The 62,198-nt window shown below is 38.7% G+C and overlaps 1 protein-coding gene and 5 gene segments (V, D, J or C); all 6 read right to left on the bottom strand.

The window, feature by feature from the left end:
- Positions 1-13,416: 13,416 nt before the first annotated feature.
- Positions 13,417-14,135, bottom strand: LOC122125463. The segment is given in 2 exon segments: positions 13,417-13,895; positions 14,084-14,135. Coding segments are annotated over 2 exon segments (531 nt in total).
- A 6,254-nt stretch (positions 14,136-20,389) lies between these two features.
- On the bottom strand, positions 20,390-21,002 carry LOC122125462. The segment is given in 2 exon segments: positions 20,390-20,775; positions 20,923-21,002. Coding segments are annotated over 2 exon segments (432 nt in total).
- Positions 21,003-27,056: 6,054 nt separating this feature from the next.
- LOC122125461 lies at positions 27,057-38,492 on the bottom strand. The segment is given in 3 exon segments: positions 27,057-27,282; positions 37,952-38,261; positions 38,365-38,492. Coding segments are annotated over 3 exon segments (582 nt in total).
- A 5,194-nt stretch (positions 38,493-43,686) lies between these two features.
- On the bottom strand, positions 43,687-44,322 carry LOC122125460. The segment is given in 2 exon segments: positions 43,687-44,033; positions 44,212-44,322. Coding segments are annotated over 2 exon segments (399 nt in total).
- Positions 44,323-47,230: 2,908 nt separating this feature from the next.
- LOC122125389 (vacuolar protein sorting-associated protein 29-like) lies at positions 47,231-47,742 on the bottom strand. The gene has a single exon (XM_042700022.1). The coding sequence runs from the start codon at positions 47,705-47,707 to the stop codon at positions 47,297-47,299; it is 411 nt and encodes a 136-aa protein (XP_042555956.1). The 5' UTR covers positions 47,708-47,742; the 3' UTR covers positions 47,231-47,296.
- A 1,157-nt stretch (positions 47,743-48,899) lies between these two features.
- Positions 48,900-49,444, bottom strand: LOC122125459. The segment is given in 2 exon segments: positions 48,900-49,213; positions 49,317-49,444. Coding segments are annotated over 2 exon segments (360 nt in total).
- Between the last annotated feature and the right edge of the window lie 12,754 nt (positions 49,445-62,198).

Raw genomic sequence — 62,198 nt, 5'->3', positions numbered from 1 at the left:
CACACACATTCCTATATGAAATATATAGAAAAGTACATGCATGAGATGATTATTGTGAGTGTATAACATTTCCCTTTCAAAGGCTTTTGTTCTCCTTCTCATGTCCTATAATGGAATTCTCAAATCAATCACTGGGCAATGTTTTCTCTGCTTTGAGACAGATATTTTAGGACAGTATCATACTGTTGAATCATGGCATCCAGGTAAGGATATTTTTAACACTTTGATGGACTAAGTTTCAGGAAGCCAATACATACTGTCATCTCAGTTTCCTTCACCATTTGACTGACAATATTTGAGGTTTATTATGTCGCTTTCCTGCCTTCAAAGCACAGTCATTGGGATAATGAATATCATTATTACTTTTAGAAAAGTCGTTATAAATTATACAGTGGAGAGGACAACACTGTCCCCTTTGGCTCACTATCCAGCAGCCAGTAGAATATCCTTAGCTCACTCAAGTCTCCTTTCTTGACCACTGTGTCACACATTTACACAAACTGGAACTCCATTGTCGAAGCTCAATGGACTAAGACTATTCCACATTCAAGCAGCAGAGCTCAGTTTTGGGCGTTTCATTATAACAGTTTCTCCTCACTCAGCAAATGGCTCAGAAAGAATGAGGCAAGGAGAAAATTCTCAGGAGGAAGTGAGGAGTTGGAATTTCTTTCTATGGACCCCTAATTACTAGTTATTTCATACCAGTATCTTGTACTTTCTTTCTACCTTTGTAAACTGAACACTGAGCAAGATCTGACCATTTATAACCATCTTTTATACTGTTTAACAGAGAATAATGCTGTTTGAGCGCTGTGTGAAATGTGGAGTAGTATAAGGGCTGGGTGAAATTGTACTACATCATGGACATCCAACACCATTTCATGTTCATCAATGAGCCAGTATGTGTGAATTCTCTCTAATCATTTTTTAATGCTTCTTCAGAAGCAGAAATAAATAATCAGGGTGTGATTTTTCCTGGTTTCATCTTTCTCTAATGTAAATAATGGGTGGTGTAGATCTCTAAACAGTAAAAAAACAAAATAAAATAGAATTCTGCACAGAAGTAGTGGGACAAAGTATGAACTGAATCAGCAGTGATACTCACTAGACCCTTTGTTGGACTATATGTACTATATGTACTATATGGACACTATGGACTATACAACTTGGGAAGGGAGAGGAGTTGGGACGTAAAAAACTGGAAGAAAATGAAGATAATGTACTCATTATTTAACTTGTGTAACTGTAACCCCTCTGTACATCACCTTTACAATAAAAATTAAAAAAAAATAAAATGTAACTAAGTAATAAAGGTCATCACAACTAGTAATATATGGGTGGACTCCACAGTCTGAGCATGGGTCAGTAGAATGCTCTATTGTGATGATGTATTTATTTTATTGGTGTATCCACATTACAGCAGACCCTTGACATCTGCAGGTCTGTGGTTTCAAGCAGACTGCCATTGTGGAAAAGCATAAAATTTCAGGATGCACAGTATTCAGCATTGTATTATAGATGCTTGGTTCATCATTCTCATAATGCTGCCATGACCTTTGCCTTGTTTTATGGTACTATTTGAATACAGGGAGCAGATTTACACAAAATTAAGGGTAGGAAACACTCAGCAGATCTCACAATGATTTAAATATATGTAATGTTATGTCCTTTGGGGCTAAGAACTTTTTGAAACTCTTTAATGAAATGTAAAGGGAAAGATCACTACCAGACTTATTCTATGAAGTCAGCATAGTGCTCAAAACCACATAGGGACCCATCAAAGAAAGAAAACTATAGACCCACCTCTTTGATAAATGTTGATGAAAAACTCCTCAACAAAATTCTGGCCAACCAAATTCAACAGCTAACAAAAAACCATATATTACAATCCAACAGGATTCATTCCAGGTTTGCAAGGTTGGTTCAATATACACAAGTCAAGTAATGTAATTCAACACATTAACAGAAGCTAGGACAAGAACTGCATAATTTTGTATGCCAACAATGAGAAGAGCAATGCTGAAATCAAGAAGTCAATTCCATTTGTAATAGCCTCAAAAAATTAAATACTTGGGAATTAACTTAATCAAAGATATGAAGGACCTCTATTGTGAAAACTTTAAAACTCTGAAAAAAGAAATTGAAGCAGACTTAAGGAAATGGAAAAAAAAAATTCCATGCTCCTGGTTGGGAAGAATTAACATATTAAAATGGTAATGCTGCCCAGAGCAATATACAAATTCAATGCAATACCCATAAAAATCCCAACAACATTCTTCAAAGAAATAGAGAAATCAATGTAAAAATTCATGTGGAATAATCAAAGACCCAGAATAGCAAAAACAATCCTTAGCAGGAAGAACAACACTGTAGGAATAACGATATTGAACTTCAAGCTTTATTGCAAAGCCATAATAATAAAGACAGCTTGATACTGGCACAAGAATAGGTCTGAGGACCAATGAAACAGAAGATCCATAAATGAGCCCACAAACAAAACAAAAGGTTGGAAGAAAGACAGACTCTTCAATAAAGGGGTTTGGAAAAATTGTCTGTCTAAGTATACAAAACTGAAGCTAGTTACCCATATATCACCTTGCACCAGAATCAACTCTAAATAGATTGAAGACCTCAATGTCAGGCCAGATACTGTGAAAATATTACAGGAAGGGGAATCTGTAATTTAGCCAAGGGCCTCATATCTAAAATATACTTAAGAAAGAGCTCAAAAAATTAAAGCTCCCCAAAACAAATCATCAAAGAAACAAAAAAATCAGTTATTAAATGGGTACAGACTTAGAAGAAATAAGAAGGGCCAATCAACACATGTAGAGATGTTCAACATCTCTGGCCATAAAAGAAGTGCAAATCAAAACAATATTGAGATTCCATCTCATTCCAGTTAGAATGGCCATTATTAGGAAAACTAACAGTAACAAATGATGTCAGGGATGTAGGCAAAATGGAACCCTATTACATTATTGGTGGGAATATAAACTTGTTAGACTACTCTGGAAAGCAGTATGAAATTTCTTTAAAAGACTAAACATAGAGCTTTCCTATGACCCAGCAACTCAACTCCTGTGCATTTATCCAATGGCCAACAAACCAGGCCAAATTAAAGCCACCATCACAGTCATGTTCATTGCAGCATTGTTTACCATAGCCAAAATATGGAATCAACCTACCTCAGTAGATGAATGGATCAAGACAATGTGATACACACACACACAAACACAGACACACAGACACACAGACACACACACACACACACACACACACACACACAATGGAATTCTATTCATCCATCAAAAAAATTATATTGTACCATTGGTAAGGAAAAGGAAAGGCTTGGAAAAAAATCATACCAAGCAAATAAAGCCATAGCAAAATAAGCGTAGGCTGAATGTTTGCTCTCATTTGTGGCATCTAGAATGTGCCTATAAATCTACAAGTACGTACACAGAATGACTAAAATAAATAAATAAGTAAATAAATAAATATGCACACATTCTGTGACACGATAAATTGTATAGGACCATAGTCATTAACATGCAAAGGCCAAAGGAGGATATGCATAAGAGTGGTGGAGAAAGGCTCAGTACCAAGGAACAGATGATCAGATGAAATAATATTGTATGAAATCAAATTATAAAAAGGGAACAGGAGACATTTTAATTGCCATTGTTGCTGTTTTTGCTTTATTTTACTTTTATCTTGTTAGTTTGTATTTGGGAGGGTAAAAGAAGGCACATAAAAGTGGAACAACATACAGCCAGCATTATACTCAATGGTGAAAAACTAAAGCCATTTCCTCTTAACTCAGGAACAAGACAAGGATGCCCACTCTCTCCACTTCTCTTCAATCTAGTATTAGAATGCCTAGCTACAGCAATAAGACAAGATGCAGACATAAAGGGGATCCAAATAGGGAAAGAAGAAATAAAACTCTCCCTCTTTGCAGACGACGGGATCTTGTATTTAAAGAATCCCATATACTCCACTCCAAAATTACTCAAGCTGATTCAAAACTTTGGCAAAGTAGCAGGTTATAAAATTAACCCCCCAAAATCAATGGCTTTTCTGTATGCCAACAATGAGAAAAATGTGGCTGAAATTAGGAAAGCAACTCCATTTGTAATAGCCGCACAAAAAATAAAATATCTAGGAATTAACAACCAAAGAAGTGAAGGACCTCTATGATGAAAACTTTAAAATCTTGAAAAAGGAAATCAACACAGAACTAAAAAAAATGGCAAAGCCTCCCATGCTCCTGGATTGGAAAGATTAACATTGTGAAAATGGCAATACTTCCCAAGGCTATCTACAAATTCAACGCAATACCTATCAAAATTCCAACCTCATTCTTCAAGGAAATAGAAGAGGCAATCCAAAAATTCATATGGAACAATAAAAGACCCCGAATAGCAAAAATGCTCCTCAATGGAAAGAACACTGCTGGAGGAATATCAATACCAAATTTCAAACTCTACTATAAAGACATAGTAATCAAAACAGCTTGGTCTTGGCATAAGAACAGATCTCAGGACCAATGGAATAGAATTGAAAACCCAGAAATGAACCTACAGACCTATAGCCATCTAATCTTCGATAAGGGAGCTAAAACAATAGAATGGAAGAAAGACAGCCTCTTCAGTAAATGGTGCTGGCAAAATTGGTTAACTACATGTAGAAAACTAAAGCTAGATCCTTATATATTACCCTGCACCAGAATCAACTGCCCAATAAATAAGTGGGCGAAAGACTTAAAGAGAAACTTCTCTGAAGAAGAAAGAAGGATGGCCAATAAACACATGAAGAAATGTTCAACATCCCTAGCCATAAAAGAAATGCAAATCAAAACAACATTGAGATATCACCTCACCCCAGTTAGAACAGCAAAAATCAAGAACTCTAATAACAACAGATGCTGGAGGGGATGTGGACAGAAAGGAACCTTACTTCAGTGTTGGTGGGAATGTAAACTTGTTCAACCACTTTGGAAAGCAGTATGGAGGTTCCTCAAAACACTTCACATAGAACTCCCCTATGACCCAGCAATCCCACTTTTGGGCATTTACCCTAATGTTTACAAACAAGACCACACTAAAGCTACCAGCACAACTATGTTTATTGCAGCATTATTTACCATAGCTAAGATATGGAACCAACCCAGATGCCCCTCAGTAGATGAATGGATCAAGAAAATGTGGTATATATACACAATGGAATTCTATGCCTCTATCAGAAAGAATGACATTGCCCCATTTGTTAGGAAATGGAAAAACTTGGAAAAAATTATATTACGTGAAGTAAGCCAGGCCCAAAGAAACGTAGGTCGCATGGTTTCCCTTATTTGCAATATCTAGTATAGGTATGAGTCAAGCGGAAAAGGTCAGATAATGTGATGTCAGGAAAATGAACCCTTAGATATGTATTTTAATGTTTTTTTCTTTCATGCATGTGTTTCTAAGGCATTTGTAAGATTATCTCTTTGTTGCTTTGTATGTCCCTCCCCCACAGTATAACCCCTGCTTTCATTATATTTGATGTCAGTATAACTTGTGGAGGAGATGGGGAAAATCCAGTTGTTTAAGGATACAGGTGGACCTGTTGCAACAATGAGAAGTACAAGTTGTCATGTCCAAAACGAGCTTTACAACGTCGGTGCGGGGGGGGGGGGGTGGAAGGGGGGGAAAGGAGAAGGATTGGGATTGGGGGGGAGGGGGGAGGCTGGGAAGGGATGTGAAGGGTAAACCAAAGGAGGAGGCTGCAATGCTTGGTAAGAAATGTACGCATTATCCTGCCCATGTAATTGTAACCCCTCTGTACAGTATGTTCACAAATAAAATAAAATAAAATAAATTAAAAAAAAAGTGGAACAACATTGATACTCACTAGACACTATGTGGAAAATGAACTGGATATCTTGTCGGTGGAGATGGGAGGGAAAGACTGGGAGAGAGAAATGGAAGGAGAGAAAGGGTTAGAAAATAATTGTACTCAGAGCTGGGAAGATGGCTCAGTGGTAGAGTGCTTGCCTTGCATGCATGAAGCCCTGGGTTCAATTCCTCAGCACCACATAAGCAGAAAAAAAAGGCCGGAAGTGGCCCTGTGGCTCAAGTGGTAGAGCACTCGCCTTGAGCTGAAGAGCTGAGGGAGAGTGCCCAGGCCCAGAGTTCAGGCCCCACAACCAGACCAAAAAAAAAAAAAAAAGCAAACAAAAAAAAGAAAATAATTGTACTCATACTCATTGTCTGATTCATGTAACTGTAACTGTTCTGTATATTAACTCTACAATAATAATTTTTAAAAGCCAGAGGTGGAGCTGTTCAAATGGTATGGCATCAACCTAGAGCAAAAACATTTTTAAGGGATAACAGTCAAGCAAATAAATATATAAATAAACAAGAAAAATAATTAATTAAAAAATAAAAGTAGTTTACAGCATTATTTTAATTCCTATAACATTTTCATTTACTTCTCAAGATTTGATCAACTGACAATGGTGACATCATTTGCATATAATTCAGAATTCTAATGCAAGTATCTTCTCACTATGCCTTCAGTTGCAAGGAAAATTAAAATTAAATTCTCCTCTGTGTTAATAATTTGTTCATTTAAACTTCATATAAAAATAGTGGTCTTGGGCTGAGAAGGTGGTTCAGTGGTAGAGCACTTGCCTTGCATGCTGAAGGCCCTGGGTTTGATTCCTCAACACCACATAAGGAAAATGAAAAAAGCTGGAACTGGTGTTGTGGCTCAAGTGGTAGAGCGCTAGCCTTGAGCTGAAGAGCTGAGGGACAGCGCCCAGGCCCAGAGTTCAGGCCCCACAACCAGAACCCCCTCCAAAAAATAGTGGTCTTTCCTATCAAATTGCTATTTTTATTATCAATTACTAATTTATGCCTGCTACTAGGCACTCTGCTGTGCTATATCATATCTATTTTCAGGATTAAAACTTGAAGATTTTCTTCTATGGATTCTATTAATTATTCCAAATTATTTAGTGTAATGTCCACATATGTGTTTTATGTCCCTCCTCCTATGCACTTGGACTGGTCCATACAACTGCTCAATTCATTGAGTTCACCTCGTGCTCTTGAACCTGAGCTTGCCCTTCCTTGTTCCTGTCTTCAAGTCTGTGAATCTTCTCTGCTCATTTGCTTGTTCCATCTTCCAACACTGAATTGGAACAATAAAAAATGTTGGTGAAATGTGGGGGAAAAAGGAACCCTATTGCACTGATGGTGGGAATGAAATCTACTACAACCACTCTGCACAGCAGTCTGGAGGTTCCTCAAAAAACTAAACTTAGATCTTCCCTACCATCCACCATACCACTCCTGGGCATCTACCCAGAACATCACAAAGCAGGATATTGTAAAGACACTTGTACACTCATGTTCATTGCAACATTATTCACAATTGCCATGTAATGGAAACTGTTCACGTGCCTCAAATAGACAAATGGATAAAAAGTGTGGTACCTAAGCAAACGGACCCCATAAACAGGTGGGAGTTGCAATCCTAATATCAGATAAAATAGACTTCAAATTAAAATTCGTGAGAAGAGATAAAGAAGGTCGCTACATACTAATTAAAGGATCTCTCCTTCAGGAGGATATTACAATTCTAAATATCTATTCGCCAAACAATGGAGTACCCAAATTTATCAAAGAAACACTACTTTCCCTCAAATCCCATATAGATCCAAAGACATTAATTGTTGGGGATTTTAACACACCACTCTCCCCACTAGATAGATCAACTCGGCAAAAACTCAACAGAGAAACTGCAGATCTAAACAGCTGCATAGATCAACTAGATTTAACGGACATCTACTGAACATTTCACCCAGCAGCATCAGAATACATGTTTTTCTCAGCAGCACATGGAACGTTTTCTAAAATAGACCACATTTTAGTCCACAAAGCAAACTTGTCTAAATTCAGAAACATTGAAGTTATACCTTGCATTCTCTCTGACCACAAGGGAATAAAATTAGAACTCAACAACAAAAGCCACCAAAGAAAGTCCGGTATCACATAGAGGCTGAACAACACACTGTGGAATCATGAGTGGGTCATGGAAGAGATTAGAAAGGAAATTCAAATGTTCATACTATTCAACAAAAATGAACACACAAAATACCAGCTCCTCTTGGACACAGCAAAGGCAGTACTCAGAGGCAAGTTTATAGCTCTGAGCTCCTACATCAACAAATTGGAGAGATCTGAAACTAACAATTTAATGACATATCTAAACCTCCTTGAAAAAGAGCAGCAAGATAAACCCCAATCCAGTAGACGGAAAGAAATAATCAAAATTAAATCAGAATTAAATGAATTAGAATCCAAAAAAACTATAGAAAGAATCAACAAAACAAAGAGTTGGTTCTTCGAAAAACTTAACAAAATTGACAGACCCTTAGCAAATCTTATCAGAAAAAGAAGAGAACACACGCAAATTAATAAACTCAGAGATGAGAAAGGAAACATCACCATGGAAACAACCAAGATTCAGAACATTATAAGGGAATACTTCTCAAAACTTTATGCTAATAAGTTTGAGAACTTGACAGAAATGGACCTTTTCCTAGCAAATATTGACATGCCAAAACTAAACCAAGATGAGTTAAACCAGCTTAACAGACCCATATCAAGCATTGAAATAGAAACAGCAATAAGAGACCTCCCAGCTAAGAAAAGTCCAGGACCAGATGGTTTTACAGTGGAATTTTACAAGGCCTTCAAAGCAGAGCTCACACCAATTCTCCTCCAACTCTTCAATGAAATTGAAAGAGAAAGCTCACTACCGAACACATTCTATGAAGCCATCATAACCCTCATCCCAAAACCAGGCAGGGACTCATCCAAGAAAGAGAACTATAGACCCATTTCTTTGAAGAACATTGATGCAAAACTTCTCAACAAAATTTTGGCCAACCGACTTCAACAATTCATCCAAAAAATCATGCACCACGATCAAACAGGATTCATTTCAGGGATGCAAAGCTGGTTCAATATACGCAAATCAAATAATATTATTCATCACATCAACAGCAGCAAGAATAAGAACCACATGGTCATCTCAATAGACGCAGAAAAAGCATTCGACATGATCCAACACCCCTTTATGATGAAGGTTTTGGAAAAATTAGGAATCCATGGAACATTCCTCAATACAATAAAGGCTGTATATGACAAACCTAGAGCCAGCATTATACTCAATGGTGAAAAACTAAAGCCATTTCCTCTTAACTCAGGAACAAGACAAGGATGCCCACTCTCTCCACTTCTCTTCAATCTAGTATTAGAATGCCTAGCTACAGCAATAAGACAAGATGCAGACATAAAGGGGATCCAAATAGGGAAAGAACAAATAAAACTCTCCCTCTTTGCAGATGACATGATCTTGTATTTAAAGAATCCCATAGACTCCACTCCCAAATTACTCAAGCTGATTCAAAACTTTGGCAAAGTAGCAGGTTATAAAATTAACCCCACAAAATCAATGGCTTTTCTGTGTGCCAACAATGAGAAAAGTGTGGCTGAAATTAGGAAAGCAACTCCATTTGTAATAGCCCCACAAAAAATAAAATACCTAGGAATTAACTTAACTAAAGAAGTGAAGGACCTCTATGATGAAAACTTTAAAATCTTGAAAAAGGAAATCAACACAGAACTTAAAAAATGGCAAAACCTCCCATGCTCCTGGATTGGAAAGATTAACATCGTGAAAATGGCAATACTTCCCAAGGCTATCTACAAATTCAACGCAATACCTATCAAAATTCCACCCTCATTCTTCAAGGAAATAGAAGAGGCAATCCAAAAATTCATATGGAACAATAAAAGACCCCGAATAGCAAAAACGCTCTTCAACGGAAAGAACACTGCTGGAGGAATATCAATACCAAATTTCAAACTCTACTATAAAGCCATAGTAATCAAAACAGCTTGGTCTTGGCATAAGAACAGACCTCAGGACCAATGGAATAGAATTGAAAACCCAGAAATGAACCTACAGACCTATAGCCATCTAATCTTCGATAAGGGAGCTAAAACAATAGAATGGAAGACAGCCTCTTCAGTAAATGGTGCTAGTAAAACTGGTTAACTACATGTAGAAAACTAAAGCTATATCCTTGTATATCACCCTGCACCAGTATCAACTCCAAATGGATCAAAGACCTTGAACTCAAAGCAGACACTCTGAAAACATTACAGGATGGAATAGGAGAAACCCTGGGTCTCCTTGGCTCAGGCCGAAATTTTCTGAATAGAGACCCGGAAACACAACAAATCAAAGAATGGTTGGACAAATGGGATTGCATAAGGTTGCAGAGCTTCTGCAGGGCAAATGACATAGCTAGCAAGATCAATAGAAAGCCCACGGATTGGGAGATCTTTACTAGCCATACAACGGACAAGGGTCTCATATCTAAAATATACTTGGAACTCAAAAAATTAAACCCCCCAACAACAAATCCTCAAAGAAACAACTGCCCAATAAGAAGAAGAAAGAAGGATGGCCAATAGACACATGAAGAAATGTTCAACATCCCTAGCCATAAAAGAAATGCAAATCAAAACAATATTGAGATATCACCTCACTCCAGTTAGAACAGCAAAAATCAAGAACTCTAACAACAACAGATGCTGGAGGGGATGTGGACAGAAAGGAACCTTACTTCATTGTTGGTGGGAATGTAAACTTGTTCAACCACTTTGGAAAGCAGTATGGAGGTTCCTCAAAACACTTCACATAGAACTCCCCTATGACCCAGCAATCCCACTTTTGGGCATTTACCCTAATGTTTACAAACAAGACCACACTAAAGCTACCAGCACAACTATGTTTATTGCAGCATTATTTACCATAGCTAAGATATGGAACCAACCCAGATGCCCCTCAGTAGATGAATGGATCAAGAAAATGTGGTATATATACACAATGGAATTCTATGCCTCCATCAGAAAGAATGACATTTCCCCATTTGTTAGGAAATGGAAAGGCTTGGAAAAAATTATATTAAGTGAAGTAAGCCAGGCCCAAAGAAACATAGGTCTCATGGTTTCCCTTATTTGCAATATCTAGTATAGGTATGAGTCAAGCGGAAAAAGTCAGATAATGTGATGTTAGGCAAACGAACCCTCAAATATGTATTTTAAAGTTTTTGTTTCTTTCATGCATGTGTTTCTATCGCATTTATAAGATTATTTCTTTGTTGCTTTGTATGTCCCTCCCCCACAGTGTAACCCCCGCTTTCACTATATTTGATGTCAGTATAACATGTGGAGGAGACGGGGACAAACAAGTCGTTTAAGGATTCAGGTGGACCTGTTGCAACAATGAGAAGTACAAGTTGTCATGTCAAAACCAGCTTTACAATGTCGGTGTGGGGGGGTGAGGGGGGGTATGATTGGGTGGGGGGAGGCGGGAGGCTGGGAAGGGAGGTGAAGGTTAAACAAAGGAGGAGGCTGCAATGCTTGGTAAGAAATGTATGCATTATCCTGCCCATGTAATTGTAACCCCTCTGTACAGTATGTTCTCAAATAAAATAAAATTAAATTAAAAAAAAAGTGTGGTATCTGTACACAATTGAATTTTACACAGCAATTAGAAAGAATAATGTTATGTCATTTTCAGGGAAATGGATAGACCTACAATAAATCATGTTAAATATGGTAAGCCCACCTCAGAGACAGAAAGATTGCATGCTTTCTCTCATATGTGGAAGCTAGAACTATTATATGCTGGGAATGATGAATTATACAAAACTGTAGACATTCACACACAGTGGGAGAAAAGAAGGGTACTCAGTTGGGGATCACAAAGATGCAATGCTTATGTACATCAAATATTTATAGAAATTAACTCCAGGACATAGAAATGAGGTTTTTTCCGGTTATTACTATTTTTTGTTTTATTTTCTGTTTGTCTTGTTTGTTCGTTTATCTGTTTTGGGAGGATAAGTAAGAGCAAAGAAGTGGAGGGACAAAGAGTGAACAAATGCAGCAGTGGTACTCACTAGATACTATGTGGAAAATGAACTATATAACTTATGGGTAGGGATGGGAAGGAAAAACTGGGAAACAATGAGGGACAGAGTGACATTGTCTCAAAAGAAATGTACTCATTAACTGACTTACATAACTGTAATCCCTCTATATATCACATTTATAATAACAATAAAAAATCTGAAAAAATCATAATAGGGTGTTGATGGTGCTTGAAAAAAACAAAAGGACAAAATGGATATTATATATGTGTGTGTGCATATATATAAATATATATATATATATATAATCACATTATAGAAAGTTACCAAAAAGTATCATTTATATTCTGGCATGTTCTACAAGCCTGACTCAGTGTTCAGCTCTGGTTTCACAAATCCAGCCCTCCTAGATAGAACAATAACTTCTTAGGGAAGATATTTTCACTTTGCCTTCCTCAGTATCTTCTTGTGCAAAGTGGTGAAATATTGTCAGTGCATAAGTCATGTATGTAATCACCTGAAGTCTTAATACTTAATGATAGCATATCTGTATGTATGTATATATATATATATATATATATATGTATATAAACACACAAGTGTGTGTATCAGTGTATATACATTGTATATATCAATACATCTGTTATGGGTCAATGTCTGAAAAAATCTGAATAAAAAGTGTGGATGATGTGGTATAATGTTTTCATTTCTGGGTAATATTAAAAATATACCGATAATGAGCTGAAATACTAGATCAAAGATACTATATGTGATGTATATGTATTGTATATTACATATATATTGATGGATGCAGTAGCTCATACCTATAATCCTAGCTACTCAGGAGACTGAGATCTGAGGATAGTGATTCAAAGCCAGGCTGGGGAAGGGGAATCTATGAGATAATTATCTCCAAATAATCACTAGAAAACTGGAAGTGGTGCTGTGGCTCAAAGTGGTAGAGTGCTACCCTAGAGTGGAAAAGCTGAGAGACAACACCCAGGCTCCAAGTTCAAGTCACATGACTGGCTAAAAGAACCCTTCTCCCCCACCCTCATATTCAGTGCTGGTACTAGGGCTTGAAGTCAGGGCCTTCATGCAGTCCCTTGAGTTTTTTTTTTTTAATTAAGGTTAGCCCTCTAACACTTGAACTAGAGCTTCATTTCTGGCTCTTTGGTGGTTAGTTGGAGACGAGTCTCATGAACTTTCTAATCTCCGCAGGCTAAATTGGTGGTGCTCAGATTTCAGCCTCTTGAGTAGAAAGATTATAGGTATGTGCCACTGGGTCCTGGATAATCATCTGTTTTTAAAAAGTGTTCCATGACAGTAATTCCTGTGTAATTGATGAAGTCTGTCAGGAGACCTGTTTTCCCATTACTTTCAGTCACTGGTTCCACGAGGGATTTTTCTTATAAAATATTTCCCGGATGGTAAATGGAACAAATCAAACGAATGACAGTCCTGAGATCAGAAGAGCTGACAGCGACTCGAGGTGAATCAGGAACCCACAGCTGGGGAATGTTGCTGTGCACCCTCCCTGAGGCAGAGACTGGGGCTGCAGCCCAGCTGCACTTTGGGGCCAGGCTGCAGGGTGTCTGGGAGCACTGTGCCTCTGCTGCACACAGGTAGGTGCCCGAGTCTTCCAGCTGGGAGGCAGAGATGTGCAGGCTGCTGTAGAGTTCCTTGGAATCCAGTGTTGACTGCAGCCTTCCCTTCTGCTTTGTCCCTGGAGTCATGAAGAACAGCCTGAGGAGGCCGCTGCCAGGATTCTGTCGGAACCACTGCACACTGTACACCGTGGTAGAGAAATTGCACCTCAGGGTCGAGCTGGCTCCATCCTGGAGCCTCTGGACTGAAGGGCTCTGTTCCACCTGCAGCCCTCTCAACCCTGGTGGAAAGAGAACAGCAGGAACAGATGTGTCACAGGGAAATCACCGAGGCCGCTTCCCCGTTTGAGAACACCCCAGGAAATACCCAGGATGAGGAGGACGCACAGGAGCTTTGTGGCAGCTGTACCCCATTCCTCCCTGTCAGCTCTGGAGCTCCCTGACCCTGCTTGTGATGGCCCCAACTCACAGCAAATCTGCACCCACAGAAGTCCCAGAGCAGCCCCCAGCCTCCTCCCCATGGCTCCTGGAATGTTTGCTGGGGTGATTTCCACAGCTTTGGAGGCAGCCAAGTCGTCAGCCCACACATACTCTTCCCACAGGCAACCGGTCCCACCTGACTCACCAGAGCCAGTCAACTCTGAGCTCTGCCCTTCATCTAACAGGAAACCAGCCTCATTGCCTGAAGATGCACAGCAGCCCCTGCTGTGAGGGCAGTGTAAGGGTCCCAGTCAGAGCTTCCAAAGTGTGAGGAGGAAAGGATTGGTTTTATCTTGAAAGAGTCCACCTAGAGAGAAGCTTGTGGGGAAGGCTCTGTGCTGGAGGTTGATGCCTCAGAGAAGGACCTCTGGAAAACTGTGTTGAGTAGGGCCTTGAGGAGTTACAGAAATAGCAATCCCATTTCTTTAATACAAGCTAGCCAGAGAAGTTGAGAAATAATTCGCATGAAAATCCTGAAAAAGGACAGTTTTGATAACATGCAATGTGCCTTAATATAAACACAGTTGTGTAAAATTACCAGGACACTGACTGCACATAAATTGTTTGGTTGATTAAGAGAAAATAGGACAGACATAAGCTGTTCTGATTTCCTTCTTTCCTCTCCTCTTTTCTGTCCAGCCTTTTCTCCTACTGTCTGCAGGCCACACAGTCACTCTGCCCAGGCCTCACATTGCTGTACATGTTCAGTACAGCCCTCTACGTGTTACTTTTCTATTTTTATACCTCATTTTCTTCTTTTATTTATTTTGTTCCTTCCAGTCTTAGAGAAGATATGTGTAAGCTTGGGTACTGATGCTATTGGAGAATATCCAGGTCAGTGAACTTTGCATAATATAGTTCTAGAACATAAAAAATTAAAAAAATGTAATTAAGACACGTTCTTTTGAACTTCCCTGCTTACAATCCCAGCACAATCCCACTTTCATTATTTCCATTCAGAATCATTTTTGGAATTCATTTAAAACTTATGGGGTCCAGTGAATAGAGATTCAACAACATTCTGAGGTTTCATAATGAATGACAGAACGGATGAACTAACATGAAAATTACTGATTTACACATGTGTATGTGTGTGTGTGTGTGTGTGTGAGCTTCACCATATTGTCTCACCTCTCAACTATTGAATCCTCTTGGATCCTCAAAAAGTCACTCTTAGTTTCCTCTTCACAGATATACACTGAATATTATGAGTGCATTTGCTTACCTTCTTCAGTCATCTTCCCTCATCTTACATATCCTATTTTCCAGCCTCTTATTATTCATTTTTGTCAAAGTGTATGTTGGTCACAGTTTGAATCTTTCTCTGCATATACTACACTACAGTCAAGAAGTTTGTCGAATATATTTAAAGCTGAGCCTGCTTCTTCAACCCCTCCCTCAACATCAAGCGCATTGCAGCCTTCAAAGACAAGTCCTAGCTTTAGTAAGAGCCAGGAGTGTAGAAAGGAGGTAGGCAAAAGGAGAATAGCATGCTAGTTGAATTAGCTCATGCACAGGAGAACTCAGAGATGAGTAGAAGGGGTACCAAGGCAAATAAATAACCTTCAGATAGAAAAGAAAATTGGGAAAGGAAAAAGGTGCAGAGATGAAATGTCAAAAATGAATGAAGATTTGTCTTTACAAAAGGATAAAACTAAACATGAGACCATTTCATACTCTGGTATAGCTAAGGAGAAAGAATACAAGTATTAAAACAAATTAAAATTTTTTTTTATTCTTTGCTCTACAGTTTGGAATATTTAGGAATTACTTGTGATAACATGGCTCTCATCCCCCTTAAAAGCCTTGTGAGGGAAAATGTGAAAAATCCATCATTAGAATTACAAAAAAAGAGCCTTGTATACCCTGGAAACCTACAGCATGTGGGCTGATGAAGACTTCCAGGGTCTTTATGAAAATAGCATTTATTTACTTGGAGGGCTGATGGAGACTGCATACACCCACCCAAAATTTATATGCTGTAGCACTGACACTGAGAATCTGAGAATATGACTGTATTTGAATATAGGGCATAAAAAGGCAATTAATGGGCTCTTACTAAATACATCTAGTCTTATATGGACATAATCATGTATATCCTCAGAAAGAATGAGTGGAACTGATCGAAAATGCAGCCATCTGCAAGCCAAAGTGAGGCTTCAGGAGAATCCTGTTGACTCCTTGACCATGGTTTCCAGGCTCCTTAGTAATGAGAAAGTATAATTCTGCTAAGTTTAAGTCATCCAGTCATAGTTTACTATGGCACCATTAGAAAACTAACACAAGATCTATTTTTAGTATTCCATTATATGAAATCAATCACAAAAGCAATTTGGAGTCATAACTATACATGAAAAAAATCTTCAACTTCTAACATTTTACTTTTTAAATTCATGTTCTAGTCTGTTTCCCAAATAAAAGCATTCTCTTACCTTTGATATTCTACCAAAGTGATGTCTAATTATCTTCCCAACATTCAGATGACTAGAAATATACATATATATGGATGTATGTATAATGACTTACAAATATATGGACTGTGTGATATATAATGATATTAAATAACAAATTTGTTATTAAATAACAAATTAGTGAATGTTTTAGTGTTGCCTACCAAGGCTTCTCATATTTTAATAATCATTGTTTATAACAATTTGAAACCTTGCAAGAACAATAACCTATAAGTTGTGGAGTATCTTCACCCAGCAAGAATCAGTGTAGCAGAGCATTATGACTACACAATTTACATTGAGTGTTTTTCATCGTAGACTATGGTGTATGGAATGTGTGCAAGTTAAATTGTCTAAGAAGCTCACCAGACATGGGATATTGCAGCAAGAATTGCAGAATCCTGTAAAAGGGAGTGGTTTCTGCTCATGCCTCCTTTCCTCATTGCCCTTTACAAAGCAAGTGTTCAAAACACCACAGAGAGACCTTGGGCTTGTGGAATGTCCTCTCTGTGGCTGGTTTTTGTTCAGCTGCTACTGTAGCCCCAGGCACTGTGACACTCAAGGCACAGAAGTATGCAGCCGAGTCACTCACATGCACAGAGTGTTTCCTCAAGTGGAAAGAAGAGTCACTCTTCTTAAATTCAGCCTCAAAGCCTTTGAGGCCTTGAACCAGGGGGTCTCCTGAACTATACTTGAGAAGAAGCTGGAGGCCCTGGCTGGGATACTGGACGTACCAGAAGAGAAAAACTGAAGCACCATAGGAATAGTTGCACCTCAGCTCCAGAGAATTTCCTTCTGAGACAGTGATGTGGACATCAGGCTGGGTCACCAACTGGGCTGTAGCATGTCCTGGAAAATCAAACAGGTCTTTAAATCAGCACAAACTTGACTATGGAACTTAAGCATACCTACTTAGACCCTGAGGGTGGAATACAACAGGAAAAGTACTCACTCAGGAATAAATGCATCCCTAGTGCTGAAAGGAGCACAAGAAGCATGGCTGAGCCGTCGAGATGTTGCAAGTGGCTATAGAAAGCAAGAACTTGGAAAAGGGAGGTGTGTAGAAAGTTCAGCAGGACTGCTGCAATCACCCTGGAGGCTGTTTACCCCCTCTTATTCTTATCTGTAAGCTGCATGAAGGAAAAACTAAACAGATACAAGTCTTCTGTGGTAGGCAGCACTGCCTACCACAGAGGCCAGATAAGGAACCACAGGTTATGCATGCCAGTAGTTGCCCCTTACTGTGTGTAGGTTACAGGATGTATGCTCAAGTTCACACAACACTCTTTATTCCCAAATCTGTGATGGTATTTTAGTCCTAGAGTTCAAGGTGAAATCTAGTGAATATTGAGATATATTGAAATATATGTTACTTCAGGGAGAAGCCAGTTTATGAAAAGTACATCAAATATCTGGTCTTAGTTCATAAATATCTTGATTCAGATTTGCTGCTTCAGGCTGAGTTTGGATGGCCCAGTACAGCCATGGTGGTGATAGATGATGGTGGATGTATTTCCCATGGCTGAGGAAGGGACTCTGAAAAGAGTAGTGCCTCTGTGCTTTAAGTACAAGATGTAACTGTGGACAAGAAGACTTTGTTCCTAAAGGAGGATGAAATAAATGTGCCATGACATCTGAATCTAAGAAATTGACATCCCAAAGAAAGGAATTTGAAAAGAAGAGATCAGAGAAATTCACAGCTTCCTCTGCAGCTAGTGAAATGATTGGCAAAGTTAGAAAACTTCTTTCCTTTGATTCCAGGAGATGAAATCACCTTCTTTCATTGTTCTTCCTGGAAAGATTGTCTTGCTGGTGGAAGATTTATGACTACTATTAAATTGTGACTGTGTATTTTGTAGATGTGTATTTCTGATTCCTGACACCATCACCCAAATCAAGATGTAAACATTCTCATCATCACAGAAAGAAACTCTGTATCCATAAAAAATCACCAATATTTCCCTCCAACCTAGGCAAATAAAAATCCAGATTAGAGGGTCTGGAAGCATGGCATAGGTGGTAGAATGTCAGACAATGAGTGAAAGATCAGATTAAGAGTTTGAATTTCACCGGGTGCTGGTGGCTCAAGCCTGTAATCCTAGCTACTCAGGAGGCTGAGATCTGAGGATCTCAATTCAAAGCCAGCCTGGGCAAGAGAGACCATGATACTCCTATCTCCAATAAACCACCAGAAAACTGGAAGTGGTGCTGTAGCTCAAGTGGTAGAGCACTCGCCTTGAGCTGAAGAGCTGAAGGACAGCGCCCAGGCCAGAGTTCAAGCCCCACGACCGATTAAAAAAAAAAAAAGAGTTTGAATTTCCTATTTACTGTTTTCATGTATATTATAAATACATTGTGTATATATACATATGCAGCATTTTATATTTTTCATGGATATGTTTTATTATTACAAAGAATGTCACATTTCTTGGACTATTTTTTTAGTGGCTCTTCAATCATGCATTTTGTACACCTCTAACAACATGATACATGATGTATTTAGTAATGAAAGTCTTCTGATGTGTCAATAAAAAAAGAAATCCAGGTAGACAGAAACTGGTGTCTTTGTAAGTCACTTACCTGACCAGTGCATATAAAGTCCTGCATCATCCGATACTTTTTAGGTATATCTTTCACTTATTTCTGTTAATTCAGAGTTCATCCATGTTTAAGTGTACATTGGTTTGTCAATTTGTCATTCTTTTTTTTTTAATTTAATTTTATTTTTTTTTTGTGAACATACTGTATAGATGGGTTACAATTACATGGGCAGGATAATGCGTACATTTCTTATCAAGCATTGCAGCCTCCTCCTTTGTTTACCCTTCACATCCACTAGCCCCCACCACCCATTCCTCCCCCTTCCCCCCCCCACCAACGTTGTAAAGCTCGTTTTGGACATGACCTTGTACTTCTCATTGTTGCAACAGGTCCACCTGTATCCTTAAACGACTTGTTTTTCCCCATCTCCTCCACAAGTTATACTGACATCAAATATAGTGAAAGCAGGGGTTATACTGTGGGGGAGGGACATACAAAGCAACAAAGAGATAATCTTATAAATGTGTTAGAAACAAATGCATGAAATAAAAAAGCATTAAAATACATATTAGATATGTATTTTCCTAACATCACATTATCTGACCTTTTCTGCTTGACTCATACATATACTAGATATTGGAAATAAGGGAAACCATGGAACCTATGTTTCTTTGGGCCTGGCTTACTTCACTTAATATAATTTTTTCCAAGTTTTTCCATTTCCTAACAAATGGGGCAGTGTCATTCTTTCTGATGGAGGCATAGAATTTCATTGTGTATATATACCACATTTTCTTAATCCATTCACCTACTGAGGGGCATCTGGGTTGGTTCAATATCTTAGCTATGGTAAATAATGCTGTAATAAACATAGTTGTGCAGGTAGCTTTAGTGTGGTCTTGTTTGTAAACCTTTGCATTCTTTTCTATTTCAAAATAAAATTTGTTGCAGGAATATGTGACATTTTTCATCATCAACTTATCAGGGACTGTACAGTAAGCATTTCATCCACAATATGTTACAACTTCTCTCAAAACAAATTTCTTTGCATGAACTGTTTCATGGTTAAGAGGATCAAACTCTAGATAAGGTGAATATAAGGACCACTTCATTAATCTTGAAGTTTTGTACTTTTAATGTCACAAACGTTAGGCCGTGTTGGGGAACTAGAGCTCATGCTGTTACACTCCCATTGTAAAAGCACTTGAGTGAAGTACATTTACTTCAAGTCTTCCTATTGTGTTCCTAGCGTTACTTTGGGTGGTTGTTATACCACAAAAGTGCTGGGTTTTCTGGTTCTTCCCTCAAGAGAGCCAGCTGAGAAGCAGAAGCTCAGCAGCCAAGCCCCTGTTGTCCCTCAGTTTGTGCTCAGCTCCCTCTGTGGTTTCTGCCACTGTGTCTCTCAGAGCAGAGTAGTACACAGCCGAGTCTGACTCTAGGACTGCAGCTTTCTTCAAGTGGAAGGAGGTGCTTTCTCTGTCATATATGGCTTCAAATCCTTTGTGGTTTCCCTTGTCATTGGCCTTGGCGACTTTAAAGAGGACCTGGGGACCTTCTCCAGGATACTGGATGTACCAGAAGAGAGTTGGGTAATATGTTGCTTCATAGGAACAGTTCACAGTCAGGGAAGCCCCTTCAGAGAGGGTCACATGGCCTTGTGTCTGGGTCACCGAGTCTCCATGGCTTCCCCCTGAAACACAAAAATATGAGAATCCAGTGTGAGTTATCTGGGTCTCCTTGGTATGATCTGGGGTCTGCCTCTTAGAACAAACTGGTTAAAGATTTTTGTCAAAAATTAATGGTGGAAGAATCAAAGCTGATATGCAATTTTCCTCACCAAGCATTAAGAGCAGTACAATCACTGCTCCTTGAGAACAGCTCATTTCTAGAGCTTCTGCAGTCTGTGAATCTTAACTTCTTACTGTAAGGAAAGGTGAAGTTCACAGGGAAAAGATAAAGGTGAGATGAAGATGACAACAGGAAGTGGGTGTGTTAGGAAGATGTGCCTCCCCCTCAAGGACAGGAAATAAAGTTAGATGATGGTTATGTTTTCTCTCAAAAGTCTGTGTTGAGGGGCACAGAAGGTGGCTCAGTGGTAGAGCACTTGTCTTGCATACATGAGGGCCTGGATTTGATTCCTCAGCACCACATAGACAGAAAAATCTGGAAGTGGCACTGTGGCTCAAGTGGTAGAGTGCTAGCCTTGAACTGAAATGCTGAGGGACAGTGCCCAGGCCCAGAGTTCAGGCTCCAGGGCCAGCAAAAAAAGTGAATTGAGCATCCACTTCTCCCTTTTTACTAAGATGTCTGACAGCCTACTGATTGTACTTTGAAATTCTAAAGGAAACTTGCTCTTTTTCTTGTGTTTATTTTTTCCGTGAATATGGCCCGTTTGGGAAACTCCATGCCATAACTTGTCTAAGAAGCATTTAATTTACTTTTTCCTGATTAGTCATTTTGACCATTCTGACCCATGGAAACGTCATAAGAATCTACTCTGGCATACAGTCATAGGAATGCTAATGCATGTTTAATCATTATTAGAAGACTTTGTGTTACACAGTCTTCCAGGTTTTTTCCCCTTTTTCACTATTTTCCCACCTAAATCCTAGGAAATGGTTAGCAAATGTTTCCTTCCTTTTTTAAAAAAATAATAATCTTTATTGAAAAGGTGATGAGCAGGAGAGTTACAGTTACATTAGATAGGTAATGAATATATTTGTTTTTAAACACTCTTAAGAATAAACAATTAGTCTTTGGTTGAGAAAATACCATTGCTTTTAATATCATACAGATTCACATTTAAGACCTCATTTATGAGAGACATAATTTAATAAAGCTTCTTAAAGAAAAAGGAAACATTTATATTGTGGGTAGGTATAATTATTAAAACTTTTCATATAACTGGGAGATGGGTCATGGATAGAGTGACTGCCTAGTATGCAAGAGACCCTGAGTTTAGCACCACAGATAATGTAACTCTTAGTTTGAAGAACACATTAATTAATGTTATTAAACCTTTACAAAATTGCCAGGAATCAGTATCTTTTGATCTAGGACTTTAAATGATTTCTGGATACTGAAACTAATATATTGCACTCAGAGTAATTTAAAAAATAATCTATAAGTAGTTGTACAAGGAAGTTACCATTGAATAAAGCAATTTATGAATATAATGCATATTGATCAATGTCACACCTTTCAACATTCTCACTCATCCCTCCCAAATAACCCTTCCCCCACTTTTCTTAACTTTGTAGAATGCACATTGAATTGTTGACTGCATTCTACTGCTCACTTCTTTTTTTTCTGCTCCTCTCCCCATGATCTTACCTCACCACTTTCAAGTACCTGTTTCCTGGTGTTGATTTTGTGGAACTTTTACTTTGTCTTTCTAAGGTGTTATATTATTTGAATATATTGCATACCACCTAATGTATTTTCTGATTAGTTTATAAGCTAATTCTAGCTTCTATATATGAGGAGAATTTGCAAAATTTGTCTTTCTAGGTCTGATTTACTTCATTTAGTGTAAGTTTTTTTCCCCCAAGTCTTCCCATTTCTTTACAAATGGTACAATATCATTCTAATGCATGAGTAAAATTCCATTTTGTATATGTACAACATTCATCCATTGAGGGGCATCTGGGCTGGTTGCATATCTCGGTTATTGTAAATACTGCTACAATGAACATGGTTGTGCTGGTGACTTTATTGTAACCAGGTGAGTGGTCTTTTGGATAGATGCTCAATAGTGGAATTTCTGGGTAATACGGTAATCCTGTTTATCTTATGAGGAACCACAATAGTGCTTTCCAGAGTGGTGGAGAAATGCAGCCACAGTGTGTTAAAGATCCTATCTGGCCGCATCTTTGCCAGCATCTGTTATTACTTGTATTCTTGATGATGGCCATCTAACTGGACTGAGGTAGAATCTGTGTTGCTTTAATTTGCATTTGCTTTATGGCCAGAGAATGATGGATGAGTGTAATGCTGGTTTTATAAAGTGTTTGGGAGTAATGTCCCTTTTCTACTTCAATTGGAGATTTTGAGGAATACTGGTGTTAGTTTTCCCTTAAAGAGCTTATAGACTTCTTCTATAAAGCCATCATCGAGTCCTTGGGATTTTCTTGAATAGAAAATCTTTTAATATATTTAAATTTCATTGTTTGTTATGAGTGTATTGGTTTATATCTTCTTGTCTCAATTTAGATATATTTATGTTATTTAGGAATATAAACATTTCTACTAGATTCTCCAATAGGCAAAGGTTTTTCAAGTATTCCCTGATAATAATCTGAATATTGCTTTAATCTGTTATGATGCTTCCTCTTTCATTTCTGATATTATTTATTTGATTTCTCTTATTCTTTTAGACAATTTTCCATGGATCTATAAATTTTCTTTTTTTTTAAAGAATCAGCTTAATTGTTTTGTTGATTTTTTGTGTGTTTTAATTAATAGTCTCTAATTCATTTATTTCTGATCAAAGTTTTATATTTCTTTCCATCTATTAGTTTTTAGGTTTAGCTTGTTCTTATTCTTCTAGGAGCTTGATGAGCTTGATGTGCATTATTAGAGTATTGATTTGAGATTTCTGTCATTGGTTGATGTGGCACTCATAGTTATACACTCTCCTCTGAGTACTGTCTTTGCTGTGTCTCAGAGGAAATAATATTTCATATGTTATTTTATGTTGAATTCTAGAAATATTTGAATTTTGTTCTTATCTCTTCAATGACCCTCTAATTGCTGAATAGCAATATATTACTGCATTTCTCTGAGTTTAGGTATTTTCTGTGATCGCTTGTGTTGTTGAGCTCTAATTGTATTCTGCTGTTGTCTAACAGGATGCAGGGAGTAATCTCAATTTGTTTTTGAATTTATACAGATTTGTTTTGTGACCAAGGAGAATGTGATACTGCTGGGTGAAAGATTCTGTAGATATCTGTTTGGTCTACCTGTTCACTATGGTTACATAGTGAATTTATGCTGAATTTATGCATGGATGATCTATCCAAAGGTGATAATCAAGTGTTGAAGTCACCAATAATTAATTAGTTTGGATTTATGTGTGTTTTTAGGTCATTTAGTATTTGTTTGATGAAGTTGGGGTTGCCAGCATTCAGTATATCGATAATTAGAATTGCTATATCCTTCTGTTAGAAAGTTCCCTTTATAAATATGTAATATCCTGTGTCATTTCCAATGAAATTTATCTATTTTATTTATTTTATCTGATATTATTATTGTAGTGTTTATTATTTAGTACTGCAGTGTGACCTGTTTATGAAGATCATTTGCTTGAAAACCTTTGTTTCAGCCTTTCACCTTAAATAGACATTTGTGGGATTTTTTGTCAGTTATATGTTTCTCCTGTAGGCAGAAGATGTGAATGGGTGTTTCTTTATCCAACCAGCCACTCTATGTCCTTTGATAAGAGAATTAATCCTGTTGATATTGAGTATTAGAAATGAGAGGTAAGTGATAGCTCCTGTAATTTTAACCCCCATTTTTAAAAGTTGTGCCTATGCTATTCTTACCATATCTATCTGCTTATCTGGCAGGGTCTGAAACATGAAATTGACATGAACTAGGCAGGGAAACCAGATGCCTTTGAATATCTCTGTTGGTTCAGTGGAGATAAATTGTTTTAGTTTTAATTTTTATAAAATGATTTTTTTTGCCCTTCAGTAATGGAGGAAAGCTTGGCTGGATACAGTATTCTCAGGTGTGAATTGTTTGATTTCAATACTTGACATATATCATGTCAAGCCTTCCTTGTTTTTAGTGAGAAATACGCAGTTATTCTGACAGGTTTTCTTTTATAAATAATCAAATCTTTTTATTCTGACAACTTTAAATATCCTCTCCTTGTTCTCTATTGATCCAGTTTGGGTCATGATGTGGCAGTAGTATGAGGTGCTTTTCTAGTCTGGTCTGCTGGGGTTCTTAAGATCTCTTGTATCTGAATATCACCTCTTGTATCTTGTATATCACTCTTTTTGGAAGTTTTGGAAAGTTCTCTTTTTGAAGTTCTCATTTTGGAAATTCTCTGCTAAATTCTATCAAACATATTTTATAGTCACTAAGCTGCTGCCTTTTCTATTTCCTCAATAGCTATTGGCTGCAAATTAAATCTTCTAATTGAGTCTTGAAGTTCTTGCAAGCTCCCTTCCTATATCTTGGATTTCTTCTGCATGATTATCTCCTCTCCTTTATTCTATCTACTTTATCTTCACCCCCTAAGACTCTGTTCTACAACATCTCTTCTGCCACAGAGATTTTCAACTTTAGTTTTTACTTCTTTGCTTTTGGTTTGGTCATTTTAAAGGTTTCTATATGTTTATGGAAGTCTTTGTTTACCTCTTATATTGACTTCTTTACTTCACTGATTTATCTGTGCCTTCTTTCATCTATTTTAACTAAGTGGTCATTTTTAAGCACTGGACTCCTTGCCATCTCTTTGAATTCCTTTATCTTTCTATTGTGTTCCTCATAAATTCTTTCATTATTTTGGGTTAGTCTTGTTGCATTCACAAAATGTCATATAGGTTTGCTGACATTTTGTGTACCATTTTTACCAGTAGATCTTTTAGCTCTATGTGTAGAGATATTTCTAGATTATTATATTTGTATCCTATTGTTAAATAGTTGTTGTTTTCTGGGGGTGTGGTGCTTCCTTGATTTCTCATATTTCTCATATTTTTGTGATGGGCTTTGCACATTTGGACATATCTAATATCTTCCAAACACATTGGTCTTTGTATTCTTGATTAGCAAGGCAGTCAATGTTTTTATGGGGTGTGTCTCTTTACTGGTGTAGCATATATGTCAGCTTTGGTACCTCATCCCAGCCTAAATGGTTGAAATCTTACATATACTAAAGTGTCTTGGTTCACCTTTTCTATATCACCAGTCTTGTATGTTTATAGGAATGGAGGAGTTCTCCTACTTCTTTATGAGTGGGGAAGAGTCAGTCACTTGATGGATGAAAATCAGACCATTAGCCTCTGCACCTGCTTTCATGGATTACAGCTGGGAAAGGTTTCTAATTCTCTTCTGTGTCCCAGACAGGTCTCTGATTTTGGCACTGCCTTTGGTTCCTGTCCCTGTAATGTGCACCACAAGGCTGGAGGCTGGAAGCTTATGCTTCAAATAGCTCTGTCTGGGACCTGAGATCAGGGTTGGGACACTGAAGTTTGAGTCCTTCAATCCCTGTGTGCATAAAACTACATTGGAGGCTGGCCTTCACTCAGCACTGAGTGCTAAGGTGGTAGCTGGAGTATGGTTTAGAGAACCATTCAGTCCCTGTCCCTGTTGTCCTGGGTCTTGGCTACAGGTTGGCTTTCACTCAGTGCTGGGGACTACAGTGGGTGCTGGACTCTGATTTGAGGCACTGTTTAGTCCTTGTCCCTGTTAGTATGAGACTTGGTTACAGGTCAGCACTAATTCAGTACTGAGGGCTAAGCTGTTGAGGTGGAACTCTGATTTGGAGCCCCTCCCTTTGGTTCCTGACTCAATCAGTTCTTGTCTGTCTCTGTGTGAGGCTTGCTGGAAACCATATCCTACTTCTATGTCCAGGACTGATGGAAAGTGGGGCCCTCTTGTTACCACTGTGGTCTGAGATCAGCAATCTTTGGGTCTTGAGCACAAATCTTTGTCCCTTGTCCCAGGTTTTCTTAAGTGCCGATCTGTGATGTGGTCAGCAGGAGGCAAGGTTCCCTCTTTCCTGTGAAGGCTGAGATTTGTGTCCTTTCTAAGTTCTGAGCACAGAATTTTGTTCCTTGCTTCTGCACCCTCACACACCTTCCTATGTCCTGTGCCTGCTTCTGAGCTTGAGACTTGGTTCTATCCCCACCCTTCTTCCAGGTCACCTGGTAGTTGTGTGTGTGACTCATGGTATGTGGTGCTGGGGTGGCCTTCTTTCTAGGATTTTCCTGCAAAGGAGCTTTCTGTGCTTCACTGAAGCTACAGTGGTGTGGGGTGCATTGCTTCTGCCTGTTTGTCCTGTGTGATGATCAGCTGTGACCAGTTCACTGTGCCTAAAGGAGGCTTGTCTCTTGTGGCATGCTGTGCCAAGTGGAGCACTGCACCTCGCTGCTGCAGACCTTGCAGCAGTATATTTAGTTGCTTTTTTCCTCCTTCTGAGGTATGTTTTAATGAAGCCAGGATTTTCCTCATGTGCATTTTTGAGCTATAAAAAAATAAAAAATGTTTCCCAATAAAAATTGTTGTATTTTTGGTTGAGCAGACAGATCTCTGATATTGCCCTGTCTCTAACCTTCCATCTTCTTTCTCAGAGTAATTCTTCTTTTGTTGCTTTTCTGGTACAAGACTTTCTAAAATTTTGCTTTACCACATGTTATCTCTATGTATTTCCTTCTGGCAGTATTATTGATAAACATAATTCAATATAATTTTATTGTCACAGAATGTAATAATTACAAAATAAAGATTTTCCTTGAAAGACCAAGCAGTGAGCACAATGACACATTGCAGGGTTGAGGTGTTTGTAGAAACCTTCTCATAGAAAAGGTAATGTTATTGCAAGGCAATGTAACCAATGGACATAGTGTGTACAAAGGATGGGTTTTTCTGAACAAGCCTTACTGATGTTTCTCCTTGAACATAAACACCTTTTTCAATGCTTTCTGGAAATGTCATCCTTCATGAAGGCTGAGAGGGCAGATGAATGGCCCCACATCTATGCGTAAGCTTTAACAGGAAATAGCTCTAGGGCCTTGCATAAAGGTATAACACTAACATAAGATACCTGAGTGATATAGTAAGATTCATAGGTTTGGAGCTATGATTTTGTAACTATTTAGACATATACTGGATCTTATTTGGGACTTGTCGCTTCTTAGTCTGGGTGTCCTATTTGTCTTGATTTCTCATATCTGAACACTTGATATGGGAGAAGGGGAGGAAAAAGTTATGTAAAGAACAGACCATAAATTATGGGGAAAGTTCATCCTCTGTTGTCAATCTAACATTTATCATGATTCCAATGGCAATACAATTGAGGTCTGAGGTTGTTAATTTTGATTTTATAAGAGAATCTCAGGTTAGAGCTAGAGACAATCTCAGACTGGCCTAGTACTCACTATGTAACCCAATCTGGTTTTAAACTTCTGATCCTTCTGCCTTATAATTTCAAGTTCTGGGATTAAAAGTGTGTAGACCACAGCAGGCTTGCGTTTGAGGTTTTATAAAACACAACAACACATGGTAACTCTTAAATTTATATTGAAAAATGAGAAACTGTGTATAGAAAAATTTCCTATGAAAACAAAACAGAAATTAAAATAGACTGAAATGCTACTAATAGAAATAGGTTTGGGGGGTTTGCCATTATTCCATTTTTATTCTAAGCAGAAGTTTCATTGGAAAATATAAACAAAAACCTTTGTGTGAGGAGCATACTACAAAGCCTATGGCCTGCAAAGCTTTGAGACGTGTTTATACCGCCTAGACCATGAAATGACAGAAGTTCTGATGTCACCTCTTCCATTTGCAAGTCCTTGGCCCTAGGCAAGGACTTTTCATGGACATACTTCTCATTAAGTCAAGTAAGTTAATAATATTTGCCTCATTGAACAAGGATTGATTTGTTGACCTAAAGACATTTAATGTGCTTCTCTTGAGTATGTGCTTAATAATGGTTATCATGCAAGAGTGTGGTGGTTCTAAGCTGTAATTCTAGTTACTCAAAAGGCTGAGATCTCTGGATTGCAATTCAAAGCCAGAAGGATCACAAGCCTGGAGGGGAAAGTCTGTGAGACTTATATTTCCAATTAACTACCAAAAAGCCAGAAGTGGAGCTGTCACTCAGTGGTTGAGTGTTAGCCTTTAGCAAATAATCTCAGGTACAGTGCCTAGACCCTGAGTTCAAGTCTCAAGAGCAACACAGAGAATAAAAGTAACTAAACACCCATTGCAACAATGAAAAGTACAAGTTGTCATGTGGAAAACGAACTTTACAACTTTGGTGGGGGTGGGGGAGGATTGGGTGGGAGAGTGGGGGGAGGCTGGGAAGGGATGGGAAGGGGAAACAAAGGAGGAGGCTACAATGCTTGATAAGAAATGTACTCATTATCTTGCCCATGTAATTGTAACCCCCCTGTACAGTATTTTCACAATAAAAATAAATAAAAATTTAAAAAGTAACTAAACAAACATAAACCCAGCTGTTTTTAGTTACTTTTAATAATCCCAAAATTCATTAAGATTTTCCCATCCAGGGATTTTGTCCTATAAAATTATATCTTGACCAGACCTCAGGCCACCTAACATAGGTGATTAACTGATGAATTCAAGATTTTTTTTATCTGCTCATGTGGAAGCACAAAGAACATGATAGGAGCAGCAGAAAATCTGAGTTATACTGTGGGGGAGGGACATAGGATAAGCTCTTCTCATAGAAACTTATTTTCTAGTTACTTTCATGTAAGGGAGGGCCAGTTTATAAAGGGAATGAAAACTTCTGCCACCTAGCGGCCACGACAGATTACCAGAAACTACCTGATGTGAGTCTCTTCCATGACATGTGAAGTGGAATTGGAAGGGGATTCCTACTCCTACTGGTGGATTTTAAGTCTGATAAGCCTTAAAATGTGATCCTCAAAACTTTCTTGTTTTTATTTTTCTTTTACTAGTCCATTCAATGAAACTGGACTTAGAGCAAAGCCCTCAGAAGGATTGACAGAACAGGTGGGCAAAACAGGAAGAATTAGGCAAGAATTTTTATAAAAAGTAACCATAATCATAGCTCATGATGACAAACAAGGATGAACAGAGAGGCTCATAGGTACTAAACACACACACACACACACACACACACACACACACACACACACACACACACACACACACACACACACACACACAGAGGTTTACCTAAATATGTCCAAGAACTGAAAAGAATCAATATTCAATAATATTCATTATATTATTTTCCTATAAGTCATAAACTCCTTTCTACAGGATGAGTCTTGGTGGTGCTAGAGACAAATAGAAATTCATATGAGGGAAGTAAAATATGAAAATACATTTTACTCAATCAAGAATGCAGTATTAATGAGAAATCTATGTCTCCACTTATTTGCTCTCAATTGGAAAGGTTTAAAGGCAGAAATCAAGCCAGGTCCTTATTTATAAAAACGGAGGGCATCTGTGACTTACAATCATTCCTTTTTCTGTATTAAATTTAGATACAAAGACTATACCCTGGAGAAACCATAGGTTTGACAGAGAAAGGAAATATTCAAGTCTTTTAGCTTTATTTATACCTCTGAAATTTATACTACAGTTTAGTGCATAAACTAATTTAGAAGGCAGCCCTCCTTTCCACTCTTTGATCCTAAAGGTTCCATCCTGAAGTACCTTTCTCTTTATCATCATAAAGGCTTAATCAGATAACAGAACTATGCTATTATTAGCTAGTTCAACATCAGACTTGTTTCTGGAAAGAAGCCCATAATCAAAGTGCAGTGAAATGTATTTCTGGTGATGGCTCACTTTTGACTTGTAAACAGCAACCTTCTTCCTGAAGCCTTATATATCATTTCCTCTCAGATCACCCAGTAAGGGAAGAGGAGGGAGGAAGGAAAGGAAGGAAAGGAAGAAAAGAAAAAGGGGAGGCTGGGAGGGAGAGAAAGAGAGAAACACACAGAGGCCTATGTTTAGAAATTCTATTACTACAAGTGAACTAGTACGATTGGATTAGAGTCCCTTTTTTATTAATAAGTTTTTTTTTTACTGTAAGAATCCCTCTTTTTTTACCTTTATTTCACCTTTATTATATCTGTAGAGACTGGCCTCCAAATGCAATCACTTTTCGAATTAAGTCATCAACATAATGATGTTCATAACATCAAGACTGGAAACATTGTCGAGTCTCTAGAATTTACTATAGCTCCCTGGTGGCACCCGGAAGCCTTCAAAGTTTGCATGTAAAACATTGTGGAGTGTAGTGAGAAGTAATTCTCCGATTTTCTTCATACTGCTCATTACAGCATTTCATACTCCAGCTGAAATCATAGGCCTCCTGCAGCCCCCAGAATCTTTTCTGGTTTCACTTACATGTGGCCAGTAAGGGACTCTTACTTCTCAATTTCCCGGTGTCAGGAAACAGAATCATCATATTTATTAGCCTCATTACCCACTATGAAAGTTCATACTATATGTTCCTTATTTACCTAGACACCAAAGCTTCTTTCCTTGGAGAAGCACTCACAGTTGGATTTGAACAGCACTCTAAAAGGGATAATTTTTTCTTGTCATACAGAGAAGTGTACAAAAACTGTCTCCAGACCAAGACTTGCTATTGCAAATCATTGTGAATACATTTGAGCCTCAATCCAAGAATCCACATCTCCAGGTACAGGGCATATTTGGAATTTAAAGAAAGAGTCATGAGTGACTTCCCTCATCTCCTTTCCTCATTGGCTGTAACAATTCGAATATAGGAAGACTCTGAAAAGTCCTTTCCTGAAAGCTCTCCTTTCCTACAGTGTTTTTGAACACCTGTACAGGAAAGATGGAAATAGTGAAGAAACGGAACAAAGAAATAGAGACCAAGAGCTGGGGTCTCAAACCATGAGCTATGAGGATGACAATACCCAGGAGAATTTGGAGCTACATGTGTAAAAATCAGTGAAGATGGATCCCTCATTTCTCATTAATCCTTAAGATATTTTCCCTGACACAGAAGTGGAGGTGTATCCAGAAAGACAAATCCACAGATTCTCTTAAGAGACAACCATGTAGCACTTTATTTAAGTGTTCTTCCCAAAGGAGCTCCTCTGACCCTGAACTGCCCTCTCCAGTCCAGCTACTTAGTTTTGTTTTGTTTTGTTTTTTAATTGTGAAAATACTATACAGAGGGGTTACAATTACATGGACAAGGTAATGAGTACATTTCTTATCAAACAGTGTTGCCTCTTCCTGTTTCCCCTTCACATCCCTTCCCATCTCCCCCCCATCCAGTCCCCCTTAACCCCCTACCCCCCCCCAGCCGCCACCCCCCCTACCCCCCCCACCCCTCCCCCGCCAAAATTGTAAAGTTCGTTTTTCAACATAACATCTTGTACATCTCATTGTTGCAGTTTGTCCACCAGTATCCCTATCTAAACAATGTTTTCCCCTTCCCCTCCACAAATTATACCAATATCAAATACAGTGAAAGCAAGGGTTATACTGTGGGGGAGGGACATACAAAGCCACAAAGAAATCATCTTATAAATATGTTAGAAACAATTGCAAGAAAGAAAAAACATTTGAGTCTTTATCTTGGGATTCATTTAGCCTAACATCAACTTACCTGACCATTTCTGCTTGTCTCAGACATATACTAGTAATTGAAAATAAGGGAAACCATGGGACCTATGTTTTTGCCTTAGTCATTGGATTTCCATTGGTTCTTCCTGGAATAATTAAGGTGGTTTTTGTTATTGTTGTTATTTTGTGGGTTCTTTTTTGCAAAATAGAAAGAAACAGACATCAGAGACACAAGTCCCCAAATTATAAACATCCAGACTAGAAGAGAGTCATTAAAAATTGAAATATCACTTATGGAGAATTAGCAGCAGGACCAGAACCAACATTGAACAGAAAGAAGAGAGCATGACAACTAAGTTGTGTTCATCAAGATACACAGGCTGATGTCCTGTCTCAGATCTGGGTTCTGGTCAGGACCTTCTGAAGAGCCTTGATCCTTTGGAAAGAGTGCCTTCGGGTCATGCAGCAACTGAAGAGTAAGTGAAAAGAAACCATAACATGCCAAGGAAAAATAGGGTCAATGAGGTTCAAAGACCTCAGTTGATGAGAGAATAAACTTCATTTTAAAGACGTCGCCCCCTCTTGTGGTTTTTCTGAGCACCTGCAGCCTGCACCAGGACCTTATCTCCTTAGACTCCACTCTCCCCACAACACGAATGGAAATCTGCAGGGGAGTGTGTTCGAAGTTATGGGACTCCATGCTGGGAGCCTCAACTGTGGCTGTCAGTGTGCTACAGCTCTATTTTGAGTGTCATCACTAGCATTCTCAATTTGATACCTGCACATTTACATTCTAAATCTCCATTTCAACATAATAGGGTATCCAACAAGAGTGCCTCCAGGGCCCCGTTCCCATTGCCTTCTTGGCAGGCACCCTTCCCATTCTGTCCCATATACTTTACTTCTTCCCCAGCACCATCCCCATCGAGCGCCCCTGGCAGGCTTCTTCCCCATCCTGTCACATATATGTTGCTTCTTCCTCCCCAACTAGTTCCTGCTTGCTCGGGACAATAAACTTCAGGAAATAGTTAATTTAGCTTCCATTTGCTTGTGATTGATAAACTTCAAAGAGAGTCTAATTCCTGTTTGCTTCAGAAAGAGTCTAGTATCAGAAGATGGCTTGACTCAGGTGGATGAACACAATTCACAGTGCACCAATAAATTAGGGAAGGTGCCACTTGCCTAATGCTGACTTCTGGTTCTGTTGGTTCCTGCTTGCTTACTTGTACCTGTAGATTAGGAAAAAGGGAACTTCCAAACTGGGGGTGAGAGGTATGTTACCCTGACTTGGTTGAGAGGCGGGCACCCAACACTTGACTGTGGTTGCCTGCTGGCTAATAAAAGGCTCTCCATTGGCTATATATTTTGTTAGAATGGTGGCTCCTGGGAACAACCACCCTACAGTAAGCTTTATTACAGTAAGATTTATTGCACACGGTTTTGATCAACAGCAGCTAAAAATAATAAATAACAAAAATGAAATTTTGGAAACAAAAAAATTTAACCTCACGTGCTTATTACACAACTCACTTGGTGTGGAACAACTTTCAGCCAGTCTCGAGTCATTTGCATTTGTGTTTAAATTGCTGTATTGTCAGTTACTTTTGTGAAAATATGCCTCACAGAAAAATTGAGAAATTGTGAAAAATTGAGAGTTGTTAAAGGTTTGCATATCTTTAATGGAAATAAATGAAATAAAATAAATAACAACAAGTGATATGAAGTAATCTCTTCCAGAATCCCAATGTCACTCCCCTCTGCCATGGTTGACACCTCCCCCAGGCCACTGTATGGAGCCTTCTGGGCTCCTGAAGTATTTACAATGTGTACATAGAATTCTTTCCCCATGTTTAACATTACAAGTGCAGCCAAGGGCACTCCAGCTCCCATTCAATTACCCTGATCTAATTTGCATGAAGTTCATAACACTGTGCAATGAATTACTTGTTTCAGGTTTGTTCATTCTGTTTCCCCATGAAATACAAGCTTCATGAAAGCAGATTAATCCACTGACATAGCCTTACTAGTGTACAAAACAATAGCCTTCTGTATAAAACTATGACAGATGACATAATGCATTTATAATTGAACAAATGTGTCAGTGTTCACCTCGCCACTCCCTCTTCAACATATTACCTTAGTAACTTTCCTGTCTTAATTTAATAGATGAAAAAGGCCAGTATAATCCTTCTCCACTTTTCTCCACCAAACTGCAGTCTATTTCTCTCTACCTATTCCATTATTCATCATATATTTTGCTTAGTTTCACTATGCTGTCCTCATATATCCTTGCAATGTCTTACATAGTTATTTAGCCTCTTTCTTTTCCTATTCTCTCCCCTTTTATCCTGAGCAGTCTTTTAGCTTGTTCTATCTTTACCTGTCTAAGTAATTATTTATATGTATGCTTATGTATATGTCTGTGAATTTGTATATCTTTAGATGTAGCTTCTATATATGAGTTAAAAAACACTATTTTTTAGAACTTGCTATTCTCACTCAGTATGACATCCTCTAGTAACATCCATTTTTCTGAAAATTACATAATCATTTTCTTTATGACTGGGTAATATGTCATTACATATGTGTGTGTGTGTGTATATATATATATACATATATATATATATATATATATATGCATATATATATATAACATCACAGCTTCTTTATCCACTTATCTGTTGAGGAAGAGCTAGTTTGATTTCATTATTTGGCTATTGTGAACAAGATTGTAATCCATTTGTAGGTGACAAACAGATATCCAGTTTTGGTTTTATGCATCTGGATACCTTGTTTCCCCAGCACAATTAGTTGAAAATGCTATTTTTTTCTTATTGAATGTTCTTGGTTCCTTTGTTGCAAATTAGTTGGCTGTAGGTATGTGGTTTTGTTACTGAATATTCTAGGCTATTCATTGGTCTGGTCTGTGTGCCAGGACCATGGTGTTTTTGTTATTATGTCTCTATATTATAATTTGAAATATGATACTGTGATATCTCAAGTGGTGCTCTTACTACTTAGACTTACTTTTGGGATTCAAACTCCTCTTTTCTACCATACAACTTTCAGGTTGATAACTGTTATTTGTGAGGAATGATAGAGGGATACTTATTGGCAATGCAACACATTTTTACATTGATTTTGGGTGAATAGACATTTTTATTTTATTTTTAATTTTTATTTATTTTTTATTGTGAAAATACTGCGCAGAGGGGTTACAATTACATGGGCAAGATAATGAGTACATTTCTTATCAAGCATTGTAGCCTCCTCCTTTGTTTCCCCTTTCCATCCCTTCCCAGCCTCCCCCGGACCCCCCCAATCCCCCCCAATCCTCCCCACACACACACACACACCAAAGTTGTAAACTTCGTTTTCGACATATGGTAGGCAGGCATTCAGGTACATGACTAGGCTTTTTTGGCAGTGGTTATATTTGGAATCCTCCTACTTTATGACTGAGAGACCAAAAATAAGTTTAGCAGTAATTTAAGACAAAACTAAAACATTTGTCTTACTTTCCAGTAACAGTTAGATCCTGCACCAAGGCAAGATAACAGTAGAATTATTAAGGGATCAGGCTTCCCTGACCAGTCCAGGAAATTGGGCAGTCTCTCCCCCCAACTCTGTCAAGAAAACAGTTAGGACAAGACATAATTCAGCATTTCTGTGGTTAGCCCCACTTATCCATCCAATGATGTATGATTTAACCTATCCTGTAACCACTAAGCTAGAAAGTTCCTGCCCTTACTGGAAATGATCATACCCCTAACCAATGAGCTTGACATCCTTCCCACTCCTACGTAAAAACACTGCTGAACATGTGGTCGGGGCTCACAACTCTGACCCACTGCATCGGCAACGATTGTGAGTCCAAGCTTGAACTTGCAAATAAACGACTCTACTGTCACTTACATTGATCTTGGTCTCTGGTGGTCTTCAGGGGGTCTTGAGTTTGAGTCTATCAATGATTCCTACTGTTCCTGACAGGATGGTATGCACTTATGTGCCCAGATTCTTCCACTGAGATAGAGTCCCTGAACATTTCTGTGTTGGCTGGCCTCTACCTCTTATGCTCCATTCTCAGGCTCCTGCATATAAAAATATGGGATAGGTTCTGGCAGGGGTGGTATACCCAAGAATGCCTCTTGCCTTCTATGAGTTTAAAATCCCAAGGGAGACATCACACACACACACACACACACACACACACACACACACACACACACACACACACAGAAAGAGAGAGAGAGAGAGAGAGAGAGAAGAGAGAAGCGCATACATATACAAAATAACTTGAACATTAGAATTGGAGATCTGGAAAGTTCTTCTCCTTTATTTCTTTCACTTTTCCCCCTCCTCTTTCTCTTTCTTTCTTTTTCTACCTCTCCTCTCTCCCTCCCTCCCTTCCTTTCTTCCTTCCTTCCTTCCTTCCTCCTTTCTTTCTTTCTTTCTTTCTTTCTTTCTTTCTTTCTTTCTTTCTTTTTTTCTTTCTTTCTTCCTTTCTTTCTTTCTTCTTTTTCTTTCTCTTTCTCTCCCTCCCTCCTTCCCTTCCTCTTTCTGTGCCTTCCTCTCTCTCTGGGGTGTTAATGTCACATGATAGCAGAGAAGAGGGATTTCTTGGACTCTGTCTTTTCTTACCAAGTACCTTTCCACCTGCATGTCCTGAGCAAGAGCATGGGACTGCCCCTCAGGACATGATCTTGAAACGTTCCTACTGCAGTGTCCCATGAGTGGCTCCATGAAACATAGGGCTGGTGAGGAGTTGTGATGAGCTCTTAGAAGCATGGACCAGAAAGAAGCAATGCCAAATTCAATTGTGTTGTCTGTAGAAGACAGAATAGATTCTGTATACCTCATTCAGTTTATTAATGCCTGCATGAAGATCACAAAATACCTGGATATATGAAATAGCTCACTTTGATGATTTGTCCCATGTCATGGGAAATGTTGGCTGGGATTTCCTCTTCCTTGGGAAGGAGAGGGGCCTTTTGGACTGAGCATTGACACTTCTGGAGATCCCAAGCTTGTGACAGTCATCCTATCTTGCCTCAGAGTGATTCATAACCTCCTAGGAGTCTATGAATTCCATCTGAGATTAGATCCCATTGTGGAGGAAGCTAAATCAACTCTTCCTGGGGAGAGTTTTCTCTTCCCAGTTTTCTCTTTCCCAGAAAGAAGCAATGCCAAATTCAGTTGTGTTGTCTGTAGAAGACAGACCAGATTCTGTATACCTCATTCAGTTTATTAATGCCTGTGTGAAGATCACAAAATACCTGGATATTTGAAATAGTTCACTTTGGTGATTTGATCCATGTCATGGGAAATGTTGGCTGGGATTTCCTCTTCCTTGGGAAGGAGAGGGGCCTTTTGGACTGAGCATTGACACTTCTGGAGATCACAAGCTTGTGACAGTCATCCTATCTTGCCTCAGAGTGATTCATAACCTCCTAGGAGTCTATGAATTCCATCTGAGTTTGGATCCCATTGTGGAGGAAGCTACATCAACTCTTCCTGGGGAGAGTTTTCTCTTCCCAGGACTGTGCCTATCAGCACCCTGGTTTGTGAACAGCTGAACCTACAGATTTCTCACTGTGTCTCCCAGAGCGCAGTAGTACACAGCTGAGTCTGACAGCTGGAGTGAAGATTTCTGCAGGTGGAAGCTGTTGTCACTCTTAACAAGAGTTGCATGGAAACCCCGGTTCTCTGACCTCGGGCTTTGTGTTGAACTCTTCAGGAGTAGCTCAGGGGCTTTATTGAGATATTGGACATACCAGAAAATAAAGGCAATTGAGTAAGTGCTCTGGTAAGTACAGTTGAGGATCAGAGGTGCCCCCTCTGTGAAAGTAACCAAGCCTTCTGTCTGGGTCACTGAGTCTCCACTGGTCCTCCCTGAAAAAATAAGTAACATTGTTATATGAGGAAAAAGGTTAAATATTATCGTAATTGTAAGACAAGGACATATTGTTAATATATAGGATAAACTATTACTTACTGTACATTAAAAAGATCACAAGAACTGAGCAGGTGACAGAAAGCATGTTGTTAGAAGGAAATGATTCTTGCTCCTTGTGATACACCCAGTCATACAGAGCTCTTTTCTACCAGGATTGTATTGAAACTCCTCACTCATGAATAAGACCTTCTTTCTGCACATCACTCTGACTTGTGACCACAAAGGGAGTAGGGGTGTTATACCACCTGAATGCAAATGGGACCTACATTTGAGAGTGCAGCGCCTTCTGGTGGTTGTCTGGAAAACTGCAAGACAGTATGGCTGACCCTGATTTTTTTTTTTTTTAGATTAAATTCTTTTTTGAAAAAAAATTTTATTTATTTTTTATTGTGAAAATACTGTACAGAGGGGTAACAATTACACAGGCAAGATAATGAGTACATTTCTTATCAAGCATTGTAGCTTCCTCCTTTTCTTCCCCTTTCCATCCCTTCCCAGCCTCCCCAGCCTCCCCCACACAATCTTCCCCCACACAATCCTCCCCCACACAATCCTCCTCCACACAATCCTCCCCCACACAATCCTCCCCTCCCCCCACCAAAGTTGTAAAGTTAGTTTTTTGACATGACAACTTGTGCTTCTCATTGTTGCAACGGGTCCAACTGTATTCTTATTTAAACGACTTGTTTTTCCCCTTCCCCTCCACAAATTATACCAACATCAAATACAGTGAAAGCAGGGGTTATACTGTGGGGGAGGGACATACAAAGCCACAAAGAAATCATCTTATAAATGCGTTAGAAACAAATGCATGAAAGAAAAAAACCATTTGAATACATATCTTAGGGTTCATTTTCCTAACATCACCTTGTCTGCCCATTTCTGCTTGACTCATACAAATACTAGAAGAGGCAATCCAAAAAGTCATATGGAACAATAAAAGACCCCAATAGTAAAAACGCTCCTCAATGGAAAGAACACTGATGGAGGAATATCAATACTAAATTTCAAACTCTACTATAAAGCCATAGTAATCAAAACAGCTTGGTACTGGCACAAGAACAGACCTCATGACCCTGATTTTTTTATTTCAGTGGACTCCCTTATGAATGGGAGATAAGTTCCAAGGCCTCCCATCAATGCCAGAAACCACTAGTAGTACTGGACTCTATGTATGATATGTTTTACCACACAAATACATATATATGTAGACATACACATAAGATTTACTTATAAAGTTAGGTATTTTGTTACAACACGTTTCTGTCTACCAGGACACATGCTATATTCAAATCACCCACAGAGTAGAACATTTTCCATCTGACTAAGCCCCTGCTATGATCTGTAGCAGTAAGCTTTTCAGTGAGAGTTACAACCAAAAGAACTGGCACATATTTACTTGACAAACTACTTAGCAAGGTCTAGTGATACAGCTCAATGATGGACCACCTATCAAAATATGCAAGGCCCTGAGTTTGATTCCCCATCTCCACAAAAACAAATAAAACAAAGTGTAAACAGTGACAAAAGGGTAGCTAGTTGTGCCCCATGGACATTTTGTACAGGGATGGTTCTCTCCTGAGTGGCAGAGCACAGGGGTGCAAGATTTCACTACAATGCAGAGTGGCATGACACTGAAAACTCATACACTTTTTATTTCTGGAACTTTCTGTGTAATACTTTTGTATTTTAATTGATGGCAGGTGATTAAAAACCATGTAAAGCAAAACATCCAATGCAGGAACTGCTATAAGACAGCTCAAGGGGAAGGTATATGCAGAAGGAAAACAGAATCAAACTTCAAGAAGAAAGCCATGGATATGTGCTTTACATATTTACAAGTGTACTTAGGATACTATGCAATTATTCAGAAATTCATTAGCCATGCACTTAACCCAGCTCCGTAAGATCTCCTCACACCAGGCAAGCCAAGACTTCTCCACTCTAGACCTCCAAGACTCAGTCACCTCTTGAGAAAAGCCAATCATCTATCCATGGGTAGTGCCATGGGAGTTGTTTATCTCTAAAAAGCTCTGTCTCCGACCAGGACCACACTAGGGATCAAGCCTCATCACAGGCCTTAGTAAGTCAGACCCCATTCAAACCACAGCAATGCTTATGTTTCTTAAATGTTGTAATACAGAAAAAACTAACTGCAGTTGCCTGAAGGGTGAGAAAAGTCACATTACACAAAGAATCAAAGCTAATAATAACAACTTTTAAACAAAAACAATGCAGGACAGAACACAACTAAATGACTAAAAGAAAAATATTTTAAATGGATCATGGTTTAAAGGTAAAACTATAATACTCTTTTGGTGTTTTGTGTTGAATAAAATATGTGACAGCAGTAACACTAAGGTGGAGGAATATGGTAAGTTCCCTTTGACCTAGATCAATTCTGCATTAGAGACACTATGAAGAAGGTCAGGGTCTCAGTGATGGTGGATGTAGGAATGATTCATTTTAAAGGCCACTTAGACAGGAAGAAGGATTACTAGGAAGCAGCAGGACCTGGATCCTGACTGACATTATCAATCATCTTATTCACAGTGGGTGGAATATGTCTTTGCTATGTTGCAGGTTGTAATGGTTTCATAACCCCAACCAGTAAGCTCCTTGAACTACATCTCCTGGATTTGGTTCTGATCTCCTGTAATAAGTATGTTGTCTGGGAAGATATCAGTAAACAAAACAGAAAAGCCTTTATGGGCACCAAATTCAAGGGAGTGAGATGAAGCAGTTAATTCATATAGTGAAGTAAAGAGATCTAATTTGAATAAAAATTTAAGTTAAAATGACTATAATCATTGTATGTCTAAGCAGAAGGCTAGATCTCAGCACCAGAGGATTTAGTGTTCTCAGATATTCCTATTTTTTGAGGGGGTCCGGTGTGGGGCCTGAACTATGGGCCTAGGTGCTGTCCTCAGCTCTTCAGCTCAAGGCTAGTGCTCTACCACTTGAGCCACAGCGCCACTTCTGGCTTTTTTCTTTTTGCTTATGTGGTGCTAAGGAATTGAACCCAGGGCCTCATGCATGCAAGGCAAGCGCTCTACCACTGAGCCACCTTCCCAGCCCCATTTTCCTTTTTTTTGTACACCTTATTCTGAGAAATGTGTGTGTGTGTGTGTGTGTGTGTGTGTGTGTAAACAAGAAGTCAACTTTGGAAAACAGCATGGGTGTTGGTGGCCATTGCACCTGTTATTTTGGCCCTGACCCTTTCTTACTTTCAAACTGGCCTGAACCAGAGAAACAGAGTAAGGGAGACTCAACAGCTCTGGAAAAATTCTTACCTTAAAAATATCAGTTTGGGTCTGAGAAGGTGGCTCAGTGGTAGAATGCTTGCCTTGCATTCACGATGCCCTGGGTTCGATTCCTCAGCACCACATAAGCAGAAAAAGCCAGAAGCAGCACTGTGGCTCAAGTGGTAGAGCGCTAGCCTTGAGCTGAAGTGTTGAGGGACAGTGCCCAGGCCCAGAGTTCAGGCAAAAAAAAAAATCAATTTGTAGGCTGTAATTTACTTCACTTAGACTACTCAGAGACATTATTAAGCATTGGAATTCCATTAAGATGTTCTAGCCTTCCTCAGGTGGACAGAACAGGATCGGTGGTCTCAGGCAGGGATGAATCTTCACTGTCTTGGGCTGCTGGAGGTAAGTATCACAGTGGGAACAAAGAGAGTTAGCAATTTAATTTTGGTAAAAAAAAAAAAGTGGGTTATATGAGACTCATATATATATATAAAATCTATCAGGTCACATGACATTTCTTATTCAATACTATGGTTAAGGACATGACCTATCATGCAGAAAGAGTTAAGATTCCAACAACATGTTTCTTGACAGAAACCTTAAAACCCAAGAGGGTATGTAATGATCTGTTACAGTCAACCTAGATTAATCTACTCAGCAAAGCTCTCATTCTGAAGTGAAGAAGAACAAACTTTCAATATTAACCAAAAGCAAGAATAAGTCTTTATTCTCTAGATCAAATCCTTCCTTTGGTGCCTGTGCTGTTTTATACCCTTTCTCTAGGAAACCAGAATCACTGTGCTCCCATGTCAGCTGGGTCAGGGGCTCCTGTGGTCGATGCTCCCCATATCTCCATGCTACAATTAGTATGGCTTAGGAAAGGAATTCCAAGACCTACTCAGACCTTACACCAGTACACCAATTTAGATCCACTCTGATTTTTTATCTTTTCCATATCACATTTTTTGCTTTAATTTGTGTCTTTTACTAATCCAGACCTGGTTGCAACTGAGAGTACAGCTAAGTTTTAAACTTGTAATAAAATAATTTAAGACTAAAAATCGCTTTCAAAGTAGATTGTTATTGGGTGTCTAGTCCTAGATAGAATTGAAGATTGCAGTTCAAAGCCAGCCCAGGAAAGATGAGTCCACAAAACTCTTCAGAAGCAGAGCTGTGACTCCAGATAGAGCACTAGGTGTGAATGCACAGGTCCTTAGTTGAAGCCCCAGTGCTGGCAAAAAAAAAGGAAAGTAGCGTATAATGAAACCTTTATCTCATTTGCATTTCTATTTTGCTATTACATTCCTCTTGAAATGAATGAACATCTTGAAAATCATAAAGGAAAAAAGCAAGGCATGTTAATCACTGAAAGAGAATATCTATTATCATATAACATTTACTTTTATACATAAAAGTATCAAAAACTATTGTTAGTAAGAATGTGGTATTAGACTGGGTTAGACATCAAGATGGATGGACAAAGTTGGTGTACATTTATGCTTGTCAATAACACCTTATTTTTTAAAAAAAGAAGATAGTGAAGCAGGCATAATGTACACTGCTTATGATAATAGTTTCATAGAGCTTTCATACACACTTACTTGTCAAGACATATGCGTTAATTGTGTGAAACTTTTGTGCATATATAGAAAGTTAAGAATTGAAAGAAAAAACTGGAAAACATGTCAACTGTAGAATTTTAGACAGGTTTCTTTACAGGATCGTGTGCATGTGTGCACACAATTTGAGGCTAGATTCTTCAATACAAGCTGGGCACAGCCTGAAAACATTTGTTCCATCCAGGACTTCAGTCTATTGGATCTGTCCTGCCCACCTTTAGAGGAGCTTTTCATACTGTACAGAGTGCTAATCACCTATGGAAATAGCTTCACACACACATAGAAATGTGCATCACAAATTGAGACATCAATCTACTCAGACTGATAGTCAAAGTTAATCATGACAGAGAACAGTATTGTGTCTTTAATTTCCCTTCAGGCTCAAGTATTTTTACAATGATAAGATAGTAAAATAATCAACCCCTGCCTGCTATTACTCTTAGCTGCCATCACATCTAGGGAACAGATTGCCCTGTGCTACAGCTCAGGCCTTACTGGGGCCCCCATAGGTTTGAGTGCAGACTGCAGGTGTTGGGGGAGCACTGTGCACTCACTGCACAGAGGTAGGTGGCTGAGTCACTGAGCTGGGAGCCTCTAATGTGCAAGGAAAGATAAAGGCTGGCTCTATTGAGATGCACTGTGAATCTTCCCTCGTGTTTATCACCATTGGAGTATGTAGACATCAGCAGCTCAGGTCCCTTCCCAGAATACTGTCTGTACCACACGAAGTTCTGAGGAGCACTGTTCTTGTAAGTGCAGTTGAGAGAAGCAGTGGCTCCCTCTGGAACACTGAGGGACTCAGGATGCTGCTCCACCTCCTTTTGTTGGCTGTTCACCCCTGTGCAGAAAGACAAAGGTCAGCCAAAGACAATGGTTGAATAGTGGATGCTTTCTCTACAGACCTCTTACCCTCTCTCATTGACTAGTGAGCACTTTCATGTTTCTCCTCGCAGACCTGTAATATAAAACAACTACCAACACTGGACTTCATATCCCCATAAAAATGTTAAACTCACAGTTCATGTGAAGCCACAGAATCACTAGTAAGACACTCAGGGATCTCATCATTCTTTCCCTTGGATTCACTGAGGACTCAGAGAATAAACTGTAAAGGAAAATGTGTCTCATTGAGATATTCTCAGTACTGTGCTTTGGGAAACATAAAAAGACTCTTTTACCAATCAGAAAAACAAGCTTCTTTTCTTCACCCCCCAACTTCAGCAACAAGCTCCTCCCAGCATCCCCTTCACATGTAGTCACTCCCCACCACACAGTGCACTTGAGAAGGTCCCTTGGGATCCTTGAGAAGATGCTGCCCTCTAATGGTTTCTCAATAATGACTAAAGAATTATTCAGCATCCAGACCCATTTTATGTGAACCATTGAAAGTAAACCCCATGTTTTAGTGTATAGTAATTGTGCTATGGCTTTCCCTATGGTATTGCCAATGGGCATATATTATATTTTAGTTGGATGAACTTTTTACATTTTTCTCTCTGCCTATCCCCCTTTCCTACTACTGTTTGACAACTCTGTTTCTTTATGCCTTCATCATGCATGAATGCTTATATTTCACTATATTACTCACCATCTTTTATTATCTTTTACACTCTCTCTCCCAGTTGTTTTTGTGAGAAAATACCACAGTAATAATTATGTTATATATATATTATGTATAGAGATAATAGATAGATAGACAGATAGATAGATAGATTAGATAGAAAATTTTGGCAAAAAAATTTGGTGCCAGTCCTGGGGCTTGGACTCAAAACCTGGGCACTGTCCTTGAGGTATTTTTGCTCAAGGCTAGCACTCTACCACTTGAACCACAGCTCAACTTCTGAATTTTTTCTGGGAAATTGGAGACATGAGGCTCACAGACTTGTCTTGCCTAGGCTGGCTTTGAACTACCATCTGAAGATATTACCCTCCTGAGTAGCTAGAATAACAGGTGTGAGCCACCTATATCTGGTTTGAAGTGATTTTAAGAAGAGGATGGGAGGGAGAATGACAGAAAAAATGAGTTTGAGAAGGGTACAATGAATGTTTGTATGAAATTCTCAGAAGGAAAACCCATGTAGAACTAGTATTTGCAAACAAAAATGTGAAAAGATAAGACTAACACTAACTTTTTAACAGTAAAAGACAAACACATTTTTACAAACACTAACACTCAAGTTAAATAAATATTTGAGACACAACTGCTGAATATTATTGTGTGAAAATGATTGTTGGATCCAAACTTCGTGAGTATCAAGAGTATCTAGAGTAGGCATGAGCCACTTTATCTGCTTACTTAGTGGTTCTTTTTTAAGTTTTTTATTGCAAAAATGCTGTACAGAGGAGTTACAGTTACATGAGCAAGGTAATGAGTACATTTTCTATTGAGTACTGTTGCCTCCTCATTTGTCTTCCCCCTACCATCCCTTCCCTCCCACCTCCACAACTATCCTCCCCCACCCCCCTACCCAAAGTTGTAAAGTTCATTTTCAATATAGTATTTTGTACATCTCGGTGTTACAATGGGTCAACCTGTACACTTATTTAGCATTTTGTTTTTTTTCCTTCCCCTTCCCGAATTAGAGAAGTGTATATACAAGACTCAGGGCACCAAAATCAAATACAGTGAAAATGGGTTATACCACGGGGGAGAAACATACAAAGCAACAAAAAAATCACATGATACATTAAAAATACGTTAGAAACAGTACCAAGAAAAAAAAAAGATATTTGTATCCCTATCTTGGTTTTCATTCCGCTTGACATCATTTTATATGGTCATATGTACATAGCTTTTGGCCTTTTCTGCTTGACCTACATATGTACTAGTTATTGCAAATAAGGGAAACCATGGGATCTATGTTTCTTGTGCCCAGCTTGCTTCATTTCACTTAATATAATTTTCCCAAGTATTTCCATTTCCTCACAAATGAGGCAATGCCATTCTTTCCGATGGAGGCATAGAATTCATATAAATGTGTGTGTGTGTGTGTGTGTGTGTGTGTGTGTGTGTGTATCACATTTTCTTGATCTACTCATCTATTAAAGGGCATCTGGGTTGGTTCCATATCTTAGCTATGGTAAATAATGCTGCAATAAATATAGATGTGTTGGTAGCTAGACTTGCTATGGTATTGTTTTTGATCATTTGGGTAAATGTCCAAAAGTAGGATTTCAGGGTCATAGGGGACTTCTCTGTGGTGTCTTTTTAAAAAAATATTATTATTATTATTATTATGGAAATACCATACAGAGGGGTTACAATTACATGGGCATGATAGTGAGTACATTTCTTATCAAGCATTGTTGCCTTCTCCTTTGTTTCCCCATACCATCCCTTCCCTTCTCCACTCCCCCACCCCCACACCCCCTACCACCACTCCCCAACCCCGCCCTGCCAAAGTTGTAAAGTTCGTTTTTCCAAGTAAGGTCTTGTACATCTCATTGTTGTAATGGGTCCACCTGTAATCCTATTTAAACAGTTTGTTTTTTCCCTTCCCCTCTACAAATTATATCAACATTAAATACAGTGAAAGCAAGGCTTATACCCTGGTGAAAGTACATACAAAGCAACAAAGAAATCATCTTATAAATACGTTGGAAACAATCACAAGGAAGATAAAAGAACATTTGAATCCTTATCTTGGGGTTCATTTCACCTAACATCAACTTGTCTGACAGTTTCTCTTTGTCTCAGACATATACTAGTTATTGCAAATAAGGGAAACAATGGGACCTATATTTCTTCTTTTTACATGAAAAGTAAACATTTATTACTGGAGAAGAGAAAAATGTACACAGAAAGTCTGTATTCTTTCTGTTCAAGCACTGGTTGTAAAATAAGGTCCAAATGCCAAGTTTGAAGATATTTACAAGAATAACTTTTTCTGAATACATAACCATTTCCTGTGAGGTGGACTTTTTAAAATACAAAGTCTATACTGCAAACTAACTACAGTTTCTAAGAAGATAAGAGGAAGTAGTAACAGAATATGTATTACTATTTACTGCTAAATATAAAAGGGATACAGTGATGTGATTCTTAAATGTTTAATTGCTTGATTTGAACAGAGTAATGAAAAAAATCAAGACAGACTGGCTTTAAGACTTTTTGTATTCAATTCTTTCTACTTTCACATCATCTCCAATTAGCTGATGGATGTATGTGACCACTGTGGAAGCCTGGATGTCCATCAACACAAACGATGGAATAATATATGTGTCCAAGGCATTATATGCCTCAGTGGCAGAACCTGGGTTAATGTAGAATTTATTTTCATGCTCAAATGCTTCACATTTGTGAGTGTGTCCTGAGATAAGAATGTCCACATCGAACTGCCTCTGCAGCAGGGCCAGGCTGGCCAAGTCTCCCCACCAAATGACCTGATGTCCCTGGATCAAACAGATTTTGGGCTGTCCCACAGTCACAAATTTCTGTTCCGGGTAATTCAGGTTCTCATCGAAGTCTCCGCTCAGGATATGGAAGTCACCAGCCAGTCTTGAGATAGTCATAACTCTCTTTGGTGCAAAGGTTTCCAGTGCAGAGAATGTGCTGTATCTCCCCCGGTGCCAGCAGTTTTTGGAAATTAGCTGGGAAACTGTTGCACCGGTGAGGGATATGCAGATCTCCTAACACCAACACCAATTTGGCATACAAAGAGCAATCTTCACTCTACGGAAATTCTCTTCAGATATGGATTGAAGTACAGTTATTGTGAGAAGCATCCTGTCATGCTGCTTTGCCAGCACCCCAGCCCTCTTCCTCTAACTTGACCTGTATTTCTTTGGGCCTGGCTTACTTTACTTAATATGATTTTTTCAATTCTTTCCATTTCCTAACAAATAGGTCAATGCCATTCTTTCTGATGTAGGCATAGAATTCCACTGTGTATATATACCACATTTTCTTGATCCATTCATCTACTGAGAGGCATCTGAGTTTGTTCCATATCTTAGCTATGGTAAATAATGCTGCAATAAACATAGTTGTGCTGGTAGCTTTACTATGATCTTGTTTGTGATCATTTGGATAAATGCCCAAAAGTGGGATTGCTGGGTAATAGGGGAGCTCTCTGTGGAGTCTTTTGAGGAACCTCTATACTGCTTTCAAGGTGGTTGAACAAGTTTACACTCCCACCAACAATGTAGTGAGATTCCCTTCTGTCTACATCCCCTCCAGCATCTGGTGTTATTAGAGTTTTTGATTATAGCCATTCTTATGGGGTGAGGTGATATCTCAATGTTGTTTTGATTTGCATTTCTTTTATGGCTAGAGAGGTTGAACATTTCTTCATGTGTCTATTGGCCATCCTTCTTTCCTCTTCAGAGAAGTTTCTCTTTAAGTCTTTAGCCCACTTATTTATTGGGCAGTTGTTTCTTTGGAGATTTGTTTTTGGGAATACCTGGATATTTGAAATAGCTCACTTTGGTGATTTGTCCCATGTCATGGGAAATGTTGGCTGGGATTTCCTCTTACTTGGGAAGGAGTGGGGCCTTTTGGACTGAGCATTGACACTTCTAGAGATCACAAGCTTGTGACAGTCATCCTATCTTGCCTCAGAGTGATTTATAACCTCCTAAGAGTCTATGAATTCCACCTGAGACTGGATCTCATTCTGGAGGATGCTACATCAACACTGCCTGGAGAGAATTTTCTCCTCCCAGGATTGTGCCTATCAGCACCCTGGTTTATGAACAGCTGAATCTACAGATTTCTCACTGTGTCTCCCAGAGCGCAGTGATACACAGCTGAGTCTGACAGCTGGAGTGAAGATTTCTGAAGGTGGAAGGAGTTGTCACTCTTAACAAGAGTTGCCTGGAAACCCCGGTTCTCTGACCTCGGACTTTGTGTTGAACTCTTCAGGAGTAGCTGAGGGGCTTTATTGAGATATTGGACATACCAGAAAATAAAGACATTTGAGTAAGTGCTCTGGTAAGTACAGTTGAGGATCAGAGGTGTCCCCTCTGTGAAAGTAACCAAGCCTTCTGTCTGGGTCACTGAGTCTCCACTGGTCCTCCCTGAAAAGATAAGTAACATTGTTATATGAAGAAAAAGGCTAAATATTATCAAGATTGTAGGACAAGGACATATTGTTAATATATAGGATAAAATGTTACTTACTGCACACTAAAAGGATCACAAGAACAGAGAAGGTGACAGAAAGCATGTTGTTAGAAGGAAATGATTCTTGCTCCTTGTGATACACCCAGTCATACAGAGCTCTTTTCTACCAGGATTGTATTGAAACTCCTCACTCATGAATAAGACCTTCTTTCTGCACATCACTCTGACTTGTGACCACAAAGGGAGTAGGGGTGTTATACCACCTGAATGCAAATGGGACCTACATTTGAGAGTGCAGCGCCTTCTGGTGGTTTTCTGGAAAACTGCAAGACAGTATGGCTGATCCTGATTTTTTTTTTTAGGTTAAATTCTTTTTTTTTTTTTTTAATTTTTATTTATTTTTTATTGTGAAAATACTGTACAGAGTGGTTACAATTACATGGGCAAGATAATGAGTACATTTCTTATCAAGCGTTGTAGCCTCCTCCTTTGTTTCCCCTTCCCATCCCTTCCTAGCCTCTCCCCCTCATCCTCCACCCAATCCTCCCCTCACTCACACCAAAGTTGTAAAGTTTGTTTTCGACATGACAACTTGTACTTCTCATTGTTGCAATGGGTCCACCTGTATTCTTATTTAAACGACTTGTTTTTCCCCTTCCCTGCCACAAATTATACCAACATCAAATACAGTGAAAGCAGGGGTTATACTGTGGGGGAGGGACATACAAAGCAACAAAGAAATAATCTTATAAATGCGTTAGAAACAAATGCATGAAAGAAAAAACCATTTGAATACATATCTTAGGGTTCATTTTCCTAACATCACCTTGTCTGCCCATTTCTGCTCGACTCATACATATACCAGAAGAGGCAATCCAAAAATTCATATGGAGCAATAAAAGACCCCAATAGCAAAATGCTCCTCAATGGAAAGAACACTGATGGAGGAATATCAATACCAAATTTCAAACTCTACAATAAAGGCATAATAATCAAAATAGCTTGGTACTGGCACAAGAACAGACCTCATGACCCTGATTTTTTTATTTCAGTGGACTCCCTTATGAATGGGAGATAAGTTCCAAGGCCTCCCATCAATGCCAGAAACCACTAGTAGTACTGGACTCTATGTATGATATGTTTTACCACACAAATACATATATATGTAGACATACACATAAGATTTACTTATAAAGTTAGGTATTTTGTTACAACACGTTTCTGTCTACCAGGACACATGCTATATTCAAATCACCCACAGAGTAGAACATTTTCCATCTGACTAAGCCCCTGCTATGATCTGTAGCAGTAAGCTTTTCAGTGAGAGTTACAACCAAAAGAACTGGCACATATTTACTTGACAAACTACTTAGCAAGGTCTAGTGATACAGCTCAATGATGGACCACCTATCAAAATATGCAAGGCCCTGAGTTTGATTCCCCATCTCCACAAAAACAAATAAAACAAAGTGTAAACAGTGACAAAAGGGTAGCTAGTTGTGCCCCATGGACATTTTGTACAGGGATGGTTCTCTCCTGAGTGGCAGAGCACAGGGGTGCAAGATTTCACTACAATGCAGAGTGGCATGACACTGAAAACTCATACTCTTTTTATTTCTGGAACTTTCTGTGTAATACTTTTGTATTTTAATTGACGGCAGGTGATTAAAAACCATGTAAAGCAAAACATCCAATGCAGGAACTGCTATAAGACAGCTGAAGGGGAAGGTATATGCAGAAGGAAAACAGAATCAAACTTCAAGAAGAAAGCCATGGATATGTGCTTTACATATTTACAAGTGTACTTAGGATGCTGTGCAATTATTCAGAAATTCATTAACCATGCAGTTAACACAACGCCATAAGATCTGCTCACACCAGGCTCGCCAAGACTTCTCCACTCGAGACCTCCAAGACTCAGCCACCTCTTGAGAAAAAGCAATCATCTATCCCTGGGGCAGTGACATGAGGAGTTGTTTATCTCTAAAAAGCTCTGTCTCCCATCAGGACCACACTAGGGATCAAGCACTGCTTATGTTGCTTAAATGTTGTAATACAGAAAAAACTAACTGCAGTTGCCTGAAGGGTGGGAAAAGTCATATTACACAAAGAATCAATTAACTTTTTAAGAAAAACAATGCAGGGCAGAACACAACTAAATGACTAAAGGAAAACTATTTTATTTTATTTTATTTTTTAATTTAATTTTATTTTATTTGTGAACATACTGTACAGAGGAGTTAGAGTTACATGGGCAGGATAATGCGTACATTTCTTACCAAGAATTGCAGCCTCCTCCTTTGTTTACCCTTCACATCCCTTCCCAGCCTCCACCCTCCCCCCCTAATCCCAATCCTTCTCCTTCCCCCCCCCCCCGCCCCCCCCCCCGGCACCAACATTGTAAAGCTCGTTTTGGACATGACAACTTGTACTTCTCATTGTTGCAACAGGTCCACCTGTATCCTTAAACAACTGGTTTTTCCCCATCTCCTCCACAAGTTATACTGACATCAAATATAGTGAAAGCAGGGGTTATACTGTGGGGGAGGGACATACAAAGCAACAAAGAGATAATCTTATAAATGTGTTAGAAACACATGCATGAAAGAAAAAAACATTAAAATACACATCTAAGGGTTCATTTTCCTGACATCACATTATCTGACCTTTTCCGCTTGACTCATACATATACTAGATATTACAAATAAGGGAAAACATGGGACCTACGTTTCTTTGGGCCTGGCTTACTTCACTTAATATAATTTTTTCCAAGTTTTTCCATTTCCTAACAAATGGGGCAATGTCATTCTTTCTGATGGAGGCATAGAATTCCATTGTGAATATATACAACATTTTCTTGATCCATTCATCTACTGAGGGGCATCTGGGTTGGTTCCATATCTTAGCTATGGTAAATAATGCTGCAATAAACATAGTTGTGCTGGTAGCTTTAGTGTGGTCTTGTTTGTAAACATTAAGGTAAATGCCCAAAAGTGGGATTACTGGGTCATAGGGGAGTTCTATGTGAAGTCTTTTGAGGAACCTCCATACTGCTTTCCAAAGTGGTTGAACAAGTTTACATTCCCACCAACAATGAAGTAAGGTTCCTTTCTGTCCACATCCCCTCCAGCATCTGTTGTTGTTAGAGTTCTTGATTTTTGCCGTTCTAACTGGAGAGAGGTGATATCTCAATGTTGTTTTGATTTGCATTTCTTTTATGGCTAGGGATGTTGAACATTTCTTCATGTGTCTATTGGCCATCCTTCTTTCTTCTTCAGAGAAGTTTCTCTTTAAGTCTTTCGCCCACTTATTTATTGGGCAGTAGTTTCTTTGAGGATTTGTTGTTGGGAGGTTTAATTTTTTGAGTTCCAAGTATATTTTGCATATGAGACCCTTGTCCGTTGTATGGCTAGTAAAGATCTTCTCCCAATCCGTGGGTTTTCTATTGATCTTGCTAGCTATGTCATTTGCCCTGCAGAAGCTCTGCAACTTTATGCAAACCCATTTGTCCAACCTTTCTTTGATTTGTTGTGTTTCCGGGTCTCTATTCAGAAAATTTCGGCCTGAGCGAAGGAGACCCAGGGTTTCTCCTATTCCATCCTGTAATGTTTTCAGAGTGTCTGCTTTGACTTCAAGGTCTTTGATCTATTTGGAGTTGATTCTGGTGCAGGGTGATATATAAGGATCTAGCTTAAGTTTTCTACATGTAGTTAACCAATTTTGCCAGCACCATTTACTGAAGAGTTTGTCTTTCTTCCATTCTATTGTTTTAGCTCCCTTATCGAAGATTAGATGGCTATAGGTCTGTGGGTTCATTTCTGGGTTTTCAATTCTATTCCATTGGTCCTGAGGTCTGTTCTTATGCCAATACCAAGCTGTTTTGATTACTATGGCTTTATAGTAGAGTTTGAAATTTGGTATTGATATTCCTCCAGCAGTGTTCTTTCCATTCAGGAGCGTTTTTGCTGTTCGGGGTCTTTTATTTTTCCATATGAATTTTTGGATTGCCTCTTCTATTTCCTTGAAGAATGAGGTTGGAATTTGGATAGGTATTGCGTTGAATTTGTAGATAGCCTTGGGAAGTATTGCCATTTTCACAATGTTAATCTTTCCAATCCAGGAGCATGGGAGGTTTTGCCATTTTTTAAGTTCTGTGTTGATTTCCTTTTTCAAGATTTTAAAGTTTTCATCATAGAGGTCCTTCACTTCTTTAGTTAAGTTAATTCCTAGGTATTTTATTTTTTGTGGGTCTATTACAAATGGAGTTGCTTTCCTAATTTCAGCCACACTTTTCTCATTGTTGGCATACAGAAAAGCCATTGATTTTGGGGGGTTAATTTTATAACCTGCTACTTTGCCAAAGTTTTGAATCAGCTTGAGTAATTTGGGAGTGGAGTCTATGGGATTCTATAAATACAAGATCATGTCATCTGCAAAGAGGGAGAGTTTTATTTCTTCTTTCCCTATTTGGATCCCCTTTATGTCTGCATCTTGTCTTATTGCTGTAGCTAGGCATTCTAATACTAGATTGAAGAGAAGTGGAGAGAGTGGGCATCCTTGTCTTGTTCCTGAGTTAAGAGGAAATGGCTTTAGTTTTTCACCATTGAGTATAATGCTGGCTCTAGGTTTGTCATATACAGCCTTTATTGTATTGAGGAATGTTCCATGGATTCCTAATTTTTCCAAAACCTTCATCATAAAGGGGTGTTGGATCTTGTTGAATGCTTTTTCTGCGTCTATTGAGATAACCATGTGGTTCTTATTCTTGCTCCTGTTGATGTGATGAATAATATTAATTGATTTGCATATATTGAACCAGCTTTGCATCCCTGAAATGAATCCTGTTTGATCGTGGTGTATGATTTTTTGGATGAATTGTTGAAGTCGGTTGGCCAAAATTTTGTTGAGAAGTTTTGCATCACTGTTCATCAAAGAAATGGGTCTATAGTTCTCTTTCTTGGATGAGTCCCTGCCTGGTTTTGGGATGAGGGTTATGATGGCTTCATAGAATGTGTTCGGTAGTGAGCTTTCTCTTTCAATTTCATTGAAGAGTTGGAGGAGTATTGGTGTGAGCTCAGCTTTGAAGGCCTTGTAAAATTCCGCTGTAAAACCATCTGGTCCTGGACTTTTCTTAGCTGGGAGGTCTCTTATTGCTGTTTCTATTTCAATGCTTGATATGGGCCTGTTAAGCTGGTTTAACTCATCTTGGTTTAGTTTTGGCATGTCAATATTTGCTAGGAAAAGGTCCATTTCTGTCAAGTTCTCAAACTGCTTAGCATAAAGTTTTGAGAAGTATTCCCTTATAATGTTCTGAATCTTGGTTGTTTCCGTGGTGATGTTTCCATTCTCATCTCTGAGTTTATTAATTTGGGTATGTTCTCTTCTTTTTCTGATAAGATTTGCTAAGGGTCTGTCAATTTTGTTAAGTTTTTCGAAGAACCAACTCTTTGTTTTGTTGATTCTTTCTATAGTTTTTTTGGATTCTAATTCATTTAATTCTGATTTAATTTTGATTATTTCTTTCCGTCTACTGGATTGGGGTTTATCTTGCTGCTCTTTTTCAAGGAGGTTTAGATGTGTCATTAAATTGCTAGTTTCAGATCTCTCCAATCTGTTGATGTAGGAGCTCAGAGCTATAAACTTGCCTCTGAGTACTACCTTTGCTCTGTCCCAGAGGAGCTGGTAATTTGTGTGTTCATTTTTGTTGAATAGCATGAACATTTGAATTTCCTTTCTAATCTCTTCCATGACCCACTCTTGATTCAGCAGTGTGTGGTTCAGTCTCCATGTGATACCGGACTTTCTTTGGTGGCTTTTGGTGTTGAATTCTAATTTTATTCCCTTGTGGTCAGAGAGAATGCAAGGTATAACTTCAATGTTTCTGAATTTAGACAAGTTTGCTTTGTGGCCTAAAATGTGGTCTATTTTAGAAAACGTTCCATGTGCTGCTGAGAAAAACGTGTATTCTGATGCTGCTGGGTGAAATGTTCGGTAGATGTCTGTTAAGTCTAGTTGATCTATGCAGCTGTTTAGATCTGCGGTTTCTCTGTTGAGTTTTTGCCAAGTTGATCTATCTAGTGGGGAGAGTGGTGTGTTAAAATCCCCAACAATTAATGTCTTTGGATCTATATGGGATTTGAGGGAAAGTAGTGTTTCTTTGATAAATTTGGGTGCTCCATTGTTTGGCGAATAGATATTTAGAATTGTAATATCCTCCTGAAGGAGAGATCCTTTAATTAGTATGTAGCGACCTTCTTTATCTCTTCTCACGAATTTTAATTTGAAGTCTATTTTATCTGATATTAAGATTGCAACTCCCGCCTGTTTATGGGGTCCGTTTGCTTGGTAGATTTTGTTCCAGCCTTTAACATTGAAAATGTGTTTGTTTTTACGGGCAAGATGTGACTCCTGCAGGCAGCAGATAGAAGGGTCTTGTTTTTTAATCCAACTAGACAGTCTATGTCACTTAATTGGAGAGTTCAGTCCATTAACGTTAAGAGATAGGACTGAGAGGTATTTGGGAATTCCTGCCATGTTATCCACCTTCTTGGGGGTTGCGAAAACTGGGTTCTTCCTATGGTTCTTGGATTCTCAGTTTGGGTGAAGTTTCTTGGCCTTTGTTGTGGTCTTGTTGGTTTTCTATGTGTAGGACATCTTTAAGAAGCTTTTGTAGGGCTGGTTTGGTGGAGATGTATTGTTTCAATTTTTCTTTGCTATGGAAGGTTTTTATTTGGCCTTCAGTTATGAAGGAGAGTTTAGCTGGGTACAGTATTCTTGGTTGATAATTGTTTGTTTTTAGGGCATGGCATACATCATTCCAGGCTCTTCTTGCTTTGATTGTCTCTACTGAGAAATCTGAGGTGATTCTAATTGGTTTCCCTTTATAGGTGATTAACCTTTTCTCCTTGACAGCTTTCAGGATCTTTTCCTTGGTCTGAGTTGATCCTGTGTGGATTATAATGTGACGGTGGGATGTCCTATTCTGGTCTGGTCTATTTGGGGTTCTAAAAGCTTCTTGTATCTGAATAGGCCTATCTTTTTGTATGTTTGGGAAGTTCTCTGCTAGGATCCTGTTAAACAGATTTCCTAGACCATTAACTTCTGTTTCTAGGTGCTCCTCTACACCCATTATCCTTAGATTAGGCCTTCTGATGGTGTCTTCCAGGTGTTGGATAGATCTATCATACTTCTTGGACTTGTCTTGGATGGTTGTATGTTCTTTCTCTATAATATCTAGGCTGTCTTCAATCCCTGAGATTCGATCTTCTGCATGGTCTAACCTGCTGTCAAGACTCTCTACTTTGTTTTTTATCTCTTTTCCTTCTAATTGGTCAGCTTTGATGGCTTCAAGTTCTTTGTTGAAGCTCTGTTTTAGGTCTTGTATGAATTTCTTTACTTCCTTAATTTGGTGTTCAGTGTTTGTTCTCAAATCACTTAGTTGATTGGTTATTCTTTGGACTCCCATTCCTTCTGTTGGGTTCCATTCAGCATTCCCTTTGTGGTCTCCCTGACTTCCTTCAGCTCTTTGTTAATGGATTCCATGAATGCCTTTAGTGATCTTTGTGTGTTCTCTACCTGGTCTCTCAATTCCTGTATTACTCTTTGATTAGCTTCCTCCCGTTTGTGGGATTCCTGCATTTCTCTTTCCTCCCGTTCATGGGATTCCGGAGTTCTCTTTGAGTGTTCTCAGCCTGCTCATGCCATTCCTCCCTTTCTCTTTGAGTATTCTCAAGTTGTTCACGCAAATCCTGTATCAGTTTTTGAGTAGCTTCCTCACGCTTATGATATTCCTGTATAAACTTTTGGGATGCCTCCTCTCTCTCCCTATCACGCTCATACAGAGTCCTTTGTACGTTGTCAAACTTCTCATTTATCATGTTTGCCACCAGTGTTTGTAGAGCTATTTGGGAACTCTCCTCTGGATTGTTCATTATCTGATCTGACCCCTGATTATCAAGATTGGGAATTGAGATACCCTTATTTGCCATTTTTCTTGTGGTTTTTCAGCTTACTCTGCCCATTTGAGATGAAAATAGTACCAGTTTTGTGCTAGAACACTATCTTAAGGCAACCATCAACCAACGTTTGCATTTATACAGTCAATAGTCTACAGATACAATCTAGTCCAACAGATACATCTATTGAGCATCAAACAACTATATGTTAATGGGCTTCGAACCGCAGAGAAGAATTTGGAAAACCAGAAATTTTTAGGGTTAGGGAGAGATGTGGGTAAAAATTAGGAATAGATTGGTGTGGGGAGGCACAGGGAGAGTTAACTATGTCCTAATCTCAATGTAGGAAATAGGTTGGGTAGGATGCAAGTAGAGAGGGAGAGAAAAAGAAGAAAGGGAAAGGGAAATGAAAAGAGACCAGAAAAAAAATTAGAAACGTAAAAATTAATATAGTTATGGAGATTGAAAGACCATCTATTTAGAGAGGAATGTGAATATAATGAGAAAACAGGAGGGAGATAGAGGAGATGTGAAAAACTTAAAAAATGCTTAAAATATTATATAGGTATAAAGAGGTATTACTGCTATTAAGGAATTTAAGTCTCAGAGGTTTTGGATTGAGTAATAAATTTGTGGATTAAGTGTGTACACAATGGGGATAGGGTCTACTAGTTAACTATGGGTTTATCAGGATGTGCAGGACAAGAGTTAAGTCACATACAGAAGAACAAAAGAAAGGAAAAGGTGAAAAGGATAAGAAAGGGAGAAAAAAAAAGATCAGAAGTTCAGTAGAGCTAGACAAAAAACAAAAAGATAATTAAGAAAGAAAGAAAAAGAGAGAGAAGACAAGAAAAGAAAGGAAAACGTACATTCACGTATTCCTAAAATAAAAATTATAAGAGGGAAAAAAAGTTACTGGAAAACAATTATTTTTTCAAAAAAGGCAAAAATTAAAGATTAATAAAAGTTTTAGAAGAGGAAAAAAAAATTTTTTATATATATAAGGTACCAAAAGAAAAAAGAAAAAAGAAAAGAAGAAAAAAAGTTCTTTGATTTGATTTTTTTTTAATTTTTTTGGGAGGGGTGGGAAGAATCCTGTATCTCCCTTTTGTCTGTAACCAGCCTCTTGTTGGAGTCTCTGGTCAGCTTGAGGTCCTGTGGCTTGATTGGTTTCTTAAGTCAGTTTGTTGGAACAGGCAGAAAAATGCTCTGCTTTACCCAAGATTTTGAGATCACCCTCCCAGGTTAGTTTAATGGGAGGGTGATCTGCTTTGAGAATCACAGAAAAGGGGTGATGAGGCTAGGTTCTGGTAGAGTTGAGGCCTTTCAACAAACAGTAGCTTTTCCCTGGGGCTATTTTTTGAAAAATTCACAGAGCCCACCCTGGAGCCATTCTCAGGGTTTCTGTTTTTCAATTGATTGTGGAGGCTGCTAGAGTGAGGGGCAGCCTCTGGCTCTGGTTACCCAGTGAGGAAAGCCACTCCAGTGGCTGGTGCCTGAGCTGGGTGACTTTTCCCTGGATGGAGCTGAGTCTGGCAGGTCACTTCACCGTTAAGTTCTTGTGACCTGTTAAATGCCTCCGAGCTCTGTCGGTATCCAAGATGGAGATCACCGGTGCTGGGGGGGGAGGGGTGGCCTTCCCTCCTCTGCTCCCTGAGAAGGAGTGAGGACGTCGGGCTTCTACTCACTCCGAGTTTTGGATCCTGGGTCGTCTCTGGTCTGCAAACTGCAGGATGAAGATGTCTGCTCCTTGTCGGTTCTTGCTGGTGTTGAGTAGAATCCTCACGCCCGCTGTGTCTGGCTCCTTCGTCCCGGACTCTCTGTGTGAGCGCTCAGGTATGGCCGTGCCTGCGGTCGCCGCTGCGACCCTGCCGCCGCCGCAGCGGCTGCTGGCAGGCGCTCAGATGTGTCTCCTTGTCTTGGCTTCCCCTCTCTTGTCTAACTCTCTGTCCTGTGATGGCACACTTGGTGTGATTCTCTGGCTTAGGACTGTTCACTGGAACTCTAAAACTGCTTTCTATGTGAGAGCTTGTTCAGATTCCAGCTTCTCCTCCACCATCTTCCCGGAACTCTTCCAAAGAAAACTATTTTAAATGGATCATGGTTTAAAGGCAAAACTATAAAACTCTTTGGTGTTGTATGTTGAATAAAATATGTGACAGCAATAGCACTAAGTTGGAATATGGTAAGTTCCTTTTGACCAATACGAGATGGCAGAAAGATTTTAAAATCAGTTAAATATGTATTCTACAAACCATTCGTTCCCAAAGTTAATGGCCTCAGAACTGCATGTATGGTCCAGAGGAAAACTCCAAGGACTAGAGAAATGTAGAGGGCTATCAGTTAATAAAAATATTTATAAAGTCCACTAACGACTACACATCACATATCACATAGGCGCTGAAAATCTTCAACAGCTCTGTGCTTATGATAGTGAAAAAGACAAATGATGCTTCATCCCTTACACACATAGTTGCTATAGGTCAAGCTTCATGAGAGAAGGCTACATTTGGATGGCAAAAGTCTGAGCATATTGAACTTAGGACATGTAGGCGAACTTGCTCAAGTAACACAGTTCTTGAAATGCCATCTTTTCATTTGTTGATACATATGTTGTAATTGTTTTAAACCTAGTATTTCTTTTGGAAGCCCAGTTCTATGTGCTCAACTTTACTAGCCAGGCTTTCTTTACTCTAGAGGTTCTAATATTTGTCTCCTGGCTATGTATTTCACTAAGGAGTCTAGGAATCTGTTAAAGATGTTGTCTACTCTGTATCTGCTGGCCTGTTTTATCAACTTCCTTTTAATATTTGTGTTAGTGAAACAAAGACCTGCATATGTAAATGGGCAGTTTTCATGGCTTATTGTTTTAAGTAATGTTTTGACTTAATACAAGGCATGCTGGTAGAGAGGAAGTAGTTCTCTGCTACTTGCCTGGATTTGATTACTGTTGCTTATATAGGCCTTTATAGGCTATGCTATTCCTGTAAACAATATGACCATTACTAAAATTAGAATGTTAGTAATAATCTAATCATGACTAAAATTATGACTAAAATCATGGCTAAATCCAATATGGACAACTATTATAAGATACCTTGAGGAAAAGTGTATGCAGAAAGAAAATAGAATGTGATTCCATAGAAAAAGGCCTGAACATAAGAATAATCTTCAGAGGATAGATGTTCACTCTAGTAGCCTTGTCACCAGTTAAAATGCATTTACACTGTTTAACTCAATAAAATTTATGTGGTGCTTTGTATTAATATTGAACAATTGTTCAGAAGCTATGATTAAATGACTAGAAATTCATTGTACCTGGAGATGTTGAGGTGCCAGGAGAGACTAAATGACTTTACATGCAGCACAAATGGTTGAGATCATCTCCAGGATTGGGAGGGACAGGAATGAAAAATTTAGATAGCAGAAGATGGTGGGAGCTTCCCAATTTTATTCTTGAAATAGACTGTGTATGCTAAAGTACAAAGTCAGGATAAGTGGCACATAAGAGCCACATCAAGAAATTCACCTGCAAAAAGATTTCACTGAAGTGAAATCCTCTGGGAACAGAGGTGACCAATGCTGTGTCTTGTATGAGGGCAAGTTGCACTTTGGGAAATGAGATAGATTATGGGGAAGGGACCGTGGGAACAGAGAAGCAGTTTAAATGCTCTCACAAGAAACCACATGTGAGGTGCTGGTCTCAACTGAGGACAGCCTCAACAGGTGACAAGAACAAGTTCAGTCCCACCTCATTACATACTGCACTCTTGGCACTGGGAGCAGAGCATCTTGGTGAAGATGTACAGAAGTAGCCACGCCCTTTACTGAAGGATTGTATTTACATAGCATCTCTAAATGAGGGCACAGCATCAGAGGCACTGGGGATAATAAGGATGATGTGAAATGTCTTCTCAGAAGAAGATAATAAGATACATAGGACAAGATTTGAAACTTTACTGAAGTATAATGTATATTCAGAGAAATGCATAAAGCCTTAGTGCAGAACTTGTGAATTTTCATAAATTAACTCACTCATGTAACCAGCATGCTGATAATAAAGCTAAGCATTACCAACATCCTATAATCTTTGTTTTAACTCCTAGCCCCATCTCTCTATGGAAATAACTTCTGTCCCTGGTCTCATAATTTATAACTTGATAGATGAGTTTTATCTATTTTTAATGTCTTTTCTATCTGACACTTTCACTTTATAATGTTTGTGAAATATATTCCACATTGAGTATACATAAAGTTTATTAACCTTTGTTGCTTCGTTGTACCCCATTTTCATAAGTGAAAGGTCCTCAAAACTGCCAGTGGGCACCTGGGTTGTTCTTTCCATTTTAAAACCTATAATTATTGATACAATAAATATCTTCACTGTATACATTTTATATCCATAGAGTAACTGTTACATATTATTGAGAATATGCCTAGAAGCAGAATTTCTGGGCCATGGGGAATATATACACTCATATTTAATAGATACTGACAAATGGTTTTAAAACTATCAATTCACATTCGCTGTAGCATTACATGTAAATACTTTTGGCCTTATGTTTCATCAACATTTGAGGTTGATTGTATGTTTCATCGTAACCATGCTGTTCATGATATAGTTATAGATAAGAATTTTGCCAGACATACCACAATGTACCAAACAGCAAGTGCCACTCAGGGATAAAAAGTGATTGGGAAACTGAAAGAGGAAGCATATCATCTGCTGTGTCAGATCTTGGGAAACAAGGGTCGTGACTTTACAACTTCCAGAACCACAGTACATTTCCTAGATCTGCTTATAAATTACGAAATGGAAATATTTAGAGATTTAGGTATTTCTCAGACTCCCATGCACAGAAAAAGAATCCATTCCTCACCTGCTATGCCCCCTTTTTCTCTAGGATGTGAGTTCAGTCAGAACCTTAGCCTGCAGAGATGGAGAGAGGTCCTCTGTGTAGTCCCTGGAAGAGATTTGGATCTG

Source organism: Dipodomys spectabilis, unplaced genomic scaffold (assembly GCF_019054845.1).
Source record: "Dipodomys spectabilis isolate Male_0828 unplaced genomic scaffold, ASM1905484v1 ptg000265l, whole genome shotgun sequence".
In the NCBI taxonomy this organism is placed as follows: Eukaryota; Metazoa; Chordata; class Mammalia; order Rodentia; family Heteromyidae; genus Dipodomys; species Dipodomys spectabilis.
This window is presented reverse-complemented; position numbering and strand designations above follow the sequence as displayed.

Excerpts from the sequence above, each read along its gene's own strand:
- LOC122125389 (XM_042700022.1), bottom strand. The coding sequence starts at position 47,707 with ATGACTATCTCAAGACTGGCTGGTGACTTCCATATCCTGAGCGGAGAC.